Here is a 60,948-nt window from a genome sequence, read left to right as displayed (position 1 = left end):
AACTTCAAGTTCACTAACTTGGCATGCAAGCATCACTTGAATCATAGTAAAAACATTGCTTAAATTTCATGCATACCAACATATCCATAGAATAACATATTTACACACTAGTATACACATATAACCACACTTCAATTTCAAATCTCTAGTAGCATAGTGGATACCAAAACATCAAATGACTCCCAAAACTAAGTTATGACACTAGGTACATGCCAACTTGCTAAAAAGTGCATTTAAGCTATACAAACTATATTGAGCCAAAAATTAAGTCTCAGATGCTGTTGACCATCTCAAAACTTAAACATCACCTAAACACGAAATTTGCACGCTGAGTAAAAGAGCTCAATGGTGCTAACATAAACCGAAAGCAATGCAAAAACAAAAGTACATTAATTAGTCATCCAAATAATTTATAAAAATGCTCATATTATTTATTATATGTCTCTTTATCATTTCATTATCACTTCATTTGATTCATCATTCAATTTAGGTTCCAATGCTAACTTATCAATGTGCCTTCAAGGCTTTACATTTGGTATTTAGTATCTATACATGAAATCAAATCATAATATCAATGTTAAATTAATATCTTTTATAAACATATGACATTCTTATATCACTATTTATATCTCAATTTCGCCAATCGAGTAGTTTAACTCATTTTCAGAGCATCATCTGCCATCAGGCTCGTATTACAAATTTCACATAATCTTTCAAATGCTATCTTTCAATACCTTAACATTTGTATGCAATTACTCATATCAACATGAAATATTCAATATCCAATATCGATTAACATATCTACTCATATATTACATAGGTTACAACCCTTTAAATCGGACACAGGCTCAAGACAAATATATAGATTTAAACCTTTAACACTCCATAGTAATCACCAAAGTGCTTATCATACCTATATAAACTAATCCCCTTAACATATTAATTGTACTGAAGTGTCAATATCAACCACATCGAAGTTCCAGTATGCTCCCATCAACAATCTACATGAATCATATACATGCTAACTATACCCAACTCTATCCGATATTGTTTAACACGATATTCATCATTTCAATAGATACACGATTTACTTATCAATTACAATTTACATGTCATTTTCATATTATTTTTACTACATTAACAAGCCTTTGTATATCATTCATATATTATATCAAGCTTCCATTTAACGTGCTTTACATTTAACCAATTCTCATATAAATTACATCAAACTTTCTTTTCATACAATTATTCAATCATATTATCAAATAACATTTATTTGATTCATGTAATTATCATAGTTTTTTCATTATTTCATAGCATGTACTCAGTCACATGCATGATCATAACTGTAACACCCATTGCTGGAGTCCGAGGCTAGGACTAGGCACTAGGCATTACCTGACTTACACACATGCATACAATAATTTTCGAGTTACAAAAACTAGATCAATTTTAAAACTTTTCTCTCTTAATCTGAAAGCTCTTAATATAGGCCTACTAGGCCCAAATCACATTTCGGAAATATCCCAGGATTAATCCAACCATCTTTAAAAACTTCAAAAAAAATGCCACTTGAAACAGGGGCACATGCACGTGTGGAAGGGCGATACGCCTGTGCTGCCCTTTTTACCTGGTCGTGTTGAAGGCCCGTGTGGTACACACGGCCTAAGCACAAGGGGACACGCCCGTGCCCCGAGCCCATGTGAATTAAATTCTAATTTCGAACTTACAGGGGCTTTTACACGGCCTGACACACTCCCGTGTCCATGGCCCGTGTCCCTCACACGGCCATGACATGCCCGTGTCTTAGCTCGTACCTAAAAACCTTAACATTCTGTTTCTGACTTTAGCAACAATTTAAGCGCACACGCCCATTGCCAAAGGCCGTGTCCTCCACACAGCTGAGACACACGGCCATGTCTCTACCCGTGTGTTTACTACCATGCATATTGACTTGAAAATTTAAGGTGCAGGGGACACACGGTCGAACAACACGCCCGTCGGGCTGACCATAACAATTCATCAAGTCTCAATTTCATCAAATATTAAGTCATAGGTGAAACTTACCTTTTATGAGACAAAGCACCAAATATTACTTTACTCAATTTAACACTTCCTTAAGCTATGAATTGAGGTCAAGTCATGAAAGCACAAAACAAAAGGAAGCTATTCGTTTACAGCCTTCACCTTTCCTTTATCCTTCGACGTCTCAACATCGTCGTTAACTTTGTACGATGAATCCACTTATGCAAATGACATTAGTTTCACTTATAACACATAGAAACACATTAATAGATCATGTAATGCAATTTATTCATTTTAGTCCTTCTAAGCCTAAATATTCGAAAACTCCGTATCTTTCAATATTCTCTATCGAACCAAAATTCATTATTTATTCACTAGAGACCTCAAGCTTTCAATTCATAGCATAATTTTACAAAAAACTATTATTCTATTAAATTTAGTCCCTAATGTCATAAAATTAACTATAAGGCTTAACTTAAATTTAAGCTTAATTCATTATTTCTTACTATGTACTAACATACTATTAACATAATCTAAATTTAACATTTCTAATTTATCACTTCCAAGCTTCAATTTCTTCAAATATCAATAATGACAACTTGAATTTAATACAACAATTTTAAAAATCTAAAACATAGGTTTGTCATGCTAAGCTTGAGAGATCATAAATCTATAAAAATTATCAAAGAAATCCTTCTTACCTTGGTAGACTTAAGGACCACAATGGTTAAAAATTTATAAAGTTTTCTTTCTTTTTTTTCTCTGGCATGGATGACCCACTTGAAGAAGAAGAAGGAAATTTCATTCTATTTCCACCCACTTAGTATATAGACAAGTAATTACTACTTGATTAAACTTAACTAAACTTAATTAACCTTTAACAAAATGACCATGATCTAATATTAATTGAATAAGCGGAAGTGGATGGATGAGATTATTCTTTCCCACTAGTTCGCGAACTAAATATGGCTAAATAGCTATTTAGTCATTGGTCCAATTACCTTATTGGACATCATGCATTTCTTTAATCAATTCTCACTTAAGTCAGCACTTCTCAATTTAACCTCTATACTACAATTAATGACTTTTTCTATTTAATTACTCAATAATTCAATATTATATTTTCATAATAAATATGCAAATCCTTTTATTAATAAACCTACTGACTCAATTTACAGAATTCGACTTCAAAACTACAGTTTTCAACATTGATAAATAATCAAATTGTTACACCCATGGCCAGCATTATTTGAATACTCTATATTGACACATGCATAGGATGCATAAATTATAGTTTATGTAACATTTTTCAAGGCATTATTCTAAAAACCTTCGAAGAATTAGCTACTCATTATCATGACTTGAAATCTAATATGACAACCATTGGAAATCATAAACCTCATTGCAAGAACTAAAGAAAAAAAAGGAACTTTTTTTTTCCTATAATGAAGAAATGAATCAATCCATGTTTTTGAATATTAAACTTCCTAAGATATTTTCAAAGCCGAAACAATCTCAAGAGACAGGAAAGAAGCAAAGATGGATCTTGGAATTAAGTTTTTTCTACTAGGGAGATAAAATTTTTAAAAATTTTAAGAGTTTAACGAGAATTTGTTTAAAAAAAATTGGGGGTCTAATTAAAATTTTTGAGAGATTAATGAGAATTTTCAAAAATTTTAAGAGAGCTTAATTAATTTTTTTTTAAAATGTATAATGAGAATATTCAAAAACTTGAGGGGCCTAATTGAAATTTTCTAAAACTTCAAAGGAAAAAAATATTGAGGGACCTAATTAAATTTTTTTGTAAATTCAAGGGAAAAATCAAATTTCTCGAAATTGTGTTTTCTTACATGGTTCTATACTCTATTGAAGTCCTTGGAATAGCTTTTCCCTTTCTTTACTTGCCTGCAGTATTGGAACAATCCAGGGGAAAAAATATAAGAGAGAAGAAGACTAAACCAAGCAAGCGAAATTGAAGAGTCTTTCAAGGTAGTTTAGTGTTAACAATCTATTAGAAAGTAAAATTACCATTATACAAATGAAGATTAGTTGAAATTTTTAAGATTAATCCAACCAATGTTGTTTTTCTTGTCAAACCTTTGGCAAGAGCATAAACAACCACAGCTAAGTTGCAATATTATACAAGATTTTGAGAATGGATGACAAACCTGTTTCTCCCAATTTATGCAACTTGTAACAATGGCGAGCAGAATTGTTTGGGTGAAAGCACCAACCTGTATACCAATCCATAGGCCAATCCCTCGCAAGTGTAACCAGAAGGCAAGGGTGGCTGCGACAGGGATTCCAACAAGATAAAATGCTGCCAAGTTGACATAAGCTCCTATATGCTGCCATCCACACCCTCTTGCAATACCTATTTTATGCATGTAACCATTTGTAAGACTAACATTCATCTCTTAGAAAAATATTAATTGCTTACCAAAAGGATAATTCTGTTTAACCTGAAAGAACCCCCTGTAAGCTGTCTAGAATAACAGACACACAAACCAAGGGAGCCATGGTTGCCACATAATCCACCACTTCCTTCTCGTTGCTATAAACATAGCCGAAAACTTGTCAGCTTGTGAATAGGGTTCCAGTAACTATAAGGGTCTCCAAAACTGCAAGAGCCATAGCAGCATACACCGCTACATGTGCTGCTTGGGGTTTCCATGCCCCTAGTTCATTCGAAACTCTAGTACTATATATACAAATTGAAAATGGTTATTAGCTAAATTAATCTGGTTTGAAAAAGTTGCAACTTCAATTAGGAAAGAATTACAAAATAAGTATATGCATGCATATCAGGGCAGACCTTGCTGCAGCACCAATTCCACGTGGGATGGCATAAAGTGTTGTAATGGTGTTGAGACTGCTTGGGAAAGTTGAAAAACTTGTTAGTACAATAATTACAATATGATGCACTTGGAAAAAATCACAAAATTGCAATATCCAATTAAGATTTTTATGATACAAGATGCATCGACCCAAAACAATAACAAATGAACATACCACACAGATAGGACGGATGTTTCTAGCTTTGGATTTGGTAAAAACCCAGACAGCATGATAAGTAGCTCAAATGACCACCATTCAAGGCTGTATTGTTTAAATAAAGAAGACATTAAGGATCTTCAACTGCTTAGATATATATATTCAGGTGGGGAGAAGAGGAGAAAACATACCAAACCATAACAGCAGAAGGGATAGCAAAATGAAAAAACTCTCTAAATTCTTGGAATAATTCCATCGTAATGGGGACACGAGTTTTTGTACAGGTGGGAGAGTACCACATGTAAAGTGAAAGGAATATAGCATTTAACCAGTTTGAGATACTAATTGCTAATGCTCCTCCTATACTTTCTAACCCAGATTTGAATACCAGAACCCAACATAGAGGTATATGTACTATAAGACTGGCACAAGAGCATTTGAGCATGGGAGTGATCAAACTTTGTGTTTGAAAGTAGCGAATAAGTGGTTGAAATGTAGCATAACCAAAGAGTGCTGGGATAAGCCACGAAATGAAATTACCAGCGTCATGTGAAATTAAGGGATCTTGACCAATGAACACAAGTAGCCTACCCATGTTTAACCATAGGACCGACAGAGGGATGCATACTAAGATCAAACAAAATATAGCAGTGTAGGTATGGATTCCCAATTTTCGGTATTGTTGAGCTCCATAAGCTTGTCCACATAGTGTTTCCAATGCACATGCCATTCCTAGCTGTAATCATATGCAAATTACAAAATTTAGGAAATTATTTAAGTTTAGATAGTGGTGACATTTACTGTAACCCAAACACTGTTCATCAATTGATCTAGACTCAGCAGCAAACCAAACTTTTAATTTTCGGATTTCTTTCTTTTATTTGTTAAATTAATAGTGATTGAATAGCTATGTTATTTAACTACTTAAGAATCAACTAGTTTTTCGACGACATGTTGCTCATCTTGCTGGATGTTCTCCATATATGTTAGAATTAAGTGACCCAAATTCTTATTTAAATAAAATACGATGGAAAATAAAATAAAAGTAAAATCCATATAGAACTAGACTTCTTTTATTTTATTTTAGAATAAGGTTTTTAAACCTTATTAAACTCCATCTATTTTATATTGATTAGGATAAGGTGTTTCAATCCTACTAGAATATGGCTTTGCAAGCCTATAAATAGACATAGTCTATTCCTCTTGTATTTGAGTAAAAATTTTTCGACATAGTGAATTTTCTTCTCCTCCTGCCGTGGTTTTTTTCCGAAAGGGTTTCCACGTAAAATTTATGTGTTCTTTATTTTTATTTATTTTATTCTATTTTATTTTTCACAAATTGGTATCGAGCTTAGGGTTATTCATCTCGATCACGGTAATGGCGTCTTTGAAGTATGAAATTCATTGTTGGATCGCAACACTAGATTTGCGTTGTGGCAAATTAAGATGCAAGCGCTTCTTGCAGATGGATCTAGAGGATGCCCCGCTAGGATAGATAAGATGCCTTCGACATTAACAGATGAAGAGAAGAAGCGTGAGGCATTAACACAATTACATCGCATTTGTCCAACGAAATTTTGCAAGATGTGATGAAAGAGAAAACCGCCATTGCATTATGGAAGAGGCTAGAACAAATATGTATGTCGAAAACTCTAACAAGCAAGTTGCATATGAAGCGGCGTCTTTATGCTCATCGTTTGGAGGAAGGTGCGTCGTACACGAACACTTAACAGTGTTTAAAGAAATTCTCTCAAACTTGGAGGCCATGGAGGTTCAAGATGATAAGGAAGATCTAGGGTTGATTCTACTTTGTTCGTTGCCCCGTCTTATTCAACCTTTAGAGACACGATTTTATATAGCCGCGAGTCTCTCACAGCTTGATGAGGTTTATGATTCTTTAACCTCGTATGATAAGATGAAGCATCTTGTGGTTAAACCCAACTCTCGGGAGAGGGTCTCATTGTTCGTGGGAGACAAGACCGGAATGTTGATGATGATCGTGGTAGAACACAGGAACGGAATCCTCGTGGTAAATCTAAGGGTAGATCGAAATCTTCAAACAGAGGTAAAACTTGCAACTTCTGCAAGAAGAAAGGGCACATTAAATCTGAGTGCTATAAGCTACAAAATAAGATTAAAAGGGAGGCTGCGAATCAAAAGGAAAACAAACGGAAAATTCGGTGAAGTCGATGTTGTAGAAGACTACAGCGATGGTGAACTTCTAGTTGCTTCTATCAATGATTCTAAAGTAAGCGAGGAGTGGATACTTGATTCAGGCTGCACCTTCCACATGAGTCCCAATCGGGATTGGTTTACAACTTATGAAACAAGATGTCGAAAGTGTTGTTTTGATGGGAAATAATGCTTCATGTAAAATCGCGGTGTTGGAACAATTAAAGTTAAGATGTTTGATGGAGTTGTCGAACACTTAGTGACGTGCGGCATGTTCCGAATTGAAAAGAAATTTAATTTCGTTGAGTACTCTTGATTCAAAAGTGCAGATACACGGTGAAAGTGGGGTTTTAAAGATTTCAAAGGGTCCTTGTTGTGATGAAAGGGCAAAGAAAGATTGCCAAGTTATATGTTTCTGAGGTTCTATATTATTGGTGATGCAGTTATCGCTTCCTCTTCCTTGTCGATGATGATATTACTAAACTTTGGCATATGCGCCTAGGGCATATGAGTGAGAATGGCATGGCGTAATTAAGCAAAGAGGACTTCTTAATGGGCAAGGAATTTGCAAACCGAATTTCGTGAGCACCTTGTGTTTTGGGAAGCAAAAGAGAGTTCGATTCACTAGAGGAATCCATAACACGAAGGAAACGTTGGAGTATATCCATTCGATCGTGGGGGCCGTCGAGTGCCTTCGAGAGGTGGAGCTAATTATATGCTAACCTTTATTAATGATTTTTCCGAAAAGTTTGGGCGTTCTTCCGAAGCGTAAAAGCGATGTGTTTTCCACATTTAAGTCTTGGAAAATTATGATTGAAAAACAGACGGAAAAGCAGATAAAATACCTCCGCATGCACAATGGCTTAGAGTTACGCTCGATGAGTTTAATAGATTGTGCAAGTCGAAGGATCATGAGACACTTGACGATTCGTCATACTCCACAACAAAAGCGGCGTTGCGAAGCGAATGAACGAACGATCATGGAGAAGGCTCGATGTATGTTGTCAAATGCCAACTTACAAGTCATTTTGGGCGAAGACCTCTCATGCATGTTTTTGATCAACCGATCTCCATCCGCTGCCATTGAGAAAAAGACTCCACAAGAGGTATGGTCCGTAATCCCGCTAATTATTACGATTTAAAGATTTTGGGTGTCCTGTATGCTCATGTTGATAATGGAAAATTGGAACCAAGATCCATTAAATGCGTTTTTCTTGGTTATAAAGTGGTGTAAAAGGCTATAAGTTATGGTGTCACGAAAATAGAAAAGTTGTGATTAGCAGAGATGTTGTTTTGATGAAAGCGCTATGCTACCTAACTTATCTCTTAAAGACTCTTCCAATAAAGAAAACCAAAAGCGGTGGAGCATCGATTAATACGTAATCAACTCCTCAAGCCGTACAAAAATTGAGAATAGAGTTGCTTCTTCACCGCAATACTCTATCGCCAAAAACAGGACAAGAAGAGAAATTAAACCTCCAAAGAAGTATGCCGAGGTTGATCTAGTTGCTTATGCTTTAAATGTGGTGAAGATATAGATGCGAATCAAGAGCCATTTAATTATTTCGAGGCGATTAGTGTGAAGACTCGAAAAGTGGATGTTTGCTATGCAAGAGGAGATGGAATCACTCCACAAAAGCAGAACATGGGATCTTGTAAAACTTCCTAAAGGTAAAAAGGCATTCGTTGTAAATGGGTGTTTAAAAGAAAGAAGGGACTCAGGAGTTGAAGAACCGGATATAAAGCAAGGCTTGTTGCAAAGGGTTCTGATCAAATTCAGAGTGGACTTCACAGATGTGTTCTCTCCGGTTGTTAAGCATAGTTCGATTCGAGCTTTGCTTGGTATTGTGGCCATGCATGATTTGGAGCTTGAGCGGTTAGATGTAAAACGCATTTTGCATGGAGAACTTGAGGAAGATATTTACATGCAACAACCAGAGGGTTTTATAGTCTCGAAAAAGAGGACTATGTTTGCTTCTTGAAAAAAGTCCCTTTACGGTTTGAAACAATCACCAAGACAAGGGTACAAGAGGTTTGATTCCTTTATGACTTCTCATGATTTCAAAAGAAGTAGTTTTGACAGTTGTGTCTACTTTAAGAAAAAAAGTGATGGTTCTTTTGTGTATCTACTTCTTTATGTTGATGACATGTTGATAGCAAAGAAAAGATAAAAGAGAGATAATAAAGGTTAAAGCCCAACTAAGTGAAGAATTTGAGATGAAAGATTTAGGACCGCAAAGAAGATACTTGGTATGGAGATTCTCGAGATAGAAAAGCAAGTAAATTGTACCTAAGTCGGAAGGGTACATTGAGAAAGTTCTTTGCGAGTTCAATATGCAGAGTGCTAAGCTGTTAGTACTCCTTTAGCGACCATTTCAGACTTTCATCGGCCTTATCTCCTCAATCGATAATGAGATTGAGTACATGTCACATGTTCCATACTCTAGTGCGAGAGGATCTCTCATGTATGCTATGGTTTGTTCACGCCCGATTTATCATATGCGATCGGTCAGTTAGCGATACATGGCGAATCTCGGTAAAGAACACTGGAAAGCGATTCGATGGATTTTAAGATACTTACGAGGCACTACTAATGTTTGCTTACAGTTTGGAAGAACTAAAGATGGAGTTATAGGGTATGTTGATGCTGATTTTCTTGGAGACCTTGATAGAAGAAGATCTCTCACGAGTTACGTCTTTACAATCGGAGGTTGTGCAATTAGTTGGAAAGCCACTTTGCAAACTACGATCGCTTTGTCTACCAATGAAAGTCGAGTACATGGCGATTCTTGAGGCTTGTAAAGAAGCTATTTGGTTGAAGGGACTATTTAGTGAACTCATTGAAGACCTTCAAATCAGACAAGATTTTGTGATAGTCGAGTGCCATCTTTCTTACAAAAGATCAAATGTTTCATGAGAGAACAAAACACATTGATATTCGGTATCATTTTGTTCGTGATATTATTGCTCGTGGTGATATTGTTGTGAGCAAAATTAGCACTCATGAAAATCCTGCAGATATGATGACTAAGTCACTTCCTATAACCAAGTTTGAGCATTGCTTAGACTTGGTTGGTGTTCATTGTTGAAGTTAAACCCTTAAGGGGTTTTTGGAAGAGGTGAAGAACTTGTTTATTGAAAGTTCGCGATGAAGAACTTGTTCATTGAGAATTTGTGTCAAGGTGGAGATTGTTAGAATTAAGTGACCCAAATTCTTATTTAAATAAAATACGATGGAAAATAAAATAAAAGTAAAATCCATATAGAACTAGACTTCTTTTATTTTATTTTAGAATAAGGTTTTAAACCTTATTAAACTCCATCTATTTTATATTGATTAGGATAAGGTGTTTCAATCCTACTAGAATATGGCTTTGCAAGCCTATAAATAGACATAGTCTATTCCTCTTGTATATGAGTAAAAATTTTTCGACATAGTGAATTTTCTTCTCCTCTGCCCGTGGTTTTTTTCCCGAAAGGGTTTCCACGTAAAATTTATGTGTTCTTTATTTTTATTTATTTTATTCTATTTTATTTTTCACAATATATTATACAAACTAAGAAATTCATTAGCTTGTCCAAGTCTTGCTATTGTAGATTTAGTCATATGTTCATTGCACAATGCTAAAAGTTTAATTGTGCCATGTTACTTTTTAAGTTAAAATGTATTTCCTTCCTAAACAGTAGATCTATCCAAGGGTCGAGTAGCTTGTCCGATCTGGTAGACCCGACCTAAACTGGACCGATCTTGAATAAAATTTTTTATTACAGCCCAACCTAAATTTCATTTAAATTTAATTATAAAAATATATAAAATATCGACTAGAAATATATTTTTAATATTTTGTTAATTTTTAAATAGTGAAACAGGTTTTTTGAGCGGATCTAAGCTTAAAATTGTTTTTAAAATTGGACATCAATCCAACCCGACTAATGAACACTTTTACTAAAAAGTAAGCATCACTGCAAAGTTTTCCATACCAACATTATCAATAGTCTAACACACTAAATATAACTCAAAAGCACAAAGCAAGTTATTTCTGCCCAAGGAATTAACTGAACAATAAAGAATTCTCAAGTCAAAACAAACAATTAACAAATAATAAGGCTGATTTGATCATATAGACACTTGTTTTGTTAGAAGCTGAACAATAAAAAGGGACTTCTTTAAAATAATTTCTTTTAAAAACTATGTATAACTTGTACTTTCGTTCAATCCTCAACACTTTTTGTTGTTCACTAGTTCCTTAACGAGCCCAAAAGATCCAAAAGCATTAAGTGAATGCTTATAAATATAAAAGAGATGGAGGGAAAGCAAGTGGTTGGGAGTCAAAAGATCCAACACAAAGATGTAATTTGATGGTAATTGTTATTAAATTAATTTCCAGGACTAAAATCATTGGTACAATTCACATAGAGCATGTTTAAGTCTATATGGCCGGATATAATCATCTGGAAATTTAATTTCTTAGTAAAATTTCTCTACTTTACTTTCTTAAACTTAATTTTTGCGTTGAGCAGCCACCCAAAACAGTAGGAAATGTGGAAAATTTTGAACAACTTTAGTCGGTAGGTGATTAGAACTCTTGTTACATGATTCTACTCAGGGAATTGTAGCAGTTCAGTTTAGTTTAACAATCCAATTAGTATATATTTTATTCCTTATACATGTCTCACTCATCGTGCCTAATGTTATCTACCTTGTCAGATCATAAACCTCATTCATGTATAGTGTGCTTATGGAACATCTCTTATTAGCATCGTCAAGTCTTCTCTATGCATGAACAATTCATGAGAGTTCATCTGGTTCACTCAAGTCTAATTGATACATGGTCACTAGACCCATCAATCTAATTGCCATCTGGCTAAGAGACTATCTTTCCCCTAAGTGGGTTTATCGAGACACGACCCTTACAAACACGTGTTACTGCTTGAGGATAGCTAGCGACCAACCATGCCTTATAAATACGCCCTCCTCCACCATCGGAACCAAGACACTTTTTGGATGCCAAAACTCTGTCCAATTTTCTCCTACAAGTTCGATTCTCTGCACAGTCACTTTCTCTCTATTGTGTGAAATACCATTCCTTTCTTTTTCATTTGCCTCAATATTTTTATACATTTATTGAGTAAAACAAACTATTTACAAACTTTAGAATTTATTTACTTAGGTATTTATATAAATGCAAAAAATATACGTTTTAAGTTTAAAAAAAAAATTCATTCCCATAAGAAAATTGCTTATGTAAAATGATGTGTCAAACAATTCGAGATTTATGTTTCCAGTATCGAAACAATCCACGTTTGATGTAATAGTAGTTTAGAAGCAATTCTAGAATAAGATAAGATACAATAAGAGACAACACCATGGCGTATATAATATTAATATTAGTGTTCTAATAAGTTTATTTAAGAAGAAGAAGAAATGCAAATTGACTTACAAGAACACTGAAACCGGTGACTGTGGCGAGAGCTATGGCAATGGCAGAGCTAGCGAGAGGAAGCACACCCAGATGACCCACCATCATCGTTGATGTAACTTGCAATAGGTACTGTGATAAGGTGACAACAACCATAGGCCCCGCAAGGTAACCCACCCTTTTTGTTTCTTCAACGAAAGCGGCCCAAGTTAGCCACCGATTGTCTAATTTGGGTATCAAACTCTCTTCCATGCTGTTCTTGTGTGTGACTAGTTTTAATAGCTTCTCTCACTTACTGAAATGGGAGGCAAAATAGAAAGAAAGACTTTCGTATTTGTTTGGATTTATGTTGGAAATTGGCCTGCATGCAGCATGTGAAGAAGCCAAAGTGTCAACATGCAGCCCATACAAATTCAAGCACATAAGTTATCCGGGTAAAGTATGTACAAGAATTCATACACATAAGTTACCCGGGTAAAGTACGTGTAACTGAATCTGTTTGTTTTGGTTCTTTTGTAACCAAGTCTATGAAATGTGTTCTAGTTCGTTTTGAACTTAGTTTAATCCTACATTTGATGTAGTTTGATGATGTAAGAGCTGATGATCAACTTTACTTAAGTGTACCAAGTTTAGTTTTGTAAGTTTCAATGTAATAAGTGGAGTTAGGTAGTGTTTAGGTAAAGGATTTGTTGATCTTCTAACCAGCCAAATGACTGGTATATGTAATGGCTTTAAACCAATGTTTAAAACGAATGAAATCATCAGATTTTCTTTCATATGCTCCATTTTTCCTTTGCCTTCTAAAAATTCTAAGTTCTGTTCTCCATTCTTGACAGTAGCTAAAAGCTTGAACTTCAAGCATTTTTCCTTCATATTTTACCCGAGTATAATACGTTGCTGCTGGTGCTCTGTTTGAAATTCTTACTTTACCCGGTTAAAGTGTGTTGAAACTCCAACAATTAGTATCTAGAGCTGCATTCTTAAGGGACCTGTTCTAGCAAACTTTAAAAAAAACGATGGCTTCATCAGGCTTCTCACCAGCTGCACCTCCAGTTTTCAATGGAGAAAGATATCACATTTGGGTAGTCAAGATGAGAACCTACCTCCAGGCATTTGATCTATGGGAGGTAGTTAACTCAGATGTTGAACCAGAACCATTGAGAGCAAATCCAACAGTGGCTCAAATGAAGCAGTACTCTGAAGAAAAAAGTAAAAAGCACAAGGCTATGTCATGCATTCAGAACTGTGTTTCTGATGTTATTTTCACCAGGATCATGGCTTGTGAGACTCCAAAGCAGGCCTGGGACAAGCTTAAGGAGGAGTTCCAAGGTACTGAGAGGACAAGACAGCAGCAGTTGTTGAACCTGAGAAGGGAGTTCGAGAACTTAAAGATGAAGGAAGAGAAAACTGTCAAGAAGTATTCAGACAGAATTATGGCTGTAGTAAACAGCATAAGGCTCCTTGGTGAGCATTTTAGTGAAGCAAGGATTGTGGAAAAAGTGCTCTCTACCTTACCAGAAAGGTATGAGGCAAAAATATCCTCTTTAGAGGACTCAAGAGACTTAACCAGCATCACTTTAACAGAGCTGATCAATGCTCTGTATGCACAAGAGCAAAGGAGGGCCAGCAGACAGGAGGAGCACCAAGAAGGTGCCTTTCAAGCCGAAGCCAAGACTGCCTCGAGCACCTCTTCCTATGAAGGCAAGAATACCTAGTCAAACGAGCCTAAAGAAGATGGTGCAGGAAGATATCCACCCTGTCCACACTGCAGAAGGGCAAGTCACTCGGGTAAAGTATGTTGGTTCAGGCCTGATGTGCAGTGCAGATTTTGCAAAAAGATGGGTCATGTAGAAAGGGTTTGCAAAAACAAAGTTAGACCAAGATACAACCAACCTCAGCAGCCAAGAGCTGAAGCTCAAGTAGTAGAAGAAGACAATGACCAAGAAGAACAAGTTTTTGCAGTTTCTTGTTCAGCTGTTAAAGGAAAAGCTACAGATGGATGGTTGATAGACAGTGGTTGTACAAACCACATGACCCCTGATGCTAGCATTTTTAAGTCAATTGACAGAAGCTTCAAAATAAATGTGAAGGTCGGAAATGGACACTTCATCAAAGTTGAAGGCAAAGGAGATGTGCTGATAAGCACTCCTACAGGTACCAAACTTGTTAAAAATGTCTTGTTAGTGCCTGAAATTGATAGAAATTTGCTTAGCATTGCTCAACTGCTTGAGAAGGGCTATTCAAATGTATTCAAAGGTAAAGAATGCCTGATTAGTGATCCTAGTGGATCCAAGCTCATAACAATAGCTATGACAGAAAAAAGTTTTATTGTGGACTGGAATAAGAGTCCAGATAGTGCCTACACAGCTGCTGCAGATGAATCCAAGTTGTGTCACAAGAGGCTTAGCCATGCCAACTACATGTCAATGGCTCAGCTAACCAAAGAAGATTCGGTTGAAAATTTCACTAATTCAGTTGAGAAAGAAAGGAAATTTTTGACACTCAAAGAGGTGCATGATATGCATGGGAACCAAACATCTGCTCAGATAAAAGAATTAGAAGCACATGTAACTAGCTTGGAACTTGAGTTGAAATCATTGCAAGCAATTAACAGAGATATGGCGGAGCAGTTAGAGAACAAAGCAAGTGAAGCAGAAAAACTGGGAGAACAAAATATAAGACTCCAATCCCGTATTTCAGAACTCAAAATAATGTTAAAAAAGAGAGAAAAAGAAATTTTTATTCTCACGAAGAAACTTGAGGATCATAACAGTGAATCATTGTATGGTGTGAAAAGAACTTGACTGCTCAGGAAAATAATCTGCTATCAGAGAATGAGACGTTGCAAATTGAGAAGGCTCTGTTGAAAGAAAATTTTGCATTTGAAGGTGATGAAGCATCAAATCTAGTACAGAGGTTAATAGATGAGGCAAACACATTGCAGCAGCAGCTGGAATCTCTTCATATCCAGAAAGCAAAACTGGAATTGCAGTTTGAGAGAAAGAAACAAAAGTCATCCGAAAAACTTAATGAAATAGAGAATCAAAAATCAGAGTTGAAGCAAATGGTCGAGGACCTTCAAAGAGATTTGGAAGCAAAAGGAGATGAGAAAAATGATTTAGTGAACCAAATCATCAGAGAATGCTTAAAGAACAAGAGTTTGCAGCATGTAAGCCAAGGAGGAGTGTTGGAAATTGGCCTGCATGCAGCATGTGAAGAAGCCAAAGTGTCAACATGCAGCCCATACAAATTCAAGCACATAAGTTATCCGAGTAAAGTATGTACAAGAATTCATACACATAAGTTACCCGGGTAAAGTACATGTAACTGAATCTGTTTGTTTTGGTTCTTTTGTAACCAAGTCTATGAAATGTGTTCTAGTTCGTTTTGAACTTAGTTTAAGCCTACATTTGATGTAGTTTGATGATGTAGGAGCTGATGATCAACTTTACTTAAGTGTACAAGTTTAGTTTGTAAGTTTTAATGTAATAAGTGGAGTTAGGTAGTGTTTAGGTAAAGGATTTGTTGATCTTCTAACCAGCCAAATGACTGGTATATGTAATGGCTTTAAACCAATGTTTAAAACGAATGAAATCATCAGATTTTCTTCCATATGCTCCATTCTTCCTTTGCCTTCTAAAAATTCTAAGTTCTGTTCTCCATTCTTGACAGTAGCTAAAAGCTTGAACTTCAAGCATTTTTCCTTCATATTTTACCCGGGTATAATACGTTGCTGCTGGTGCTCTGTTTGAAATTCTTACTTTACCCGGTTAAAGTGTGTTGAAACTCTAACAATTTATAAGTTTAAGAAAAACATATTGGCGTACGAAAGCAAAACATGCAAGGGTGAATGCCACATACATTTATTATTGTAAACGATAGATCTAAGGACCCATACGACATGACAAACAAACTGGGCACGTAGAGAGTCGGACACGCCTAATTTTCTTTCAAGTAAACTACTAACAAACCCCGCCGTTACGCCGGGCTCCATATTAACTTCACCACTGAAATAATAGAGAATTCAAAATTAGATTATGTTAAACTTATCAAATCATGCATTGAATTATATTCTTTTTCCAAAACCAAAATAAGTTATTTCTTTATTTTATATGTTAATTTTTCCAAAACCAAAATAATGCATGTCAGCTTTATTCTTACAATGAAAGGAAATTAAAATTTAAAAATGAGAATCAAAAGAAAAATTAAAAAAAAATGAAAGATTGAGAGTGAAGGAAAGGGAAGTGGGGGAGGAAAAAAGGATTTTAGATGTGTGTAAGAGAGATGAAAGATTATATTGAGTGGAAAAACTATTTATTTGGTTTTTATTTTCTAATATCATATATTTTTTAATTGTAATATGAAAAAGTATTCATATGTTTAAAAAATAACTTATCATTTATGGTTCAATTAGTTGAATTGATCTGATTGTAAATTGGTGATCTGATTTATTTAATTATCAGTTTAGTCTTGAAATGATTAATTGTAAGTTTTAAAATTATCACTGAAGAAGCATGGTTGTTCAGAGTTAGATGCACTAGTGAAGTGACTTCCACACACTAGTTTGATAGGTTTAATCCCTCTAAGCTTCCACTTTATTTCGTAATGGCTACAATCACTTCCTTTTTGCCTACTATTGTCCTGTCTTCTTGCCATCTAGATGGTTGGTGTTTGGTGTTGCATTTGTGACTATTTCAGACTTAGATTTATTTCACTATTCATTTAATTGCAATATTTAAAAATTTGTAAACAATAAGAAATGTCATTTATTGATATACATCGTGTTAAAATACTTGATGAAAAATATCTCGTGTACTTTCATCTAAAGAAAGAACATTTCAATGTTGACTCCTTTAGTAAACTTTATGAAAAGAAGATTGGACATTGTTGAGTTCTTACGAAGATCAATAAGAATGCCTATAAGATTGAGTTATCCCCCTAATCCTCGTATTCATTCAACATTCGATGTCTATGAATTTCACGAGGATTTGTTTATTACTAGTCTCTTTAATTATTGCTTATTATTATTTCTACATTTATCTATTGTTTTAGTTCTTGACTAATTTATTTATTTATTTTGCATTTGAAGGCAATTTAGATCAATATTTAGAGATAATCCTCAATTGGTCTTCTTTACGGAGACAAAACTAGATAATAGACGAATGTAAATAATGAAGAGAAGATGCTATTTCTCAAATGAGATAGAGATATCGACCGATGGATCATAAAGGAGTTTATGTCTAGCCTGGAAGGAGGCTCTTACTGTAATTTTGCTTAGTTTCTCCACAAAACATAATGATGTGTTGGTTAAAGGGAGTGTGGAGGAGAAGGATCGGAGGTTTACTAATTTTTTATGGAACCCCGTTTGCAAGAAATAGAAGTGATCCGTGGAATGTTCTAAGAAATCTAGGGATTACTTAGGAATTCCAGTGGCTGGTGTTAATTATTAAGTTATTATTGCAACTGATTTACAATCTAAGGATAGATTAATGGTTTGAAGTTGTTTTTCAATTGTTATAATTAACTTATCATTAAATAGAAAAACTTATATAATTAATTATTAATCTTCATACTAAAAGTTGACATTGCACATTGCGCTTGAAGTTAGAGTTTTATTATATTGGTTCCTTTTTATTTTGAATCTTTATTATTTTACACTCAATTTTCTCTTATTATATTTATTTCATTATATTTAGAAGCTCGCATATTTATATTTATTATTCTTAGAATAATTAAAACTCTCTTTTATTTGTTTTTCTCGCAACTTTTTAATTATTTACATCACATATATAATAAGAATAATTATATATTATTATTTAGCATCATAAAAGTTAGTCCAAATTAAATTAAAAATGGTCTAATTTGGTTAAGACTTACTCTAGTAACTAATTTCTAATCTTTCTAATTGACGATGGGTTGATTAGAAATTAAAGTTAATGTAAAAAATTTATTTATTAGTGTTATTGTCGAAACCATTTTTTGAAAGGTCGACTTTTGTTTAAAAACGAAAAATGGTAGTCGTCACCAATCTTTTTTATGAGGTGTGATCGGATCACCCCGTATTTGATCGTTTTAATAAAACGTTTTGATTTACTAAAATAACGATTTTAGTCTACGAAATTCGAGAAAATGGATTCAGAAGTCAGTTATGTGCGAGGAAGGATTAACACCCTCATAACGCCCAAAATTGGTACCTAATTGATTAATTAATATCTTAATGTCGAAAGTTGAAAACTTAAAAGAATTTTAAAATACGATCCCTTTTTATTAATGTTAATTTGCGAAAATCGTTCGAATAAGTCGAAATGCATACTAAAGGCCCTTTTATCTCGAGGTAACAAAAGAAGTCGTATCCCGTAAGTTAGGACACGACATGTTGAATTCTCAAAAATAAGCTGACCCTTTTATTTTTATTATTTAATCAAATCTCATGTATTTTGAATTTTAAAAAGATGTTCGGTTATTTAGATTCAACGAGAAGATCGAAACCCCGTAAGTTAGGGTACGTCTTCTCGAGTTTCCAAACATCGCCTATTTAAAAATATAATTTTGAATAAATATAAGTGTAATATTTAAAATGATGCATATTTTATTTTGTTTGAGGTATAGTATAAAAACCAATTGTATTTAAACTTAATACAAGATGTAATGACGAGACCATACGAGAAAATATTAAAGTGATAATTATTAAAGCTTATAAAAAAAATTAATTCATGATTTTTGAAAGAATAAAGTAATACAAAAACGAAAATAAAAGATGTTTAATAAGAAAGGGTAGCATCCAATTTAAAAGAATGAAATAAATAACCAATAATATCACATTTAAATATCTAACGAATAAATGAAAAGGAAACAAAATGAATACATAAATATGTAAAACAAGCATAAATAATAACTCAAGTATTTAAAAGGTAATAGAATAATATACAAATAAAATCAATATTCATTTTTTAATACAAACATTTGAAGTGTAGAAACAAATAAAAAGGGAATGAATAAAATTTAAAAAAAAAAACATGAAGTGGTTGAAATTTAATTAACGAAGGGCTAAATTAAGTTGATAGCGAAGTTTAGGGAGGCTAAATTAGAATTAGAAAAAAATTAAAAGATAAAATTGTAAGAAATAAAATAAATCAAATTAAATTAAAAAATAGATATATAGGGTCAAAATGAAATGTGCGAAATAGGACAGCGACTAGACATGAAATTTTATGAATCATCCAAACGCAATGTTCTGCGAAGGATTAAACTAAAATAAAACTGAAATTAAGTAGTAAAATTTAAAAAAAAAAAAGGAAAATGAGCGAAATAGGATTAAAATTAAAAAAGAATAAAGGCGAAAGGACCAAAAGGGTAAATATCCCTTTTTGCAAAAACGCGGGGATCCTCCAGGAGTGGGTTGGGTCGTGCTCGGGTCGGCCTTAAACAACGCCGTTTTGGCACTTAAATGACCTAAGTGAAACGACGCCATTTTGCTTCCTTTATTTAAGTTAAAATTCTTTTTTAAAAAAATTCATTTTTCTCTCTTCTTCTTCAAAAACAAAGCAAACTCTCTCTCAAGCCCTCTCAGCCTCCCCTCCCCTCCCCTCCCCTCCGCCACGACTCGGTCACGACGACCATCGTGGCGGCCGCTGGTCGCCGGCAGCGATGGCGCCGTCCACGGTGGCTGGAGAGCCCAAAATTCCTTTTTTTTTTCCTCTCGACCCCTAAACTCTGGATTTAGAGTTAGTTTTTTCTAGAAAATGGCCAAAGAATGCTGAAATGGGTGAAGACTCTTCGGTGGCCGACGATGGAAAGAGTCAAGTGAGCCCCTCTTCCCTTTTTATTTTTCTTCTATTTCGTATGTAAAAAAAAAAAAAAATAAAAGGAAGGATTTAAGAAGAAAAATATAAAGAAATAACCTTTAAACTTTTTTGCATTTGATTTTTTCTCTATGAAATATTTTCGATTTCAATCTCTCCTCTCCCTCTTACATCGACTTGGTGATGGCTTTTCATAGCCGAAATTGATACAATATATTATGTTTTTTTTTGCTACTATTTGCTACTGTTTTGTGTTGTTTGCTTCTGCTTTTTCTTTTCATTTTGCAGGTGTTGCGTGTTGGTTCCTCTTTGTAGGTGGCAGAGATGTCAGATGGCCATGACAGAAGGTAGTGCGACGCGCCTAGGGCATTAGGTTTCTTTCTCTGGTTGAAAATGTTTAGGTAGTGAGCTTATTGGGCCATTAGGGTTTTTTTTTTTTTATTTTTTGGGTCAATGGCCATTAGGAAATTGGGTTGTTTTTAGTCTGGGCTGTTCGGGTTTTGGGCCTGTTGTAAAAATTTGGATTGCTTAATTTTATTAAAAGTTGGGGTAAAATTGGGCTATCATAATTATAATCTCCAAATTAGACATACATTTTTTTTTTGACATCCTATCTTCAATAAAGAGAAAGATATTTTTTTTAAATACTTGTATGTTAATTAGGAAGATCGAAATCATAAGATTTGAAGATTTGAAGATGTTTCTTAGACATATAAATTTCGTTCTTGATAATTTGACATTTATCTAATTTTATATAATATCTAACATAGTAAATTTTTTTTTTTTTTTCATCTCATTTTTGTAGAATTCGACGCTAATACCTAAGTTTATTTTACTTTAAAAAGTAAGAAACTAAATTTTGTAGATTCGACATGTTGGACATGACATTTTTGTTGTTGGAATTCCAAAATAGCGAGACTTAAAACATACGTTTGTTTTAGATTTGCATGCAACTCCATCTCTTTAATCATCAGTGAAACTTGCAGAATGGGTTAACGTTAGATAACTGGTATCCCAATCCTCTATTCTAATGACAAAATGAAGTCATGGTTCAGTTTCTATTACTTTCAAGGAGAGCGTGAGGATGATCGAAAACCAATTTTATTCAATCCCTGTTTTCTATTACTGCATTAATACACGCATTGTAATAAAATTTCTCTATTTCAAAACTATATCTCATTAGTTTTATTTTTCTTACATCGTCCCATACTCTATTGAAGAGCTTCCTTGGAATACCCTTTCTCTCGCTTCAATTGCCTGCAGTTGCGTCACAGCCCAAAAATAAACTATAAGAGATGCAGAAGAATAAACAAGCAAGCAAAATTGAAGTGTTTCAGTGTTAACAATCTATTAAAAGGTGCAACTACAGCTAAGTTGTAGTATTATAGAAGATTTTGAGAATGGACGACAAACCTGTTTTTCCCAATTTATGCAACTTGTAACAATGGCGAGCAGAATTGTTTGGGTGAAAGCCCCAAACTGTATACCGATCCACAGGCCAACCCCTCTCAACTGTAACCAGAAGGCAAGGGTGGCAGCGACAGGGATTCCAACAAGATAAAAAGCTCCCAGGTTGACATAAGCTCCTATATGCTGCCATCCGCATCCCCTCGCAATACCTGATCCAAGCATGTAACCATTTGTATGACTACTACACCAACATTCATCTCATGGAAATATATTTATTATTCACCATAACGATAACGAGTTTAACCTGAAAGAACCCCCTGTAAGCTATCAAGAACAACAGACACACAAACCAAGGGAGCCATGGTTGTCACATAATCCACCACTTCCTTCTCATTGCTATAAATATAACCAAAAACACGTCGGCTTGCAAACAGGGCTCCAGTAACTATAAGCGTCTCTAAAACTGCAATAGCCATAGCAGCATACACCGCCACACGTGCTGCTTGGGGTTTCCCTGCCCCTAGTTCATTTGAAACTCTAGTACTATATTTACAAATCGAAAATGATTCTTAGTTAAATTCATATAGTTTGAAAAACTTGAAACATTAATCAGTAAAGAAATAAAAAATGTGTGCACGCATATCAGGGCAGACCTTGCTGCAGCACCAAGTCCATATGGTATGGCATAAAGTGTTGAAATGGTGTTGAGACTGCTTGGGAAAGTTGAAAAACTTATTACTAGAATAATTACAATATGATGTAATCGAAAAATCATAAATTTATAATATCCAATTAAGCTTTGAATGATACAAGATGCATTGATCCAAAACAATAGCAAATGAACATACCACACAGACAATACGGATGTTTCCAGCTCTGGATTTGGTAAAAGCCCAGACAGTAGGATGAGTAGCTCATATGACCACCATTCAAGGCTGCAATTGTTTGAATAAAGAAACATCAAGGATCTTTAACAGCTCACATATACATATTTGAGTGAGGAAAAGAGGAGATAACATACCAGATCATAACAGCAGAAGGAATAGCAAAGCGGAAAAACTCTCTAATTCCTTGGAATAATTCCATTGTAATGGGGGCACGAGTTTTTGTACAGGTGGGAGAGTACAGCATGTAAAGTGCAAGGAAAATCACATTTAACCAGTTTGAGATACTAATTGCTATTGCTCCTCCTATACTTTCTAATCCAGACTTGAATACCAGGGCCCAACATAGAGGTATATGTACTACAAGACTAGCACAAGAGCATATGAGCATGGGAGTGATCAAACTTTGTGTTTGAAAGTAGCGAACAAGTGGTTGAAAAGTAGCATAGGCAAAGAGTGATGGGATAAGCCACAAAATGAATTTACCGGCTTCTTGTGAAATTAAGGGATCTTGACCAATGAATACAAGTAGCCTTCCCATATATAACCATAGTATCGACAGAGGGATGCATACTAAGATCAAACAAAATATAGCAGTGTAGGTATGGATTCCCAGTTTTCGGTATTGTTGAGCTCCATAGGCTTGTCCACACAGTGTTTCCAATGCACAAGCCATTCCTAGCTGATAATCGCATGCAAATTACAAATTTTAGGAAATTATATAAGTTGCCATTTACTGTATCCCAAACACAGGTCATCAGCTGATCTAGACTCACTCAGTAGCAACCCAATCATTCAATTATTGGATTTCTTTTTTTTTTTATTCGTTAAACTAATAGTGATTGAATAACTATGTTATTGAACTGCAAGAATTAACTATTTTTTGTCAACATGTAGCTCGCCTTGATGGATGTTTTCCAAATATTATACAAACCAGAAATTCATTAGCTTGTCCAACTCATCCTATAGCAGATTTAGTCATATGTTAATTGCACAAAGCTAAAAGTGTAACTGGGTCATGTTACTTTTAAGCTAAATGTTAGATGGTTTCCTTCCTAAACAGTAAGCCCAACTGCAAAGCTTTTCCATACCAACATTATTGATCACCTAGAACACACTAAGTATAACACAAAAGCATAAAGCAAGTACTTGCTGCCCAAATCAACTTAAGCAACAGATAGTAAAGCTCATCTTGATCACAGAGAGTTGCTCTGCAAGAAGCCTAACAACAAAAAAACAAGAGTTTACTCTTTTTCTTAAATAACTTTTTTTTGTTCATTCCTCGTTACATAATTTGCTGTCCACTAGTTAATTAATGTAAGCCCGAAAAGTCCAAAACCATTATAAATAAAAAAAGAGAAGACAGAAAGCACGTGGTTAGGAGTCAACAGATCCAATCATAAAGAGACAATCTGATTAGATTGGCATCACTTTCCAGATGACTAAACTCTATAGGAAGTATTGGAATTTGTCTAGAAATTCAGTTGATGTTCAGACTCAGTTTCAGAATAAGAGAAGATACAAACAAGAGACATAAAATTTGAGAATAAGGTTATTTAAAACGTCACTATCAACACAATAAGGGACAACACCGTGTTAATATAATATCAATATCACGGTTCCAATAAGATTATTTAAGTAGAAGAAAATTGAAAATTGACTTACAAGAAAACTGAAGCCGGTGACCCCTGCGAGAGATATGGCAATGGCAGAACTAGAGAGAGCAAGCTCACCCAGATGACCCACCATCATCGTTGATATAACTTGCAATAGGTACTGTGATAAGGTGACAGCTACCATAGGCCCCGCAAGGTAACCCGCCCTTTTTATTTCTTCAACAAAAGCAGCCCAACTTAGCCACCGAGTGCTTTTCTCCTCGTTCTCTAACTTGAGAATCAAACTCTCTTCCATGATGTTCTTCTTCAGCGAGTCTACCATGATGCCCTTATCTCCTTAACCTTGAACAGCGTCGTTCACTTACGAAAATGCGGGAGACAGTAAAAAGATGAAAGAGTTGAGTGTGTGATTGTTTGGATTTATTATTGCAAACAAACAAACTAGGCACATAGACTCACTGCAAACTTCAACCCAGCGTTTCGCTACGACTGAGTTGGACGGCCCTAACTTGCTTTAAACTAAACTAGTAGTTATAATCCCGGTGGTCACGGCCGAGGTTTATAATTTTTTTTTTATATCTACTTGTATCAACTTAATCAATGAAATAATAATAATTCAAAATTAAATTATAGTAAACTTATTATTTAATGCAGGATATAAATAAATTTATTTATGATTGAAGTTGATAACTTTCTGATATGAAGTAAGAAAATTTGGATCTAACCCCACTTGGCTGAATATCGAAAAAGTATTTTATCAAAATAGATAATGATTGTAATAATATGTTATTAACTCATCATTGTTCTTAAAAATATCCCAAAATGCTATTTTTATTTAATAATAGATAATGATTGATAATATAATTAGGCTAAGTGTACACCAAAAGTAAAATATCACCTTACTTTCTATTTCATTAACGATGGACAAAAATAGCAAACTTTAGGAGATTCCTTGTATATGAGCACAACAAATAAATATTTTATTATTTTTAATAGGTGTTGTAGTGTTAATAATGATTAGTGTGCAAATGAAAAAAAAAATTGGGTTTTAGAATTTTCTCATACATTTTTAACTTTTTTATTTATAATTTTATGCTTTTATGATATTTTGCAAATTTTATTATTTTCATTAATAATTTTTGTTATTTTAATATTTTAATAATTTTAAATATAAAATATTAATTTTCATCACCACAAATTAAGACTCAATTGTGAAAAAATTATAAAAACTTATTCTTTTTTAAAAAGTACATATGCTTTAAAAACTCTTTAACCATTAAATAATAATAATAATAATTAAATTTGACATAATTCCCATACAATTTATCTATTTGTGCATGTAATATGATTTGCGAAATTCTAAGGTTTTTGGGTGTCATAACTTATAAAAAGGTTATGTAAGAAAAAAAAAAAAAAGGGAACAAAGGAGAACACAACACACGACCGTTTGTATAACAAGCAAAGAGAACATAATTAGCGATAATATAGCATTATTTTTTCATAAGTTTTGATCTATCTGATTTTTTTAATAAAATGTCTAAAACTATTTATAGTCTCTCCCCAACCCATAGATAGGGAAATAATGTATTTCAAAGCACTTAAACTCAGATCCTCTTACATTGACAAAAATATTTATGTCAATCGAATTAAGACTCAAACGACATATTTATTTAACATTTGAATTTGAATGCATGTGATATAATATTAATGTTATGTTTATATTAGTATTATTTATTCATTATATTTTAGTATATGAGTTAGTAATAAATTAATTTTACTTAATAATTTTAGTCATTTACATAATTTCTTTTTGAAAAAAGAAGGAAATTATTTTTGCTTATTTTAAAGAGATCTTTTTTTTCTTTTTACTAGAGTTTACTCATCTTTTTAGTTTTAAGTTTAAATTTATATTATTATTCTTTATTTTATATCTAACTATTGTATTACATATATAATAAATAAGTTTTTTCCTTGTGTAATTACACTAGCAACCAAATGAGACATAATATATTTGTTTTTTGCTAGATTATGACACATCCATGATGTTGGTGAAAAAGAAATTTGTACGTGACAAATATATTTGTAAAAGTTTATATAAATAATAAATAAATTTTAGTAAAATGGTAAAGTACAAATGTGAAATATTGGTGAGGTATGACTTCAAATCCTAGTATATGTTTATATTTTCTTATTTTTCTATTTATATAATAAATATAAAAAGGCAATAACACCTTTAAAATAACAAAATTTACTTTGAAAAGTAAAGAAATTTTTATCTTTTTTTAACTGAATTAATACTTGGTTAATTTATGATATCAATTCACTAAATAATTTTATAATAAGTATAGATTTAAATTAATTAAAAGAATCAAAAGTATAGTAAACTATAAGGACTAAACAATTGACTACAAGTGGCCAAAAAATGTATTTAAAGTTAATTGAGCGCCTATAAAGCATAAGCACAAACACGTAGTACAAATATATATAGCATTATACGAACACAACAACATATCCATTTTTGCAATTTCATAGTCTTGTGAACTAGAAGATCTGGGGTTCATAGGACCATCCTTTACTTGGCAAAGATGTTGTACTTTTGAGAGACTGAACCGGGGGTTAGCTAATGATGCGTGGATTTCAACTTTCCCGCAGTGCTCAGTTTCTTATCTTCCCCGCATCAAGTCTGATCACAGACCCATTCTACTGAGAATGAAACCAAACCTCAAATTGGCAAGAGGAAGACTTTTCTGATTCCTTGCTAGATGGACGAGTGCCAAAAAATGTATTTAAATTTAATTGAGTGCCTATAAAGCATGAGCACAAACATGTAGTATAGATATAACATTATACAGACACAACAACATATCCATTTAAAAAAAAAAAATTCAAGATATGGTATGTAATTAAATTTCACATTCTTTAATAATAAATAAATTTAATTAAAAATGTATACTTATAATAACGTTTGTTAATTGTAAACTTTATTAACAATAATAAATGATAATAATAATAATGGGTCCACAAATGCATTTTTTGTTCTGAAGGGTTAAAAATTCATTAAAACTTTTTTAAAAAGTCATTCAAATCTTTTACGGAAAACACATTGAATTAAACTCTCATATATTAAAATGTGTCAATTAGGCTTTATTATTAACGTTTTTGTTAATTGTTATTGTTTTGATGTGACCGTTAATTGTTATGATGCTAACATGGTAATCTGTATAAGGAATTGTTGATGATTTGGCAAAAATTATTAAATAATTAAGTCTAGAATGAACTTGAGAAAGAAACATCAAGTTCATTTGAATCTTGACATTGTTGGTGGAGCTTATGAGAAATTAAATAAGGTTTCAAAATGTGTATTAATGTCACTTTATTTGAGGTCCTATTTGCTATACCTATATTATGGTGTACAAAAAAGTTACTGACAAATAAATCTTGAGGATACAATGTAGTCTAATGATTGTCTACGTTTTGCATTGATGGAAACAGGCCACTGAGTACTGAGCGGAACATAGTAAGGATATCAATTTCTATAAATAATTTTTATAATAATTCTTTATAAAACAATCTACAAATATAAAATAGAAAGAAATTTTGTTTTTATGTTTTTTTAGTGTGTCATACAAACGAAATTTTACTCCCACTTATATGAGATCTTATGTCTTTTCATAGAAACATAACTACCAAAATGGATATTCATATATTTAGCAATAAACATAATTATTATATAGATATATACTTAAATAATTATAACTATTTATTAATAATAAAGTAATATAACTTTTGAATTTAAGAGACATAATTCATCACTACAAATAGTGATAACTTTTGATTAATAATCAAGTAATATAATTTTTAGTTATTTATAACATTTTATTTGCAACTATTGGAATACTATATATATTTTAAAAATATTTCAACATATATCCACCTGTCCAAGTTTATTAAGGATGTAATTTTAAATTTATAAAAATTTAAAAGAGAGATAAATTGTGGACCTTACTTTTCTTGGTGTCTTACGGGACGTAAAAATTATTTTCTATAAGATTCTAAAGTTATTGTTGTTGGTTCTTTTTATCTAATTTGCTAATTGTGGTATTGGTGTTTCATATACTTTTAAGGTTATTTTCTTGTTCAACCTTTAACTTCAATGCAATATGAAATGTTGAAAAATACACTTACTATTATGGTTAAACATGTGCATGAAATAATAAAAACAAGATTTGTAATAATAAATTTGTTTAGCATAGATGATAAATTCTTCAAACTTTGTTATCGCATTCTAAATTTTATTAGCTTTTATGAAAATTCAATTTAACAAATGTGTTTTAAGATTTAGATGAATTAGAACAATAGTTTATCCATGTTCATTATAGACTTGAATTTTTAACATTTTTATAATTTTTATTTTTATTCTTTTGTTGACATGGCAATACCACATTAGTATCAAGACAATTGATTTAGTAGTCATTAACACTCATATCAATATAATAATTGTCAAAATGAAAATTGTTAGTCAATAAATTTAATTGATGTGTTTTAAAGTTTAAAGATATAATTGAATGGGTTAATCAATAAAAATTTGAAGGTTTTAAACCTTAAAACTTTTTTTTTCAAGGCTTCATGTTTCCAATAGCAATTGTTCAATGTCTCGCGTTTCTTGATAACCATTTCCACATTTCCTTATTTCACATATCCATTTCCCTACATCTTTCCTTCTTTCTTCCCCATCATCTTTATTTCTTTTCCCTAATCGCCATTCTTTTTCCCATTCTAATTTTTGGGCTTTTTCATTTTTGAAGAGTAATTTCTGGCAAAAAAAATTATTTTTTTTTTTGTTCAACTATGTCTTCTTTGTGACGCACTTATTTTAACCGTGTCCATGTCTGGTCTAAAAGAAAAAAAAAATTTCAATGTATTGAGATGTGTGAACTGCATATCGAGCCATGTCAATAGTGGTCCGTGTCAAACACCAATATCACACAGTAAGAGGAAATTTTCCCGTGTCCGTGCTTCATGGCCGGAGGTGCTATAAGAACTAACATGGAATAGACACCATATCATGCTTACCACGTCTCCAAAACTTTTTGGTGTGAGGACAGAAATACACAATTAAAGCTATTCACTTAAGGTTTCGTAGAAATCACATTGACTCTAGCATATTGAGTGGTCAAGATGTATGGCTAGGAATCTTATTGGTCGGACACTATGTTAAGTTAAACTTAGTTTCAATTAAGGAATAGCTAAGAAATGAAATGGACTTGATGAAATCTATTACAATGATGCCTAAAAATGAAAAAGAAGATATGCTTATCTAGACAAGACAATGTTTGACTAGGAGGAGATGTTAGACATGACAACGCTTAATTAGGACATGTTTTAAGGTAAAGATTGTCTTGACATAAAATGCAATAAAGAATAGTTTTATGTCACAGATCGCCTGTACGTGCTGAAAGTGGTCTTTCGGGTGTGCAATAGTGAGGGCAACTTGGCAGGCAAGCCACTAGAGGGATTTTCAAGAAAACAAGGGTTCGAGCCTCCTAGAGATGTGGTGAGCTGCTAGAGATTGAGGAAGACTCTATAAGTATGGAGGAATGGTGAAGGTTAGCATCTTTTGAAAAAAAAAAACAGTTATTTCACTTAAATTTGTTAGATAACTGGTATCCCAATTCACTTAAAGTTTACTAATAATAAAATGAATCATGGTTCAGTTTGCCTTAAAGCATTTCAGGAGAGCACGAGTAGGATCAAAACCCAATTTTATTCAATCAGCATTCCCTATTACTGCAGTAATCTCATTAATTTTGCTTGCTTGCTTACATAGTCCCGTACTCTATTGAAGAGCTTCCTTGGAATAGCCTTTCCCTTGCTTTAATTGCCTGCAGTTATCGTAAAAAAATTAGAGATTGAGACTAAACCAAGCAAAGTCAATTCAGTGTAAACAATCTATTAGAAGGCACAGTTACTAGTGTAAAAATGCTGAACAAATAATAGTAGTTGAACTTCTTAATATTAGTCCAATCAAATTTTGTTTTTCCAGTCTAACCTTTGGCATGAAAATAAATAATCAAGCTATAAAAGATTTTGTTTTCGGTTATGTTTATAAAAGATTTTGAGAATGGATGACAAACTTGATTTTCCCAATTTATGCAACTTGTAACAATGGCAAGCAGAATTGTTTGGGTGAAAGCCCCAGATTGTACACCGATCCACAAGCCAACCCCTTTCAACTGTAACCAGAAGGCAAGGATGGCAGCGACTGGGATTCCAACAAGATAAAATGCTCCCAGGTTGACATAAGCTCCTACATGCTGCCATCCACATCCCCTTGCAATACCTGATCCAAGCATGTAACCATTTGTATGACTACTACTATAATTCTTCATCACATGGAAATATACCAATTGTTCACCATGAGGATAACGAGTTTAACCTGAAAGAACCCCCTGCAAGCTGTCAAGAATAACAGACACACAAACCAAGGGAGCCATGGTTGTCACATAATCCACCACTTCCTTCTCGTTGCTATAAACATAACCAAAGACACGTCGGCTTGCAAATAGGCTTCCACTAACTATAAGGGTCTCGAAAACTGTAATCATTAGAGCAGCATACACAGCTACACGTGCTGCTTGGGGTTTCCCTGCACCTAGTTCATTAGAAACTCTAGTACTGTATACACAAATTGAAAATTATTCTTAGTTAAATTATTTTGGTTTGAGAAAGTTGTAATTGTAATCAGTAAACAATTACAAAATAGGTCTATGCATGCATATCAGGGCAAACCTTGCTGCAGCACCAAGTCCATATGGTATGGCATAAAGTGTTGCAATGGTGTTGAGACTGCTTGGGAAAGTTGAAAAACTTATTAGTAGAATAATTATAAGTCAATGGAATTGAAAATTCATAAAATTACAATATCCAATTAAGCTTCGGCTGGTACAAGATGCATCAATCGAAAACAATAGCAACTGAACGTACCACACAGACAAGACGGATGTTTCCAGCTCTGGATTTGGTAAAAGCCCAGATAGCAGGATAAGTAGCTCAAATGACCACCATTCAAGGCTGCAATTGTTCAAATAAGAAGACATTAAGGATCGTCAACAGCTTAGGCATATATATTCAGGTGACGCAAAGAGGAGATAACAGACCAGATCATAACAGCTGAAGGGATAGCAAATCGGAAAAACTCTCTAATTCCTTGGAATAATTCCATTGTTACGGGGGCACGAGTTTTTGTACAGGTGGGAGAGTACCACATGTAAAGTGCAAGGAAAATCGCATTTAACCAATTTGAGATACTAATTGCTAATGCTCCTCCTATATTTTCTAATCCAGACTTGAATACCAAAGCCCAACATAGAGGTATATGTACTACAAGACTAGCACAAGAGCATATGAGCATGGGAGTTATCAAACTCTGCGTTTGAAAGTAGCGAACAAGCGGTTGAAAAGTAGCATAGGCAAAGAGTGCTGGGATAAGCCACAGAATGAATTTACCGGCTTCTTGTGAAATTAAGGGATCTTGACCAACGAATACAAGTAGCCTTCCCATATATAACCATAGGACCGACAGAGGGATGCATACTAAGATCAAACAAAATATAGCAGTGTAGGTATGGATTCCCAGTTTTTGGTATTGTTCAGCTCCATAAGCTTGTCCACACAGCGTTTCCAATGCACATGCCATTCCTAGCTGATAATAACATTCAAATTACAAATTTTAGGAAATTATATAAGTTCAGGTAGTGGTGATCTTTACTGTATCAACTGATCTAGACTCAGCGGCAAACCAATCATTCAATTATTGGATTTCTTTCTTTTATTTGTTAAACTAATTGAGTAACTACGTGATTGAACTGCAAGAATCAACTATTTTCTGTGAACATGTTATACAAGCCAGAAGTTCATTAGATTGTCCAACTCATGCTATGGCAGATTTAGTCATATGTTCATTGCACAAAGCTAAAAGTTTAATACGGTAATGTTACTTTTTAAGCTAAAATGTTAGATGGTTCCTTTCCTGAACAGTAAGCACAACTGCAATCAACAAATAATAAAAACTTATTCGATCATATGGAGAGCCACTTCGAATAAGCCGAACAACAAAAAACAAGAGATGACTCTTTTGCTTAAATAATTTGTTTTGGAAACCATGTATGACTGCACCCATTCTCTATACTTTTACTGTCCACTAGTTAATTAATGTAATTGTTATGATTTTAACCCGATTAAGTAACGAACAAGAAAATAGCAGAATAAATTGAGAAATTGAACACACAAATTTAACGTGGAAAAACCCTTCCAAAGAGGATAAAAAACCACGGGCAAAGATAATTTTACTATAATGGCAAAAGAACGAAGAGTACAAAAGATGGAAATAAAAACTAAAACCCAAAAACAAAGAACCCACAAAACGTAAACATAAAATTCTCTAAATGTGTTATGAGTTCTAATCTCTAATTGGTGTATTTTCTAAGGTTGTAAAAGAGTCTATTTATAGGCTAAATTCATAGATCAAATAATAATAAAATAATCTAAACTAATCAGTGTTTGATTGAAACAAATAAACAGAGTTTAATTAAAAAACTATTTTTTAAATTTAACTGAAAATAGGAGTCGTATTTAACAGTAATCCCGAGAGGTCCAGAACAATTAAATAAAGGCTTATAAATATAAAAATATAGACGGAAAACATGTGATTGGGAGTCAACAGATCCAACCACAAAGAGACAATCCAAATGCAAATGATATGACAAAAATTTCCACTTGACTAAAATCATTGGTTAGATTGACATCAATTTCCAGATGACCAAACTCTATATGAACCATGGTTAGGTTGACAGAATCCTACTTTGAATTGGATACAACCATCTTAAACGAGGAAATATCTAATTTTGGTGTTGAATAGCCACCCAAAACAGTAGGAAGTATTGAAAAGTGTGAAGAAATTCGGTGGATGTTCAGAACCAATTAGAATAAGAGAAGATACAAACAAAGAGACGTAAAATTTGACAATCAGATTATTTAAAACGTCACTATCAATACGACAATGCACAACACCATGTTAATATACTGTCAATATTAACTTTATTTAAAGTAGAAAGAAAAGTGCAAATTGACTTACAAGAAGACTAAAACCGGTGACTCCGGCGAGAGATATGGCAATGGCAGAGCTAGAGAGAGCAAGCTCACCCAGATGACCCACCATCATCGTTGATATAACTTGCAATAGGTACTGTGATAAAGTCACGGCTACCATAGGCCCTGCAAGGTAACCCACCCTTTTTATTTCTTCAACGAAAGCAGTCCAACTTAGCCGCCGATTACTTTTCTCCTCGTTCTCCAACTTGGGAATCAAATTCTCTTCCATGCTGTTCTTCAGCGAGTCTACCATGATGCCCTTCTCTCTTTAAGCTTGAACAGCGTCGCTCACTTACGAAAATGCGGGAGACAAGGGAAAGATGAAAGAGGTTGGCTTTTGGTAGGAAAAGTTATATGTGCCAACGAAAGCAAAACTTGAGAGGACGCATCCCCTCACGTGAGTACGACATGCATTTGTTACTGCAAACAAAAAAACAACAAATTGGAACACTGCACGTAGACTGACTGCAAACTACGACCCTGACTTCTGCTACTGCCTTAACTTGCTTTAGACTAAATTAGTAATAATCCCTGCGGGGTTTATGAATTTTCTTTATATTATCTACATTCTCTTTAGTGTTTACTTGATATCAACTTAATTTAAAAAAATTCAGAATTTAATTACAATAAACTGATCCAAAAATACAGGTAATAAATAGATTTGTTTATGAATGTGTTTAAACTTTCTTCTTTTTCATCCGAATATGAATTTTGAAATATTTTTTTAGACTAACCTTATTAACTCATTGGTTTTTATTTTAAAAAAAAGTGTTTTATCAGAATAGAACTCAGTTAATATTAACTCACCGCTGTTCTTTAAAACCCAAAAAGCTGAACCTTTTTTATTTTTAATTGATATAGATAATAATTGAAAATATAATTGGCCTAAAAAGTGAAAAATAAATAGAAAAGATTTGGGGGAGAAATAATAATAAAGCAACACAATGAATTTCAGTTCTTAGGAGGAGTCAAATGGGAAGCGGAGTTGAATCAACATGGACAAGAGACTGAAGCTTCAAAAATTAGATGAGAGAAATTTCATTTTAGAATGGAGGGTAAAGGTGGTGGGATAGGGATGATGATTCGTTACTTTAATAGTTTGGAGGACTCACTTGCAGATATGCGCAGTATGGGATTGATTTGAAAATTGGAATAGAAATTAGATTCTACTCTAAATTTGGGTTTTAGTTATTATAGATTTTGGGTTTTGGTGTAGTAATATCTTCAAATTTTATAAATATTAGCTTTAAACTCAGAATATTTTTATTTTTAAGAATTTATTTTTATTTTTAAAATTTTAAATTCAAGTGAATTTTAATATTAATTTTTAATTACATAGAGTATTTTTTGTTTTAAAATATTACACCAATCAATTATGAAATTAAAATAAAAAAATTAATTTTTTTGAAATAAAAGACCCTATTTAACTTATTTAAAATATATGATTTAATAATTGATTGAGTTTTAACTCGATTAACATGGACATTGTTGCCGATATAAGAATATTATCTTCCTATTTATTAGTTAAAAGAGACTAAATAATTTTAGACATTGTCTTAAAAAAACCATTATAATAAACTAATGTAATTTTAATTATTTATTTTAAAAACATAGAATTAAGAATAATTTCCTTAAGTGGGGTTTTTTTTTTTTGTCAAATGTGCTAATTAATCTTATTTCATTGTCTTTTGATGTAACCATTTGCTTGGTTAAAAGTTGGTTGCAATCAATTAATTAAGCATGATATTTAATCATAAATAAAAAAATTATTTAATAAAATAAATTAAAATAAAACCTTTAAAATTATAAAAACTCCTGATATTTTTTAATTCTTCTTCTTCCTCTTCTCCATGATTCAATCTTCCTTTTAATTAAAAAAGATTAGATGATATTTTTTTAATTTAGTGATTGTGAATGTATTTTATAGGTAATTTTGAATTGCTTGGGTAAATTACATTATAGGTCATTGAACCTAACATCAGTTTTATATAAGTCAAAACTTTTAATTTCATTAAACTATATCATCAAATTTCTATTATTAACAATATAATTTTATAAAAACTGTGACTTATGTGATCAAATTTGAGATTTCATGTCACGTATGTTTTCTAGCTAATTATTTTATGAAATTACTTGATTTATTTTGTTAATAAAAAATTGGATGATGTAATTTGATTAAAATTAAATATTAATTATTTATAAGAAAATTGATGCTAAATTAAGTGACATGAAATGTAGTTACATTTCATTAAGTAAAATGTTTACTTCTTGTAGTTTTAACTAAGCCATCTAAGCTTGTTTCCTTCTTTGCTAAAACCTTACTTTTAATATAGGAATAATGTCTGTATTTCATTAAATGTTTAACGTGTCACGTATATTTTAAAAATATTTAATGTAATATTTGAGCTATCAATATATATTTTATTATGGTATTTGTATTTTCATAAAATGTTTAATATGGTATATGTACATTAGAAATGTCCAATGTACTACCAAAACTATCAATATGTGTTTTATTATAGTACTTGGTGTTAATTTTATTTAAATCATTCTCTATTTAAGTAAATGGTCTTATTCTCCAAAGAAATTTCCATTAAAAATAATAAGACACATTGATAGTTCATATACCACATTGGACATTTTCAAGGTATAGATATTACATTTAATTTTTTTTTAAAAGTGCAGGTATCAAATATGAAATTATCCCTTTAATATATATGATTGGAGGTTAAATGAAAAAAAATGAAAAGCATTGATTTAGACTATGTTTAAATGGACAATAAAATAAATAATTTTTTATAACTTAATATATTTTTATATAAAATTTCAAATTTTAAATCATTAATATTTTTATATAATTCAATAAATTAGGGTAAAAAGTTGTTTTGTTTTTGTTGAATTAAAAAGATGGGATACGAACAATGATAAATGAAATTTGCAAAAAATTCAACTATAAATTAAACTTGTGGTATCCTTAATGGGTTAAAACTCAATTGTGAAATTATTAAAATATATTATTCTTACAAAATAAATAAATATTATTTTAAAGATATTTTATATTTTTATATAAAAAAATTTAAAAATATGATTCGATAGGATATTTTGAAGATATTTTGTATTTCTATATAAAATTTTTAAAAATATGATTTGATCGGATATGAACTCAAAACACTATAACATTCACTCCCTTTTATTTTTATGTTAATTTTTTATTAATGTGTTATATAATTATTTTCTCACACATCATATTGTGTATTATAACTTTTTCTTGAAGTTGTCGAAGATTATTCTAACCTTGATTAGGATGAAACTTGTATGTAATATCACAAACATGTGTTTTTATGATAGGTTAATATATAACCATAAATAACCAAGTGCTGAGGGACATTGCATTCCCTATGAGAGAATTCAGATTTAAACTCTAAAGATGATATCATTAAAAGGGACAGCCGCAAACCTTGAAAATATCAGTTTTATGGATTGTAATATAGACATGAAGGATACACTTCAATTTTTCTATTCAAATCCTCTTATATTTGAAGCAAACTTTTAAACCTAGGCAAATAACCTAATGCTTAAAAGGATTTAGCGATAAGTGAATTAAATTATTTTTTCAAAACCATAAGGTTTTAAAAAAATCGTTTAATCCCAATAAAAAGTTTTTCAAGAAATTGAAGTGTGTTTGATAAATTAAAAGTTTAAGTATTGAATTTTTCTACTAAATTTTATAATTATTGAATTTATATTAAAAATTGTTTGGTGAATTAATAAATATAGTTACTAAATATAATTATGTTGTTTGATAAAAGTAAATTTTAAGTTTAATTTTTTTAATTTTAATCTTATTAATATAATATTTTATATTATTTTAGATTGTTTTCAATAAAACTACATATAGTAATTTGAATCTCTCTTTTATTTTAAAAGATAATTTATTTTAATATTTAATATTTAATATTTAATAAAATATAATCAGTTTAATATTTTTTACATTAAGTATACTACATTTATATTAAAAAAATCATATGTATTATTTATATTTCAAAATAAAAATGGTAAAACTATTTTCTTATACACTTTCTCCCAAGTCAAGGTTTAGTTTTGTGCAATGTTTTTATTATGTTTCCTAACATTCGTTTTAATTCTAAAATTAAAAGAAAATTGAAAACAAGAAATATCAATCATCTATCCATGCTCATCTTTGATGAAGAGGATCTAGCGTAGTTTTATCCGAAGAAAGAACATTTCAGTGTTGACTCCTAAACTCTGAAAAGAGGATTGGACATCGCCGAGTTCTCACAAAGATGAGTGAGAATGCCTTTGAGCAGACAGAATGATGCAACCGCCAAACATTAACTTAAGTCAACCAGCTTGCCTTAAAATAGAATTAACACCATCTTGAAATAACTCATCCGTTAATTATCAAAGAAAAAAAAAAAACCTGAGCAAAGTTATTTCTGGTGTTTCCTTGTTGGTAGCTATTTTATTCAAAATGTATTATTTTTAGATTCATCTAAGTTCAAAACATATATTATATAATATTTACGTGTATATATATAAACTTTATCCAGGTTTTGTTGCTCAATGGGACAATGTTCAAACCTGAGAGAGGGTGAATGACCGCCCCAGGGCGAACAATCTGAAGAGGCACCAATCTAGCCCAAAAAGGAAAAAAATAAATATAAGTATGGATCTCAAAAATGAAATGAATTGATAACGTATTTCTCACGAGTAAATACCTAGCAACAGCATTTTATCAAAATTATATACAGATAAGAATTGTAACTCAAAAATAGATGAACTCTAGCATAAAGTAATGTAGAACAATCAGCCAATTTTCCTACTTGTTTATGTACATTTTCTGACCCTGAGTAGTATTTGAATTTAGTGTTGCCCCACAAAAAAACTAACGTAATTGATTGCTCCAATCTAAGATCAGCACCATGAAGCAGGTCAATCCTAATCCACTCAGCCTTTGTCAGTAGCCGGCTTACAGGTCGCAATCAAAGATTAAAGCTCCACCATGGGCCTGCTTTTGTTGGTAAAAGCATCAGTATGATGGCAGCCGAAAATTTCAAAATTGTGGTTAAAGTCTTGGCTTTCCATGCCGCAATGCAATTACTTTGTTTTCCACAGAAAAAAGGGGCAATATAACCATGCCAAAAGAACAAATAACGTTTGAACACATCTGCTGGGATCATTGTTCCACACAAAACCCTCAATGGAAGGTCGAGCCATTTTAGATCAGTTATCCCTCTTGCTTTTCTTCAGAAACATCGACGTATAATTGATATACTCATGGCCTGTCCAGGTACCACTCATCAGCCACTGCAAAGCCTCAGCTGCAGCATCCTTTTCCGCACTCTTCTTGTTGTTGCAAGGCTGCCCTATGATTTGCATACCATTGAACTCAACCGTAGCTTGGAACTGATTGTTTTCCAATTGACTTGTCTTGTAGGTTGGCGCAGCATATCCTGCCCTAGTGACCAGTGTTTGGAGCCGACTTTTAGAATTATCACCCCCGGGACCACTCTCTGTCCTTGAAATCAAAGAACGTTGTGGTGGAGCAACAGGCATATTTGATGGTTTAAGGTCTGGACGGCCAAATACAAATCTTCCATCACACTGATCCTCAGAAACCAGCAACCGTATTGCAGAAATGAGCTCATGATGAAGATGTAGGACCATTTGGGGATTCAGTAACTGCCCAAATTCACCAAGGTTGATTAGTAGGAATGAATTTATTAAAATTTAAGATCTAAAAATGAACTAGAACGGAATATGTTTATCAAGCAGGAGCTTAAAGATTTTTTCCACATGGGCAAGTTATAGGAAATAAAGGAAACGGCAGAAACAAAATAGGCAGAATAGAACCAGCTAAGGGAAATTTGGTTTGTCTGAGCTCTCAACTTACTTTATTTTGAATCAGCTCATCAAATTCTCTCCTTAAACTTAGATATTTTTCAGCTATAGCAGGTTGCATGAAAAATTCTAAATACCCTCCCAACATCTTCAAGTGTCCATCCTATTAGAGCAAGAATAGAATTTCACTAAACCACCAGTTATCGAAAATAATTGCAGAAAATTACAAACAAAAAAAGACATGTTACTTGAAGAAACAAAACATCTAGTAATAATTTTAGACAGAGGAGAAAATCTTACAACATCTCCTCTTGAGATGCTACCACCAAACAGGAGAAGCACTGAATCAGAGACAGCTGTTGAATCCCGCAGGAAAACAGAGTTCACTTTTATCTTCTCATTGAAAACCAGCCAAGGATACGGAATTCTAGATTCCCGAGCATTAACAGAGTTCTATAAAATATGATTGTACATTATCACATGAATGCTAATACGGAAGAGAACTAAGTATATCAACTAACTTAGTGACACAGTAATTAGCAGCAAAGAGTCAACAACTAGAAGCAGACTTACCGAGTAAAGAAGTACAGGTCCATCCTCCATAGTTTTCAGTGAAAATGATTTCTCATTATGCTGCACATTAGTCCATGTTAACACTCAAGGAAATTATTAGAGGGAAAAACATGCAAACTGCAAATTAGAGGAAACAGGTCACAATTTAGCCTCTTTAGTTCAAAGCAGAGGACTATCCTTATAATGTTGTATGTGCACGGTAAGTAGCCATAATATTTAATCAGCAAGCCAAGTATAATTTTAATATAAGGTCCCCACTTTGATGAGGTTTGGTATACAAAAGTAGAAATAAAGAAACTAAAAACTCACCACGACAGAGCAAATTCCAGGATAAAGCCCATAACAAATAACTGCTCGGCTGAGATGCTGATCATAGCTCCAGCCATTACAGCTAGTTGCATAGCTGTCAATAAGACCGGTATCCTTGAGCAATGAAAGAAACTCCTCCCTAAGAGAATCAATTGCCTTCATTGATTGTGCAGAAAGAAAATTTTTCCAGCAATAATCATATCCAGCAAGGTCTTTCTCGGCTTCTTTCCAGCCCTCGTAAGCCCGGACAAGTGCAAGGTGGTCACTATGATCATGGGAAAATTGCAACTTTGCAGCCTCTGCAAGCTGCAAGGAGGACAAAAGATCTGTCATATGTGATATAATATTTGGACCTTTATAGGCAAGTTCCTTTCAGAAGAAGTCAATGTGATTCAGTCTCCAGCTCTTTTGGTTATTTTAATTTGTAGATGATATTTGAAAATTATGATTTTACTAATTTAAAACTGTCCCTAATTATATCTTGCGGAATGACTTGCAACCATGCCAGTGGATTAAGCCCGGGAACAAGTGGCAAGGTTTTGGTTAATTCTGCACCAAGGCATGTCATAGAGACTTTGCCCAGGTAGCTCAGACGTGGAGTTTGTAAAGGTATCCCTCAACCATCCTCTGGAGTATAAGAGTGCCTCTAGTGTGCTATTCCACAGATGGTTTTCCTCCATATTCATTAACTGTTGCGAAAGAATTAGTTCTTAACCATCAATTTAGAATTCATTATTCATCACTTTAATGAAAATGACCTACATATTTCTATTGGCTGTACTAGTTACACCTCAAGTCTACATTATCAGGTTTTCGAGGCTCATTTTAGAAGCAAGCAAGTTCCATACAATCTCCATGTACTCACTAGTACTTGGTTACCCTTCACAAGCAACACTCCAACCACCCCAACGTTTTCTTTCCTAATTCCCACAAGTCACTCTAGGTAATTGTTTCCATGCTATTCCAAGTTCTCACTTTAAGCTTCCGATCTTTCTGCCAGCCACGACACTCCATGACCTAGAGTCTGCAACAGTTCTCTTTGCAAATCCTACACCACCCTATTTTATTTGTTTTGGCACAAACTCACTGCAAACCAAAAGGACCCCATACAAATTTTAAACTCATTTAATCATTATGCTTCTAAGGATTCTATTTTTAATACTTAATACACCGTTCCCAATAAACTTCTAATAAAAATATTAAAGACCAAAGAACAGTCAAAAGCCAAGCCATACAGTCTGATGGTCAATCCACACAAGATATGCAAGTTCTTAGGATGTATTTAACACCTTTAAATAAATAACGACCCAGTATCAACCTAGCAATTGTTATACGTGTTTAAGAAGATTAAGGTATAAGGTTAGAATCTCACATCAGACTTCATCACATGTACCAAAAACAAAAAGGGATTAATCAAGAGCAAGGTAGCCTAGTGAATATGTAACTTTGAATGCAATGGCCATCATAAGATACCTTAAAAATACCTCTTTGTTATTCAAAATTTGAAGCTTAAACAGTTCCAAAAGATTAAAAGTAGGTTCTTAGCATATAAGTAAAGTAAGGATTAAAAAATCCATACTAGTCTGATTTTGACAGACCATTTGCAGTTCAAATATTAATAATCACTATAATTACTGCACTTTAAGAGAACAAAATCTCTTAGATACAACAGATAATTGAGCTTCCGACCATTCTACATGATATGAAGTACAAGTGGTCCGCATAAGATTCTCCTTAACTTTCATTTCAAGGGAAATAAGGCAGCGCCTTGAGAATAATAAGGTTACAATCTTAATATAGCATGTGTTTCTCTAGTTAGTCTCATGGTATTATTTTTGTTTCTCATGGTAAAGTCTGTTTTTTTGTGTGTGTTTTCCTAGGGTTTATTTGGTTCAGTAACGTGTCGTTAATTAGAGTAGCTTTTGGTTGGAAGAAAAACAGTTATTTGTTCAGTCTGCTCTTATAACATTGCACCACAAGCAAAGACCTTTAGAAGTGAAATTTCCAGCTTTTATCAGTTGATCAATTAAGTAATGATGACATAAATACCAAAAAGAGAAGGCAATGAAGCTGGCAGTACAGTAACAGAGTTTAATCATTCTTTGTTATGTAATTTTAACAATTCATAATATTTGACCAAAACCATACAACCTTGAAGTAATCATTCTTTTTACTTTTTATTTTTCATTTGCACCCAGAAAATAGTTTCTTGTTTTCATGCACCTTAACTGCCATTAGGAACTCTATTGGATCAAGCACTCTTATAGCTATAAAAGGAAAACTGTTTATGCCACTAAGCATTAAACTGCAATTTCAGAAAGTTAAGCCAACAACAAGCCTTTAATGAAAGATACAATACAAAAACCCAATCCGGAACTACTACACCATTGTTCAAACAACAAATAACCAACATCTCCAAAATTTACCAGCAGATATGCAATCAATCGAAATAAATAGACTCAACCAAAAAGAAAGAGTAAAGAATAGAAGGCTCACGCTCAGGCTACAATCCCACAAAACGATGCAAATGATAAAAGCAAAGCTGACTTACATCTTTCTTGTCTAATGGTGTCAAAAAAGGATCTCTAACACTAAGACCAGCAACAATAGTCAACACAGGATCCAGGCAATTAAGAATAGCACCAAGGATGAGCATCTTCCCAAGTTTTGGCTCCATTGGAAGCATAGTCAAATAACGCCCTGTCAGTCATGTACGTTGAACTAAATGAGGGTACAGTTACAAATAAATTACCAAAACTAAAGAACTTTAATATGGAAAAGCAAAAATATGTGTTCACAAACCCAGCACAGTCAGATTTTCATTCTCATCCAAGGCCCCGATGACTTTTAAATATTCAATGGCATTTTGAACCTACAGTCAGAGTTTAATAAATAAAAACATTTTGGGAGGAACATAAGAGTACAGAACAGTCTACATTCATGCAAAGGTGGCAAATAAGACCTTCAATACTGACATAATCTGAAATTTATAAGGTGCAAAATGAAAGATTTTTGGTAAGGCATTAATATTACAATAAAAGTAAATCCAAGATATCAAATCGAGTACTACCGCCAGTAACTTTGGTGACTGCAATGCCCTTGATAGGAATTCAGATATACTTCCGAGTTTCAAACTTTTGATTTGCAGACAAAGAGACTGCAAAGGTGTTCTCAAAATTTCAGGTAATTGATATTCAGTGAAGGCATCATATACACATCGAGGATAGAGATGGTGACACTCTCCAGGCTGCACTCGGCCAGCTCTTCCTCTTCTCTATATAGACATGCAGGTACAAAACAATACATTAATCAACATAAAGGTAAATAACTGGCAAGCAGCAAGAATGGCTTGTTTCATTTACGAGTTTCTTTCCAGTGAACACATAAAAAAAAGGAAAGAAGAAGGAGAAATCAATGGAAACTGGCTGTCAAATGCATAAACCAAACCAACAAGCCTTGCCCCACATATTTGAGGCTGGTTACAAAAGGACGAGACATAGAAAAATTTATATTGGTACACAAACTGCCTTCAATCATTTACATTAACCATCATCCTCTCTTCAAGTTCTAATAGTTTCATATCATTATTTATCACCTTGAACAATGTCCGTTTTAGTGTCCCTCCAACCTTTTACCCTATGCAGTGTCGATTTGCTCTAACCTTCTAATAGGTGCATCCCTCAATCTTCATCTAATGACCAAACTATCATAAATGATTTTCTCAACGTATCCTCAATAAAAGCTATCCCAACTTGAAGACAAATATCATCATTTTCAGCTTCATTCTTTCTATTCTTACAACACATCCATCTTAGTATCAGCATCTTAGCTACACTGATCTTCTATATATGTTCATATTAATCCAAAATTTTGTAGAATATAGCTAAGCCGAAGAACTTCCACTTCAAACTCAAAAGAATATTGCAATCAAGCAAAACTCCAATTTCACTTCTTCAAACCCAAGCTTTATTCAACGGTTAACATCTCCACCAATCTGCTTTGAATTATCACCTCTTTGTACTTAAAGCACACTGCTAATGGTATCACTTGATCATCAAGCGTGATCACCCTCTTGATCATTATTCCTCCTTTTACTAAATGTTCACTGCACATACTCAATCTAAGTCCCTAAGTTTCTCATGTTTGTTCCACAACTCTAACATGGTATTAACCTCTTTTTTAGTCTTATTAACCAATACAATGTCACCAATAAATAAAACAGACCAAGGCGTTTCATCTTGAATGCCTCAGGTTATATCATCCCTCCATCTCTAATCTTTTCCTCACTCATCCAAACAAACCTATAGATATCTTTATCTCCATCTTTTAACTCCAACCTATCAAAAATACTTTTATACTCTCGCTCTAGCCTACCTTACAACTTTCTCGGCATATTTTTCTAGCTTGCATTACTCAATATTCTTTGTTTCTCTACTTTTCAGTAAATTCTTATAGCAAACTCACTTGTTTTTAACAACTGCCAAATGCATGAGCAATAGAAATTATACAATTAGATCATCTATCTAATGGCAGTTCTTCTGTAAGCAAAAAGTATAGATATACCGTATATTCATACATATCTTAGTCTCAAATAAAACTTGCATTAGATGCTTAGCATTCCAATTCAACACAGATAAGAAACAAAAGACTAAAACCCACAACGACAAGTCATTTCAAGAGTCAAGAAAGATGAACATGTTTGGCTAGAAGCAAACAACTCATTTTCTAGAAGATTCTTGAAACGATCATACAATCAAAGAGGAATCTTGTTAAGGTGATGAAAATGAAAAAAATAGCTGAACTTGAATCAATAGCAACAAACACTAGAGAAAAAGTTCACCATGGGCAAAAGGGCAATCAATGTTATTAATGTGAGCACCTAGGTGCTGCCTAGGCACTATGTCTTAGTGCTAGACAAAACAAGCACCTCAATGCCTTTCGGGTGAGGCATACTACGCCTATGCACACTTTTGTAAGGTGACAAGTGCAAAGAAAAAAAAAAAAACCTAACAGAAGCTCTCTTTAGTTTCTTGTAGCTTTTATTTTTTTTTCATTAATCACACCTTTAATAGTGAAAAAGGGACAATAACAAACTCCTTGGTTTCTCAATGTTTGAATATTCAACAACAAATAGGGGAACATAAGAACATCATGCGTATTGAACAACAAATGAAAAAAAAATGCATCTTTTGTTGGATAAACTGGACCACACTAAACCCTGCCCCTTGAAGATTGAAGATTCATGAGAGTTTAGAAGCCATACAAAAGACACATACAAGCCAACCAGAAACTCAATATTTAACTATTTCTCTCGTTCCGCATGTTTCACATTTGACACAAAGATGCAGTATACAAAGATCTTGTGCAACCTATTAGCATTCATGTCCTCTAAGAAATTGATTTATTTGACAAATTTTATTTCAATTACTCGTAGAAGAAAAAGATTCATCCCCCAAAAAGCACCTAGTGCAAATTATTAATAGCCCAGCAAAGTATTCTTAACAAAAAGTAAGAAACAAATCTTCATATTAAAGGTCATAAAATGAACATTCAACAAGAGTCAAATTATATTAGACAACTTTTATGAAAGAGGGAAGACAAATTATTAACAGTCAGTTTTAACCTCAACATAGATTAGAGATCATACATGCAATCAGATGGTAGCCTTACTTGTTGAGTAGAAACCTTGGAAACCCATGATGGTAGCAAACAAGGAGTGTTATTCAATGCGTCGTACGATGTCTCCTTGGCCTTTCCACAATCAAGAACAAAAACAACATCATTAATTGTTATGCTTGTCTCAGCAATATTAGTAGTTAATACTATTTTCCTCACTCCATCTTCAGGCTCTTCGAAAATTAACTTCTGCAAGAATCCAAAAAAAAAAAAAACTTATTTAGAATTAAATTATGGATAGGAAGGAAGAATGGCAAAAAATGCTAGCCAGACACACCATCTTAGAATATATGCTAAACAAAGAATGAAGATTACCTGCTCAGAACTCGCCATAGAACCATGGCAAGTAAGTAGCAAAACTCGACTAGGATCTCCAAGGATTGGATGAGCTTGCAGCTTATCCTTCAGAGAACTTATGTCATCCCACCCAGTCATAAAGACTAGAACTGCACCGGGCCTCTCATTCTCACAGATATAGGATAAAAGATATTCTATGAGATTAAAACCAATACAATCAGGATTCCAACATGACAAAGACTCCTGAGTCTGACGGCTGAAATCCTTAAAATCAGCTGCCCGGAGCGCATCCTATTATATATTTTCAAAATAAAGAAAAAAAGAAAGGAATCATAGAGTGCAGTATTCCAAAAGCAGCAACAAGCAATGAATAAAAAACCAAACTGGATGTATCGGTGAGACCTACGGGTCACATGTCAAACCATTAAATATATGATTTTAAGTAATTAACATATATGGCCTTAATATGGCATTTAATATATACTATATTTTGTCACACCCACATCATGGGTGAAAGAAAAACTTAAATATTAAATTATATTTATAAAAGATTTAGTCAACAGTTAAATCATAGATAAAGTGGTAAGATACTTGTAAATAAATTCTTTTTAAGCTCAAGTTCGATCTTTAGATATTTTATTTTTAGATGTTTTATTTAAACATTACTAAAAGACGAAAACACCATTATATTAATATTTATTATTTCTATTTAATTGTTTTTAAGTAATTTTGCAGACTGAGTTTGTTTCGAATTGACTCGTAACACCAATTCAGACAGGCACATTATATATAAGCACATTATATAAAATCAATAAAAGAACCGGTTTTTAGTCCCAAAGAAAATAATGAATCAGGTTTCTACCAGTTTAATCGAGTCCTTTACCGGTTAAACTGGTTTTTTATGGGTTGAACCAGTTTTCTATCAGTTCTCAACTCTTAGGTATTTTTATATGTACCAAATCGAACAGGCCACCAGTTCCCAATTGAACCAATCAGACAAACCGGTCCAGTTCGGTTTTTACAACATTAAAAAGAAGTTTGCATACCTCAACAGAAGAGACAATTTGGCTCTTCCTCTTTCTCGGGGCTTGCTTACTCATTTTCCACATTCTTTCTTGTCCATAATCATCAATTTGATTAGATGGAGTCAACCTATAACCTGTCATTTCCAAAATATTCTCCAAAAAATGTGTTCGAACTGGGTACGTAAAACCCTAAATAGAACAAGAAAAAAAAATCAGCAATACATTTCAAATTCTGGATAACCCCACCAGAAAGCAAGTCAAATCTAGAAGACCTTAAACAAGTGACATATATTCTGAATGCATGCTTTGAAAATTGACAAAAAAGAATATCAAAAGTCTAATTTAAACATGACAGAAAACTATGGAAAGCAAAAATCTCTCTTATCAGAAGAAACTGAAGGCCAAAAGAAAGATCAATTAGGAAAAGGCCGAAAAAGAAAAACATAACAACAACCTGCAAAATGGAGATATGGGAGACAGGTGAAACATAGAAGATTTATGCCATCACTGTGAAAGTTTAGAATCAGAATAAAAGGGAGAATTAAGGCCCTAATATATATTAAATTAGTTTAAACATAACAAGGAACTGATCAAAAGCAGACAAAACATAAAAATGGCATAAGGTTCAGCAGCTAATCAAACTAGCTAAAGATATCACGAGTAATTACCCATCTGTAGCAAAGGACAAAAGACAATAACCAATTATCTGAGTCAAAAGTGTTCCATTAATATCTTAAAGCACAAATGTAATGAAATTAAAAATTTATAGATACTTATAAAGAAAGTTCTTCCACATTTTGAAAAAAGTAGGAAGGTTAAAAAAGAAGAAAAAAAATATGACAACAATCTTATGTATACAAATTTCAATGTCGTTTAAATATCTTTCGTCATATCTCAACTAGCTCATTCATAAAAAGCACTTCAATTAAAAGCCAGTAGAGTGGCAAATGGATCCAAATAAATCTGCCTCTCGAAATGAAACTATTGGTGGAACTGAGTTTGCAACTTACTGGAATGTGGATTAAAGGTGCCCCATCAAAATACGAGGAGAAAAGCTCAGCATCCAAAGTTGCACTCATCAAAATCAGCTTTAATTCTGGGCGGCGAGGAAGGAGATCTTTAAGGACAATGAGTAGGAAATCTGACATTTTAAATATTATATTAGAAACATTTTTCACTGACTATAAAACTAAGACACCAATTTCACATATTACCTTCGTTCATCCCTCGTTCATGAATCTCATCCACAATGACATGAGTTACACCTTTTAAATTTCTATCAACTAGTAGCCTTCTCAACAAAATGCCTGTTGTGCAAAAGAGAAGACGGGTATCCCTCCCTTTAATACCCTCAAGCCGTACTTTATATCCAACCTTCAAATAAAGCCAATAATGAGAAACATTACCCAATTTTCTTTAAAAAAAAATGTTTTAAACAAAGAATGTAACAGATTAGGCAAATGTCCTAGGCAGCTATTTCTTAGAAACTAACAGATTCACCCAATTTCTCTCCTCTTTCTGAAGCAACTCTTTCTGAAACAGATATAGCAGATATTCGCCTAGGTTGCGTACATATAATGCTACAAAAAGCTCCGCGCGCAGAATCTATCTCAGATTCTAAAATAAATTGGGGAATTTGTGTGGTCTTGCCACATCCTGTTTCACCTGAGATAATAACAACCTGCAAAACACGTTTCTTTTTGTTACTACAAAACATATAAGAAAAATATAACATGTCTACATAACTGAAGTGGTGTTTCTTAACAAGTTGAGCCTGTATGAGTAGTGTTTCTTAATGAGTTGAGCCTGTATGAGTGACCCAGCTCATTTAACTAACAAAAGATAATATAGCCTCAAGGTCAATTCATTAGTTAAATAACAATCCAAGTAGTGTTTCTTAACGAGTTGAGCATGCATGAGTAACCCAGCTCATTTCTGCTCCAATGGAACCCAATATGTTCATGAATACAACAGTCTTTTACCACTAATTCCTGCAGAAGCAAGCAACTAAACTCAAAGAACTTCTAAAATTAACACACCTGATTCTGTAAAATGGCAATCAATATGGTATCTTTCTCTTTATAAGCAGGAAGATTTTGACGGAATTCTAGCATTTCTCTTCCTTCAAGAGACTCCTACAAACATGAATGAAGTGGAAAACACAATCAAAATAGTTCAAACCAGCCAAGGCTATTCTAACCTTAGAAGCCAAATCCAGCCAATTTCTTGTTAAGGCCTTAAGATCCCTTGTACAATTGTGGCAGATGACAATGAGGTATTGTTGGCATAAAGAATAGAAAGAAATTCAGAGGACAAAAGAGAAAAGATAAGGAAAGAGAGGAGAGAAACAAGTAAAAAGATATTAATGGACATTGGAATGTTACCTAGTTAGCTAAATTGCACCCATCATCAAAATTGAGGTTTTCACTGTACTGAAATAGAATATCAAGGAAAGATGGGGGACTTATTCCAATTTTGGGTAAATTTAATGAGTATATTTAGGTACTATGCCCAAAGAAGTACTCAATCAAAAAGGTGGTACTTGATTAAATCTATCACTCCAACTCTCCTTTTATCATATGATTATTTGAGCCCCTTAACTATTATTTGCACCCAATCAAGCCTTCTTAGAATGAGAAACTGCCACATGACCCACATGACCATAAAGAAACAATTATAAAGCAGATACCCGTCCTTGAATAAAAAATTAAATAGTAAAGAAACAATTTCCTCCCAACCAATATATTGAAATTATTTTTTCTCCACCTCATCTGGCACGTGGCAGATTATATCACATAGTGGATTCATGTAATATAGCAGTTTCATATTTCAAGCAAGCTTAATTGGACATAAATAACAGATAAGGACTTAAATTGATTACAAAGGATAAGGTCTCATGTGATAGATTCAATTTAAGTTCAAGTCTTTTTTATGTTTTAGCCAATAATAAAATAGCAGTGCAGCAGAACAATCATCAATATTCTAATATAATGGGCAGATATGAGATGCTATAACTAGGCAATAGCAAATATCTATATGTACAATCATCAAGGTAAAATGAACCTGCCACGCTTGTTGCTGATCACGCAGCAGTGAACTTCTCCGCAAAAGAATTTTCTCCATAACAGCTGTGCCAGATGCTAAAGGCTCTGGCTGCTCAAAAAGTCCTTCTTCAGTAACTATACTGCTATTACTGCTTGATCTTGAAAAACAATTATCCGAAAAGCTTTCCTTATTCCTAGACTTTTTAGAAAGGTACTCTCCAAGATAGGCATTGACTCTCTTCAACAAACCAAAATTTAAGCTCATCTGTCATCAAATACAAAAGGCCTCAATATTATACATATAAGAGAACTGCGCTATCAAAGTCAACAAAAGGTACACTAACAAGCACCACCAGAGAACATAATGGGTAGAAGGTATCGAACTACGAACACAACAATATGGTAACTTCCAAAAGCTAGGACAGCCTAAAGCTGGGATAAGTGACAAACCCAAAGATATACATACAAAGCTAGGTTCAAAATTGTGATCACAAATGTGAACGCATTTTCAGTCACGTCACGTTTATCATGATTGCATACATAAAAAATGCTATCACAACCATTTTAGCAATAGCGATAGTGAATTTTTTCCACTATGCACAACTTACCATATAACATAATAATTATAATTATAATCATATACTTTTCTTTTTAATGTTTTTAAAGTGATTTATGACACTGAGATTTTATTTAAATAATTATTCATAATTCTTTCTATTATAGTAAAATATTCATATTGAGAAAAGGAAATTCTTATATTTATTTTAATTCAAAAAAAACATTCTTATATTTATGAATTTCTAGGAATATTAATTCAGCAAACCAAACATGTTGATTGCCAAGTGTTCATGTTTAATAATATTTCAAACATAATATTATGATGTCCATTAAGAATAGTATCTCCAAAACTATAAAAATACATCTTAGTAAAATTTCAGCATGGCGCACCATTTCTAGTTTTATGAGAAATATGCTCATTGAAGTATGTAATTCCCCTTCTACAACTTCGCTATGAAGTTCGCATGAAATATTTCCCAATTTGTCAGAACAAATATTGTGGCACTGCAGCTGCAGCTCCCTTGAGCAGCACTGCAGCAGCCATGTGATAAAGAACCCACAGATTTCTTATGTTGGCCTCACTAGGAAAGGTCGCGCTGTGAAGCCTTTGGACCTTTACTTCAGGACATTTTAGGGTATTTTTGGAGACTATAAGATTTCAATGAGATTTAAAGTGAAGGCATGATCTTGTGTTCTTTATTTCATAAGAAACTCAAAACCTTGTTACAGTTTGATTTAGTATTAGTTTGCTAAATTTGTTATGTGCCAATTGCAAGGTATGGGACTTGGAACTCACTCGGGAAGTATGGGATTTCCTGCCGAGGTTTATATCGAGCTAGGCTCTCCAACCTCAATAGCTAGCTTTTGGGGTGTGGTTCTACAAAGGTCCGTATCAAAATTAGTTTCAGATTTTAGAATTAATTGATTTTTTGAATAAAAACTTAATTATGAATTTCAGTACTTAGTAAGATTTAGGTATTAATCCTCGTGGGTCAATACTTGTCACCTTATTACTAGTTAACAGTATATGTGCTAGTGTGATAAATCCAACAAAAGTACATGTTTAAAATCCATGAAAAATAACACTATTAAAAGAAGAATAACATGTGGTCTCAGAATAATTTTAAGATTTCTCTATTAATTTTTTCCCTTAAATTTGTTGATTAACAACTATTTGCTAAATTACAACTTTAGAGTAAATATTAAACAGGACAAGAGTTGTGTTCATTTTCTGCATGTATCAGTCAACATATAGTCCCACTTAAAGCATAAGAATGGAACAAAACCAACTTTTTATGTTTTAGGTAATGAGTACATTATGGGTAAATATCCAATACGTTGAAGGCCTGATAAGGATACAAAACCAATATTAGAAGATAGCATCATAGTATTGGTGTTTCATAAAGGAGAGCATAGATGAAAGAAATTGCAGGAGTACCTCCCTCTGTGGACGCTTATCATCCAGGTCAAATCTGTAGTTAGGCAGGGGAACCTTACTGAAGACAGCAACTTTGGAATAAAGATGGCTGTCAAACATAATTTGCAATGAGAATCCCCACATAACTAAGAGCATTTATGTACAAAAACATCTATTTTGATCAACAGAGATACCTATACAAACCCATTCTGCTTGCCAAAGCTGCTATTTGCTCAAAGTCTCGCCTGTCCTTCTTCTCCCTTGATACTAACTCCTGTTTCCCATCATCATGTAGTAGCATGGCTAGCTTTTGCTTCCACTCTTCAATGTTAGCTTCATCGAAGGTACCCTGGAAAACGAAGCATGCAGAAATGAAATTATAACAGCCTTCATGCAACAAAGCTCAAGTTAACAACAAAATTTGAACAGAAAAGTTAAGATACAAATTAATAACTTATAAAAAAACACTATAGGAACATTCTCCCAATGATCTCATCTCACCCTTGATAAACACATCTTAATGCATCTTCTATTTTTTCCTTATTTTTTTTCTTTTATGAAGGTTTAAGGGAATTACTAATCATTAGTACTGATGAATGAGCTCATTTAAAAGCCAAATCCTAGAAGTATCAGGGACATATATATCTTAACACATAATCTCAAGCTTTACATGCAATAATGAAGAAATTAGTCAATGCTTTTGCTTCAGCTAAAGTGGGCTTATTTATTCGCGTAATACAGAAGTAGAAACGGTAAACAATGCAGTAGCCAAAAAAAAAAATAGTACAATAATAAAACATAAACAGAACAAAGGCAAAAAATTGAAGTTGGAACAAGAACAAAAGGGTTTATTGAGGCATTAATAAATAAGATCCCACTACAGTTGCCTAGTGTTTGTAGAAGACTATCTATGGTCTGTTTGGTCTTGCTGCTATTTCTGTAAGACATGTTGTTTGAGTCAAGCAGTTCCAAAAGATCTGTAAAAAGAAGTTAAAAATGCATTTAGCAACATTAATGCAGAAGTGCTATAGAATATTAAAGGTTAAGATCTAGTTTTCTTTTATATATTTTAACAGGTAAAAAGTAAAATATTCAACTTATTCTAATAAATTACACGTTTTTAGATGAAGAAAAAATAAAGAAAGAGATAATTGTCACTTTAAACAAAAAAAAAGTAATTTCAATAGAAAAACGAGGTTAAATAACAACAATGAATGTCAAATAATATGATGTCTCTATAATTTCATGAAAAAAATATAGAAATATAAGAAAGAGTGTAAGAATATTTCTTTAAATATTTGTCATTAAACATTTAGCACTTTTTGGAGAACCCTGATTTATAGCTTCCTCTAGAAGACCAAATGGGTGTCCCGCATAAGCTAAAAACCTCAAATTTTGAGAACCAGAGAGCTTTTACTTTTGCAGTAGAAAAGCTATTCCATAAGTAGGACAAACACCAACTGATGCTACGTTCACAGCAGCTTTTACTCCTAGTCCTTGGATACACAAAAACTGATCCAATCAAACTCATTAAAACCTAAGATACTAGTCACATGACCCCTTAATGTGAAAAGGAAAAGACATAACTACAAACTGTAAATTGAAGACAGGAAATATAAAGAAGTCATATCATGATAACCAATTTAAATAAGTTCTAGAATGCTGCCGCATCATTCAATCAGCATCAGGAGTTTGTTCTGCTGTTACAATAAAATGACACCCCATTACCAGCAAGGTTCAACTTCATCTATTTTAAATGTATATGATAATTTTTGTGCAGTCCATACATTGCAACTAAACATTGTTTATAAAGAAAAGAGGACAGACATAAAAATAGAAAGAATCTTAGCAATCAACTGATTGTGAGTTAGGGAATCTCTTATTGTCACAAATTCCAAAACCAACAAAGGTGGTCAAGCTACAATCTTCGCTCTTCATTGAATTGGGAATTAAAACAAAAGCAAAAAAGTTTTAAAGAGAAAAACCCATTATTTTATCATTAATGATAAAATTTTAAAATGTTGTTAAAGCCAAACTGCAAAGAGATGTAAACATACCTGTATTTATCATCAAATTATATGTATGCATATATTACGTGGTTAGTTCTCACAACACAATATATACTTAACCTCAAAGGATTAATAGAGTAAAAGCCTCCATAATGAATCCTAAAATTTAAATCCCATGAAGAAAAATATTACTAATCTACACCCTTATTTTGCAAGTAGCTGACTGCAACAACATCATATATAGGCAACAACATGGGCATCCCTAACACTATTTGGATATAAGTCAGTAAAGGAAAGGAAAAGAAAGCAAATGAAATTATACATGCTTCCCTTGTTGGTACAACTAAAATAAGTGAGGGGAGGGGATGTTCACATTCATTGTTCTGTTAAATAGTGGAAAGAAAAGAGTGCATTATACAAGTTTTACGCCAAATTAAAGAAAAGAAGAAAGATTACAAGTCAAATGAGAATAAAAGAATTACCATGATTTAAATTTTCACATGGTAACTTTTCTTAATGGAGAAACAAGTAGTCTACGTGAAAAGAGTTGGTCACATTCATATATATGACTACTTCCATGAAAGAAAAATGAAAAATGAGTACTAAGAATTGGTTAATAAGTTTTAGATGCGTTGTATACTTCACATGTGACATTGCCACTTTGTTTGGATTGCCAAACAACTAGATGAAGAAACTTCAACACAAGGAAATATGATTACATACAGCTGTGCAGGAATTCAGAGAGTTTAGGATGAATATAGAAAGGGTAATATGCACGTACCAAACTTTAAAATGTCTTTTGGCTTTCCTTTCCCTCTTTTCCGACCAATTTGGGGAATTGAAACATCACATTTGTTAGGGAAAAGGATGATATAGGTAATTCCTGGCTTAAGCTTACTCTACTCTAAAAGTTATCCAAACAAGAGGGAAACAAAGTGTCCCCCCTTTCCCCACTTCCCTTTCATGCCTATCTTCTCAATCCAAACATAATGTTAATGTGACCAAGCCACACACGATGGGCTTTAGCATAGTATTAGTCTTGAGTTTATTAGGAGTGATATTTAGAGTGAAATTCACTTGGTTATAATCTTAAATTTTATCCTCATGCATGGTTGCACATAGGTCAAAGCCATAATCTGAGGACATTTCAGTCCAAAAAGGTATCCAGATAAGCTATTCAGAACAAGCAAATTAGTAATCCTCAGCAACAATATTTTCAATTAATCATATATAACTCCAAACTGAAAGTGCTCGCCACTCATTTTACTTTTTTTAGCTCCATCAAATGTTCACCATTTGAAATATTAAAAGGACGGCTTAAATGGTTACTTTTTCTTATTGATCCCAAGTCAAAGGCCCAGAAGCAATGCAATGCCTCAAGAACTTTCAGAAAGGCATGCAGTTCTGACCTACGGAAATCATATCCCAATTCCACTTACTTTACTTCTAAAGCCAGGAAATATTTTCAACTTGTTTTCTCATTACCAGAAATCGGAAACCTTCATTGCTATGAATATGAGAAACGAACCACATAAAGTGTGATATCTTTTAAAACAAAGAATTAAATTAGCCTAACCCGACGCCAAAAAACAAGAATTTAATTTCCGCCAATAAACAATCAAACACAAGAACTTCATTTTACAGGAAAAATTGCCGAATGGAAATATGTTAAGTATGAAGAGAACTAACCGATTGCAAAGACAAATCCAGCTGGCGATCAGAGACATTCTCGGAAATCCCCAGACAGTAAGCCGAATTATACTGTGCATTTTGATTATTACTGCTTTTACTACCATTATTGTTATTATAAGTCCCTTGCTGTTGCTGTTGCTGTTGCTGTTGTAAGTGTGGCAAAGAAGGAGGAGAAGCAGTGCCCTTAGCGTTCAAAATGGGTGTGTTTTGGTGGTCGCGAAGCTTGGAGAGAATCGCGGGGGCGGAGGAGTTCTTGGTAGCATTTTGGTTGTTAGGAGATGAGATGAGACGGTGGTGGGGAGGGACGTAGACGGCGCCGTACAAGGACGGAGGCCGATCCTTCATCGTCGGAGAAAAGAGTGAGGGTTTTATGGTGTGGGTGAGAAATTGTGAAGAGAAAGGAAGGAAATGCGGAGAGTAAGAGGGGGGCATTCACGGTAAGCTCCAAAGGTTTTAGATTCTTTCTTTGGTTGGTAAAATTGCGTTTGCTTTTTGTTTTATACTAGAATTAACTCTATGCTGACTCACGCTCGGGCTTCTTAGATTTCTTTCAGATCAAAATATACTGTTAGTTTCTTACTCAAAATATAGGTTAAATTCTGCTATTAATATATATATATATATATGCATATTTAGTTATGGATTTAATTTTTATATTTTAATTTAGTTATTTTAATTTTATATTTTTAAATTTAAAATTCACACCTTAAATTTATTAAGTTATATTTTATTAATTTTAAAATTGATGCGATAAATAGGGCAAAACCAAAAATATCTTTTAAATGGTGAAATTAAATTATAATTTTTACGATACTAAAAATTTAATTTTACTATTTTAATAGCCTATATTTTTATAATTTTAAATGATCAAATTAAAATTGTATCATTTTTAGAGATGCCAAAGTACAATTTTACATGTACTATTTTAAAAATTTTAAAGGACCTAAATGAAAATTTTTTATTTCAGGGGGGTCAGGGGCCTTATCAGCCCCTAGTTATGCCACTGGCGACAAACATATTACCATATATATAATGTCATGTCAGCTAATTATTTTCACATATTATTCACTAAAATCCAGTTAATAGATTAACGATTGTCATTTTCATAAAAACTGAAATTTCAAATTTTGAAAAGTATAGGAAATTGGAATGATCCAATTGGAGAATATTGAGCAAATCTATAATTGTAAGCATACTACAAAATTAGTAATTTAATTTAACCAAATGAAATTTGATGTTATTGTTTGAGTCAGATTAAAAATCAAAATTCAAAAAGTATAAGAATTAAAAGTTACCAATTCGAAAAGCACAAAAACTATAATTAATCAAATTAAGTATAGAAACTAAATTTATAACTTTCACAAAGTACATAAACAAATCGCGGAATTTAACCTAATATATATATGGTGCACATGAATAAAAGACAACTAAGTAAAATATATTTTAAAAGTAAGTTAATAATTACAGTGACTCCTGAACTCAGCAATTTGTAACTATTTGGTACCTAATTTTTTTTTTTGACATAATTGGCAACTAAACTTGGAAACCGTAAGCCAAGTTGCTACATTTTATTAGCACTTGAATAACACTATTAGATTTTGGGTTGGAAGACAATAGAATATTGAAACGTGTCTTAAAAATAATATATATATATATTGCATTATTTAAAAAAGTAAAAAAATAAGAATTTTTTTTTTAATTTTACGTCCATAATGAACCTAAACAGTTGGTTATCCAAATTCTTTTTTTCAAGTTCAATGTGCAAATGAAATCAATCGGGCTACAAAGGAGGAAGACTAATTAGGTGGAAGCAATGGATGAAGAGGACAAGTGTTACATTCATTGTCGAGGCAACTATGACCTTTCAAAAATCAATTAAGCATTTTATAGAAATTATTAAACTCATAACACACTTAAAATAAATTTTATGCATTATTCCAAGCTTAACACAAGCTAATGAAATCTTTCTAAGTGACCAAAGGATGAAGGTCCAAAACATAGGAAGCTTGTCGTGACTTCAAGGTATCCCACGTCACGACGTCCTTAGCTCATCGCGACCTCGAGAGGTTTCACATTGCGTCGTGACTCTTTGACTCAAGCTCATTGATCTGCCACAAATTTATGTGCCAAATTGGGGCCTGTTTGTTACTTGACGAGCTTGTTTTCAAGTGTTTTTAGTGTCTTTTTTAATATTTTTACGTAATTTTAGTTTTTACAAGTAGATTTGTGAAATCACCTATTTTTCCTCATTTTTCGATCCAAAATGCTCAATTGTGCCATTGGGGACCCTAATGTGTGTTTAAGTATTGTAAGGACATGTAGGCAGCCCAAATGTAATGGAATTCAAGCCACAAGCAATTGTATCGCGATATCGGAGCTAAGGTATTTCAATACCATTGACAGACTCAAAATAGAGAAGATTTGGGGCCAAGCTACAAGGGTATCATGAGATCCCCTTAAGGTATCGCAATACCCACCTCGTGACAACTCCCCCTGTGTATTCTGAATAGGGTATCGCAATGTCCTTACCTGCGTATCGCGATATCCCTATCGCGTAGGGACGAAAAATGACATCAAAGGCAGAGTTTGTTCACGCGAAACACCAATCAAAAGCCAACATTTAAGGGCACTTTAGGCAACATTTTTGGGTCAAAAATCAGTTATTAAAAGCCATTATTGGTTGAGGAGAAAAAGAGGATGTAGTTTTAGGTTAGAAAGCTTTTTAGTTTCAAGGTTTCTTTCATCTTTTAGTTTAGGAGTAGGGTAGTTTTTTCTCTATAATTTTAGGGTTTTAGTTTATATTTCTTTCTAGTTTTACTTAGTTTCATAGTTGTTAGTTTAGTTAGTTTTTGTTATAGCTAAGTTTTATTTACATGTTAAAGGCTTTAAACTGAGTTATAATCATTCTTTAATCTTTGAGTTAATGCTATTTAAGTTTTCTTTTCATCTGTTAAAGCTATAATCTTTAGTGTTCTTGTTTCTTTATTTTTGTGTTAGTTGCTTTTAATTTAAGTTTATTCAGTTAAAAATCAAAGCTTTCATCTTTTTGCTCAAGTTTATATTAATGGCTTCCATAGTTGTTTCTTCATGTTTGTTAACTTTAATATTGTAATGGATAACTAAACCTTAGGTGGTTGTTAGATGGAAATGTTGTTTGGTTAGTTTTTGAGTTTAGGGACTAAATCGCAAAACTGGACTAAATCGGATAAACCTAAAAACTTAGGATTAATGACCCTAAAGGAATATCAAGATAAGTGAGACCGAGAGAAGATCTTATTGGGTACTGTAACGCTCGGGTTTGTGCAAGTGTACACAGTCGTTATCAAGTAATAAGTAAGTATCGAGTTTTCGTCTCCACAGGGATTGTATTTGTGCTAAGTCACTTAATTTGTAAAAGTATATTAACAATTTGATAAATAAATAAAAAATATATAATGATGACAAGTCAAGTATATGAAACTAAATGCAATGATCCTTAATGCAATTTATCCAAAGTATGTAAACTATATGAATGAGATAGATTTTAGCAAAATTAACACAATAAGCAACAATTATAGCATAAATAAGTTAGGGCAATTACTTTAATTAAACTCAAATTATTATTAACATGCTTATCAATATTCGAAAAAATATTCCATGGCAACTCGATCTTTCATGAGTTTGGAAACCACGTTAAGTCCTCTCGGAATCATTTTCTTAGTAAATACACATTTTACTAATCCTTATTTACTAAGGGTTTCTTAGTATTCGTGCTAGGTAAAAGGGACGTGTTAAGTTTGAAACAGTTTAATCATACAAATCTAAAAACTACGCAGATAACAGAGCCTAGTAGGGTTGTTATGCAACCTGCAATTTAATCGGTTAAGATCTAAATTGAGCATGCACATTTCAATTATGCGTCCATTAGCCGTCGTCTAGTTAGGATCGCTCAACTAATTCAGGTGCATTTCAATCACGTATGAACGAAATACAGACTTGATTTTAATTGAAAACATGATTGATTGAGGCACACATATTATAAGCATGAATCAAATAATTATTATTAAATCAAAGCAATCATCCTAACTTAAATAAAATTAAGCTATCATTGTTGTAAACAAGAACAAAGAACACATAGCAAACATTTTTTAATTAAATTAAAGTAAGAAAGATTAAACCTAATTCAGAGTGGCTGTCACCCAAGACTCTGACTGATAAGGGCTCATTCGTTCCTTCGCTTTGCTCCTTTGCTAATGGCTCTTCGAGATGGCCGACCAAGGGTTCTTTAAGAGGCTAATTTGCTTAAAATCTTTATGCAAAGATGATGATAAGCGTGAGGGGAAAGAAAGCTAAGAGAATTGAGAGAGGAGAGAATAATGAATGAGTGAGGTATGATTGGAAAAGTAAGAAATGGGGTCTTATTTATAGATGAGGCAAGGTAGCTAGTTTGCTAAAAATAAGAGTGTCCATCTTTTGAGAATTCGTCCAAAGGTGGCCGGCCATGATTTGTGGAAATGTGGCTAATTCTTGCTTGATTTAAGTGCCACATATAATTAGGATCAGGACTCGGTCAATTGCAAATCTCCGGGTAAATTTTTGATTTCTTCAACTCTTCAAGGGCTTTGTGCAATTAAACCAAAATTTAATTTATAGACATCCTCATGCAGCCGAATTTTGGGTTGATTTGGTCCTCCATTTGGACAATTTTGTAATCAAAATAAAGCTCTCAAACATGTCCAAAAATAGTATACAATTTGTCCAAAAATAATTTAACCACTTTAATTAATCAATTTACTTAATTAATTAAAACCAAATTTATTAATGAAATATATTAAAATAAAGTATTATGTAACAGCCCTTTTTTTAGGGTTGATCGGAACAGTGGTTTCGGGGCCACCAAATCCGAACAAGTAGGTTGGTAAATATTATATTTAATATTTACGAGTTAATTGTGATTTTAAAAATGTTTTTGATATTGTGATTTTTGTTTTTTAAGCGATTTATTAAGTTCAAGTGGTATGACCCTAAGGTCAA

At 32.9% G+C, this 60,948-nt stretch overlaps 4 protein-coding genes, 1 long non-coding RNA gene and 1 pseudogene across 6 annotated transcripts; 2 read left to right on the top strand and 4 right to left on the bottom strand.

Annotated features, from left to right (window-relative positions):
* Window positions 1-2,166: 2,166 nt before the first annotated feature.
* LOC108455126 (protein DETOXIFICATION 12-like) lies at window positions 2,167-12,863 on the bottom strand (annotated as a pseudogene).
* Window positions 12,864-13,627: 764 nt separating this feature from the next.
* LOC108455127 (uncharacterized) lies at window positions 13,628-14,326 on the top strand. Its single transcript, XM_017753734.1, has one exon. It carries the CDS (start codon window positions 13,628-13,630, stop codon window positions 14,324-14,326), a length of 699 nt encoding a protein of 232 aa, XP_017609223.1.
* A 5,998-nt stretch (window positions 14,327-20,324) lies between these two features.
* On the top strand, window positions 20,325-21,058 carry LOC128290150 (uncharacterized). Its single transcript, XR_008279791.1, has 2 exons — window positions 20,325-20,414; window positions 20,702-21,058. It is a non-coding gene; the product is annotated as an uncharacterized LOC128290150 (long non-coding RNA).
* Window positions 21,059-21,498: 440 nt separating this feature from the next.
* On the bottom strand, window positions 21,499-24,954 carry LOC108455891 (protein DETOXIFICATION 12-like). The gene is made up of 7 exons (XM_017754463.2): window positions 24,373-24,954; window positions 22,845-23,389; window positions 22,672-22,758; window positions 22,477-22,533; window positions 22,128-22,366; window positions 21,827-22,032; window positions 21,499-21,670 (listed from the first exon to the last, which is right to left on the bottom strand). Exons 1-7 carry the CDS (start codon window positions 24,643-24,645, stop codon window positions 21,608-21,610), a joined length of 1,470 nt encoding a protein of 489 aa, XP_017609952.1. The 5' UTR covers window positions 24,646-24,954; the 3' UTR covers window positions 21,499-21,607.
* A 4,984-nt stretch (window positions 24,955-29,938) lies between these two features.
* On the bottom strand, window positions 29,939-34,054 carry LOC108454842 (protein DETOXIFICATION 12-like). Of its 2 annotated transcripts, none has more exons than XM_053025504.1 (7): window positions 33,457-34,054; window positions 31,481-32,025; window positions 31,308-31,394; window positions 31,113-31,172; window positions 30,760-30,998; window positions 30,458-30,663; window positions 29,939-30,205 (listed from the first exon to the last, which is right to left on the bottom strand). In XM_053025504.1, exons 1-7 carry the CDS (start codon window positions 33,724-33,726, stop codon window positions 30,143-30,145), a joined length of 1,470 nt encoding a protein of 489 aa, XP_052881464.1. In that variant the 5' UTR covers window positions 33,727-34,054; the 3' UTR covers window positions 29,939-30,142. The 2 variants fall into 2 exon arrangements, with proteins under 2 accessions (XP_052881464.1, XP_017608931.1); XM_017753442.2 differs by having other exon boundaries at window positions 31,113-31,169.
* A 4,140-nt stretch (window positions 34,055-38,194) lies between these two features.
* On the bottom strand, window positions 38,195-56,491 carry LOC108456824 (DExH-box ATP-dependent RNA helicase DExH5, mitochondrial). The gene is made up of 19 exons (XM_017755515.2): window positions 55,933-56,491; window positions 52,429-52,583; window positions 52,256-52,343; window positions 50,279-50,524; window positions 49,255-49,350; window positions 48,708-48,896; window positions 48,430-48,589; window positions 48,226-48,356; window positions 47,237-47,404; window positions 46,209-46,481; window positions 45,888-46,082; window positions 43,288-43,491; window positions 43,020-43,089; window positions 42,769-42,917; window positions 40,218-40,523; window positions 39,909-39,968; window positions 39,636-39,788; window positions 39,388-39,498; window positions 38,195-39,176 (listed from the first exon to the last, which is right to left on the bottom strand). Exons 1-19 carry the CDS (start codon window positions 56,365-56,367, stop codon window positions 38,718-38,720), a joined length of 3,648 nt encoding a protein of 1,215 aa, XP_017611004.1. The 5' UTR covers window positions 56,368-56,491; the 3' UTR covers window positions 38,195-38,717.
* Window positions 56,492-60,948: the final 4,457 nt, after the last annotated feature.

The sequence above is a fragment of the Gossypium arboreum genome, chromosome 3, assembly GCF_025698485.1.
Source record: "Gossypium arboreum isolate Shixiya-1 chromosome 3, ASM2569848v2, whole genome shotgun sequence".
Lineage (NCBI taxonomy): Eukaryota > Viridiplantae > Streptophyta > Magnoliopsida > Malvales > Malvaceae > Gossypium > Gossypium arboreum.
Note: the sequence above shows the minus strand (reverse complement) of the source record. Positions and strands in the feature narration are given on the sequence as shown.

What these genes read in the sequence shown, in the direction of transcription:
- LOC108455127 (XM_017753734.1), top strand. Translation starts at nt 13,628, where the DNA reads ATGGCTTCATCAGGCTTCTCACCAGCTGCACCTCCAGTTTTCAATGGA.
- LOC108455891 (XM_017754463.2), bottom strand. Translation starts at nt 24,645, where the DNA reads ATGGTAGACTCGCTGAAGAAGAACATCATGGAAGAGAGTTTGATTCTC. An exon ending in TCACCGGCTTCAGTTTTCTT is followed by an intron (nt 23,390 to 24,372) that starts GTAAGTCAATTT and finishes TGCGATTATCAG; the next exon opens with CTAGGAATGGCTTGTGCATT. An exon ending in CCTTCTGCTGTTATGATCTG is followed by an intron (nt 22,759 to 22,844) that starts GTATGTTATCTC and finishes AAACAATTGCAG; the next exon opens with CCTTGAATGGTGGTCATATG.
- LOC108456824 (XM_017755515.2), bottom strand. Translation starts at nt 56,367, where the DNA reads ATGCCCCCCTCTTACTCTCCGCATTTCCTTCCTTTCTCTTCACAATTT. An exon ending in GAGAGAAATTGGGTGAATCT is followed by an intron (nt 48,590 to 48,707) that starts GTTAGTTTCTAA and finishes CTTTATTTGAAG; the next exon opens with GTTGGATATAAAGTACGGCT. An exon ending in TGAACGAGGGATGAACGAAG is followed by an intron (nt 48,357 to 48,429) that starts GTAATATGTGAA and finishes TTAAAATGTCAG; the next exon opens with ATTTCCTACTCATTGTCCTT.
- LOC108454842 (XM_053025504.1), bottom strand. Translation starts at nt 33,726, where the DNA reads ATGGTAGACTCGCTGAAGAACAGCATGGAAGAGAATTTGATTCCCAAG. An exon ending in TCACCGGTTTTAGTCTTCTT is followed by an intron (nt 32,026 to 33,456) that starts GTAAGTCAATTT and finishes TGTTATTATCAG; the next exon opens with CTAGGAATGGCATGTGCATT. An exon ending in GCATAAATTGGGAAAATCAA is followed by an intron (nt 30,206 to 30,457) that starts GTTTGTCATCCA and finishes CGATAACTGCAG; the next exon opens with GCAATTAAAGCAAGGGAAAG.